The 72,089-nt window shown below is 33.0% G+C and overlaps 1 annotated feature.

Moving 5' to 3' along the window:
* Positions 46,320-47,033: an enhancer, noted in NCBI's record as "OCT4-NANOG hESC enhancer chr8:115461867-115462580 (GRCh37/hg19 assembly coordinates)". NCBI's record gives its function as "activates a minimal SCP1, AML or CMV promoter by ChIP-STARR-seq in naive H9 embryonic stem cells {active_cell/tissue: H9 hESC(naive)}" and the evidence as "EXISTENCE:reporter gene assay evidence [ECO:0000049][PMID:30033119]".

The following is a 72,089-nucleotide window of genomic DNA, read 5'->3' as shown; positions in this document are numbered from 1 at the left end:
GTCAAAAGAAAATTACATGCACTTACTGGAAAATTTTTACTTTCCAAAAACATTGAAGAAACCACCAATTCCTTAAGAGGACTAATTTGGATATCTTAGAATTTACTTTTGCTTCAAATATTAAAACCTTGCCATCCTTATATCAAAGAAGTGAGAGTGGATTTGTACCACAGGATATAGCAAGCATTCTATCCAGCCATTCTTTTCACAGCTCATCCAAACTATGTTTAATAATTAACTGTTAACTTACATCAGTATTTTTCTTCTTTCGAAAGGAAAATGAGACTCTTGTTTGTTGGTGACATACTTGTTTGTTGGTGAAATGAAAAACTCTATCTTTGTTTTTCAGTGAGTTCTCACAAGAAATCTTTTCCCCAATTACTATAATATCTATTTCATAGATGAGAAAACTGAGAAAGAAAAGTCACTTTCAGTTAATGATGTGTCACTATCTAGCATTTACTAGCTTTTATTTTTGTTTTTCCTTTCCTTTCTTGTATTTTCTTTCTTTTCCTTTCCTTTTATTTCTTCTCTTTTCCTTTCTGTAATTCAGAACTTCTGAATCAAACAGAAAATTGTTCTCTATGTACACTCATAAATTGCATATACATCAGCTTGGTGCTATGTTCTGTTCTTTTCCTCTCTATCTGGTAAAAACCTATGTATCCTCCATAATTTATCTCATATGATACTTTCTTATGAAACTTTGTTTTCATTTAACATGAAAAAATAATTGATTCTCTACTCACAAAATTATACTCTTATTTCTAATGAACACTTTAAATTTTTTAAATATAATTTTGGGTTTGCAATTAATCTGGAGAATTCAGAAGTTAAGTTTCTTGACGACAATGCCTTTGTAATATTTTTCTTTGAATTACTATAATCTGTCAACAAATACTCCAGGACTAGAGAGTCAAAATAAGGTTCTAAAATGAGGAGATCATATTTTAGCTCTTAAATGTCTTTTGATAAATTAGCGGTATTTCAGGGATTTTCAATGTGACTATACACTGAAATCATTTGGGAATTATTTTAAGAGTGGAGGTGCTTGTTGGCCTCTTCCACAGTCATCGCCATCTATTGCACTGTGATCCTGCTGTGTAGAACTACTTCAATGGGCTGCATAACATGCTGTTGGTCAGGTTAAATATGTCTGAATTGTGTCAAATGACAATTCCTGGTACAGTCTCCTGCGGTCATCATTGTTTAAAAGATCCATCTCCCTATGTGTACAAAGTACTTCATAAGGGGCTTGCCTTAGCTCAGGCTTCTAAAAGGTTGCTTAAACAACAAATGTGTATTTCTCATGGTTTTGGAGGCTTGAAAGTTCAAGATCAAGGTGCCAGTAGATCCAGTGTCTGATGAGAACACTCTTTCTACTTTCCAGACAGCTGTTTTTATATTGTATCCTCATTTGGTAGACACCAGAGAGAGGGGAAAGCACCAGTATCTCTTCTTGTAAGGGCATTAACCCCATTCATGGGGGTGCCATTCTCCTGAGTTCATTATCTTGCAAAGCCCTTGTCATTATCTCCTAATACTTTGAGGGTTAAGATTTCAACATACGAATTTTGGGGAGATGCACACATTCAATCCATACCAGGACTTTTGCACATGGAAGACCCAATAAGGTATCATGGAAGCTATGCATCTTGTAGGTACCAGACATATTTTCTTTATACAATACAATGTCATTTTCTGATTTTTGAATTATTGATAAATCTATTTCTTTGTTGTTTTAAATATTAGTGATCATTTTCTTTTAAAATATTTTCCAGTGGATTCTGAATTATCTTAACTAGTGAACAAAATTATATTTGGTGATATATTTATTATTTGTAACCTGGTTTTAAGGTAAATATAACTGATTGTATTTTTTTGTTTGTTTTTTTGTTTTTTTTCCAAAAGGCTTTCCATTCTTATTTTCAGTTCATCCTAGAAGTCTTTTTAAGCCTCAAGGGCTCAAGTGCTGACTTTACCTAATCTTTGAAACTTGTTTACTGTTGTTGATAATGGCACTAGGATTTACATTTTTTTAGACAGTAAATGGGATTTAGAAACCACCTTTAGGCTCCTTCAGTAACAGGCAAACCTCTATTGCATTTTCTCTCTTGACATCAACAGTTGGCTGATGCCAATATTCTGTTACCTTCTTTAAAATTAAACTGTATTTTGTGCTGCCACGTGGAACCACTTTAGCAAAAAAGAGAGGCTGTGTGAGATGTTGTTTGAGACTGCCATTTGATGAAAAAGTTGGAGGATGGCTTGAATATGGATGAAAAAAATTTCTTTGGTAAGATTTCTTACCAAGTAAATATGGAACAACTTAAAAACAGTGAGGGAAAATCTTGATAATACAACTTTCATTTTATTTTATTTTCCCAAGCAAAAGAAATATTGGCAACCCAAGCAATATTTTAATGTGGTTTTAAAAGCAGCATTATGATAGATTATCTCTCTAGAATTTAAGGTTTCAAAGGGCTATAGTGATTTAAAATTATAATGAGGTGTGCAGAGTCAATTTCTTCAGGATTTTAGCCCATAAAAACAAATTCATTGGAACATGCTAGAAACAAAATGTTTGGTTTTTTAAAAGAACTCTTTATACATATATATTTTTCCAAGTGGTGTTTCCATTACCACTGACACATGGAGGCAAGGTGGGGGTTGGAGCAGCATGATGGTTGATCCTTCTTAGTTAGAAAAACACGATTATCTTGAATTTTGTAGATTTCAACAATTTTATGCACAGCAGTGAAAACAGATTATTCTCATCTCACTTAATTGAGCACTGTGTTTAAAATTATCATTTTAAAGTAAATGTTTTTGTAACAGTTACGAACAGCCAGAATAAAAATCTCTATTGTACAGCAGCCATATGACAGATAATGCCTGACCCAGTGCCTTGTTGATCTAAATGATTGGTTGGGTCCAGACCCCAACTTTACCATGTATACAGGCCAGCATGAGAGAAAGCTCAATGTCAAAAGGAGGTGACAGATGAGAGTGCAAGTTTCATTTGGTACTAGGAGCTCTACACAATGAGAAGAAAGGAGACAAAATGACAGAAGAAGAAAAAAAGCCAAAGCCTCAGAAACCAGTTAGGCAGAAAGCATCAGAGATGGCCAGTGGAGAAAATAGGACCCTGACATGTAGACTCTTCATGATATCAAGGGGGTTTTGGGAAAAACTTGTTAGAGCAAGTTCAAATCCCACCCTAATAATTAACAACAGCAAAAACAAAGGTGGTGATAATAATTATGCTACTGTTAAAAAAGGATGAAGACACTTTACATGGCATTTACATTTAATCCTCCAACTATCCTTGTAAAATAGGCATGAATAACAGATAATGGAATTAAGACTCCCAGTGATTAAACATCCTGTCCAACTAAACGGAATGTAATCAGAAAAACCAGTGGTCTATTGCATTCCATTATGTCGTTGAAGAGTGAGAGACAGAAAAATACACAAAGGGTATTTATTGTTAATTGTTCTAGATTACAAGCTCCAGACTGAATCTCAGAAACTAAAGCAGGAGCTCAGTTGTACAGCAGATCTCTGGAACTTATTTACGTTGCTTAGCTGTAACTTTATACTCATTGAGCAACAAATCCTCTTATCCTCTTTTCTTCATCTCCTAATAATCATCTCCTAATTTCTTCTGGTGGAGAAAAGTTGCAGAGACTGAATGTTCCTCAATTTATAGTTCAATGGTATTCCAAATGTCCTTCTTTACATTTTGCTTTAGAATTCAAATAATAGCTAAGTATTAAGGATGTTTTATAAAATATATATAATATACAATGTGATTTAGATATATGTACATATAAAGTCTATAATGTGGTGAGAAATGCATACCAATAATTTAAATAAACCAGTGTTTTTCAAAATTATTTTTGGCAGCACAACTTATATTTTTAATTAAGAGATAACAAATAAATGTTAACTTTTCTAGTTTCAAATCTGCACATCTGTCCCTCTCCTCATAATTCAGGGGTTAAAAATGCTGAAATTGATGAAAAATATCCATAACTGCCATTTATAAGTTGATATCTAAAGGGATAATGTATTCAAATTTCACTAAAACCTATGAACAACTCTACTCTGCCTAATGAATGAATTCTCTGGCCTTCTACCATGCATTTCCTGAGTCCTGCTTTCTCTCTTAATCCAAACAGGAATTAGGGTTTCAGCCATCATTGAAGGAGACATGATTTTACTAGACATTTCTGATCATATTTCACAAAATTTCAAAGGCCTTACCAACACTATCTTTAATAAAAAATATAATCCTAATAACATACATCAATAAATTTCTTCCTCAAAATATATCATTTTTATATTCACATTTGACTTACCAAACATGAGTGCCTTTGCATCTGCATGTGGATTGGTCCCATTGGAAAAGATAGACTTCAATGGAGGAAGAATCGATTTCTGTATTTATTAACCAGGTAGAAGTATTTCATCTTACAGGCTTGTTTTCTTCCTGTATATTGAGAACACTGGTTTGCAAAGAAACATTTCAAATTATTTCAAATCTTTTTCATAGTAATAAAATTGATCTCAGCAGAGGAACTGATGATATCCAGTAAGTTGTATAAAGAATTGCTTTCTTCAGTCTGCTTTTGAGACCAAGTCCTTTCTATATGTTAGTTTCTGCCATTCTTCTTTAGAAACCTGAAACCTTCTACTTTAACTTGTTCATCTTCATTTTAACATTCCTCTTGTAATATAACTTAAAGTACTCCCACATTCTTCAAATTTTCAAATTAATAAATGTGATTTTACTGTGCCTTCTTTCTCCATGTTTACTGTTTCTTTCACTTTAAGAATTTTGTGTTTTCTTGTTTGTTCTTTTGCTACTTATCTCTCCCTAACTTTTTCTATTTTTTAATCCCCTGTAACACAAAATCATTTATTTTCCCTCAGCTTTATTGGAGTGTAATTGGTACTCAAAAAGCTGGACATAACTAATGTATACAATTTGATGAGTCTAGATATATGTATATATTCATGTTACCATGATCACATTCAACATAATAAGCATATTCATTACCTATAAGTAGTTTCTTGTGCCTTTTTATTGTCGTGTGTGTGTGTGTGTGTGTGTGTGTGTGTGTGTATGTGTGTTAAGAATAATTCATGTGGGATCTACCCTCAACACGTTTTTAAGCATATAATATCTTACTGTTAACTATAGGTAAAATGTTGTACAGCAGATCTCTGGAACTTATTTACCTTGCTTAGCTGTAACTTTATATTCATTGAGCAACAAATCCTCTTATCCTCCTTTCTTCATCTCCTAATAGCCAACATTCTATTGTCTACTTCTATGCGTTGACGATTTTAGATGATTCACATAAGAATTATAGAACATCATTTATAAGTTATTTATTTTTCTATTACACAAACTACATTGTATATTTTGCATAATTTTAATATAGTTTGTGTTTCAAAACCTCCTGCCCTCCTTTCCCCTCCTCGGTAGTCCCCATTGTCTATTGTTGCCATCTTTATGTCCGTGAGTACTCATATAATTTCCATTTAGAAAGTCGGTCGATTTTACTTGGAATATTGCTTCTTTAATTTTTTGTGGCTGATATCTAAATTAACATAATATTAAACATTAAATTATTTCTATCCACCATAATTATTCAGGAAGAAATGTATTTTTTATAACTCTTAAATAATCTTTTATCATTTTAATTTTGTACCTTTGAGGTTTCCTTGCAGCTCTAATAGTTATCTAACTTAATTTCCACATATTATCTAAATAAATTACCCGTGGACTCAAATGTGTACATATTTCAAAGGCACAAAGGAAAATACATTCCACAAGTATTTAAGAAATCAATTTCTGGGTCTATGACTTAAACAAATTTAAGAGGTGCTCTACTGGCAATATTAAAATATGTGCACAAAACATTTCTCACTATCAAAAATGTGATGCTGGAAAGTTTTAGAAAACATTCTATAAATAACTATGTTTTTAAAAATTCAGTAAAAGTATAGAAGTTTACACTGGATGGATAATTTTGACCTTAGGCAGAATGTCTTAGCTTCCCTGCTTTTCTATCCTATGTGAGAAAAATAATTGTGTATGAATCATGTTTTTTATGAACACTGAGAGGAATAATACATATACAATACCTGGCGTATAGTATTCTTTAAATATCAGAGATTATTTTTTCTTTTTGTTGTTATTGTTTACCTAAGTGTTCTAAAGTCTCTAGAAGCACATATTGGTTTCGTAAGAAGGAACAATAAAAATTTAGAAATTAGTCACAGTATAGAACTCTCAATATTCTTTTTTTGTTGTGTTCTGTAAAAATTTTATTTGTATTTATTTATTTTTAGTTTCAACTTTTATTTTTAGATTCAAGGTGCATATGTGCAGGTTTGGGTATATTGCATGATGCTAAGGTTTGGGATACAAATGATCCCATCACCCAGGTAGTGAACGTAGTATCCAATAGTTTGTTTCAAAACCTCCTCCCCTTCTTTCCCCATCCCAGTAGTCCCCATTGTCTATTGTTGCCATCTTTATGTCCATGAATACCCAATTTTTAGCCCACTTATAAGTGAGAATATGCAGTATTTGGTTTTCTGTTCCTGCATCAATTCGCTCAGGATAACATCCTCTGGTGGCATCCATGTTACTGTGAAGGACATAATTTCATTATTTTTTATGGCTGCAGCAATATTCTTTAATTCAAAATAACACTGAAAATTTTATTTTCTAATCTGCTTTAGACTACATGTTTCTGTTCCTTCTTCATGAAAAGCAGGAAATAACCAATTCTCCCTAATTATGTGGATTTATGCATGTCATTTTTTAAGAACCAAACTCAATAATGTGAAACTATAGGACTGAGAAGTATATCATCTGCATTACAACCCATTGTTAAGCCTTAAATAGAGCAAGTCCATAAACATTAGTGTACTAGTAATTACAAACCAAGATCACTCAACCATTACATGGTTAAAGCTTTCTTGAGCCAGTTTAGTGACTTGAATATATTATCAAGACTTGAGTTGGCTGTTCTTTCCTTGAACTAACTGTTTATTCCTTTTCAGAACTGATAACATCAATAATATATTTTGACCTTTGGTTTATTCAACAAATATGGGTGTATACTTTTATACCAATCATGCTCTAGGATCTGGGGATTCAATATTAAGCAGCAGCTAAATATTTCATGGAGTTTATAATATAATGTTGTTCTTTCTGTAGACTACCCATTGTTTACTAAATTGAAGTACATTTTGGGGAGAAACTCCAGTTTATCTCTAAAAGGAACTGGAGACTAGTCTAGAGCTACTACCTTTAACTTCTGTCAAACACACGGCAGAATTCATTGTAGAGCACATAATTTAGAGAATTATTAGCTACAGCTATTCAGTGTAAGTTTATGCCATCAATATTATTCAACTATTAAAACGACTAAATTAAAGTTACATCATTTGATTTGCATTGAATAAGAAGGTTTCCACATTGAGTGACAAAACAAAATGCCGAAATGTGTACTTCACCTAATTTTATTATTTTTTGGGTGAATGGGCTCAATTACAAAGGGTGTAGTTAATTAAATTCCTTAATTGATTATATATTATCATTTATACAAGTACACATTTTCCCTCCCTTCCTCCCTCCCTCCCTTTCTTCCTTCTTTCGTTCCTTCTTTCCTTCCTTCCTTCCTTTCTTCTTTCGTTCCTTAGTTGATTTCTAAATGTATTTATGTAAGCTTTTATTTATTTATTATCTTTTAACCTCATCTCTTTGGGACAGACCTTTTATGTATTTCACATGGTTTTTGTCTGTAATTTACTGACAGAACATTAATTTTTTATATATGTATTTCAATTTACGTGCACTGATTCTGTTACCTCTAGGGTATCCAATACCAGAATTCTCAAATAACTTTAATTTATTAATTACTGCATTTTTAATATTTTTAAATTGTATTCTAAAATATTTAATAGTTTGTGACTACTCTGAATAGAATATTATTTTAATGCATGTTTAGTTTTATTGTTGTAAAGAAACACTATTGATTTCTATAGTTTGATTGAAAACATCAAACTTCTTGAGCTCATTATAAAATATAGATAATAATATTTTTCAAATAATATTTTTATAATTTATATTTCAATTCTTACAGCTTTTAGAATTTTTGTTACTTTAGATACACAAATATAATAGGAAGAGTTGTCATGTTCCTAATATTAAAACTATTTTTTCTTATATTAACTGTATAATACTTGCTTTAGATTTTTATCATATAACTTTTATCAAGTTAAAAAATTGTCTTTTATTCTTGTATGGTATTCATAATTTTAAAATTTTATCCTATTTCAATAGTTTTGGAGGAAGAAGTGGTTTTTGGTTATGTGGATAAGTTCTTAAGTGGTGATTTCTGCGATTTTGGTGAACACAGCACCCAAGCAGTGTACACTGTACCCAATGTATATAGTCTTTTATCCCTCACCCTCTTTCCATCTTTTCTCCCAAATTCCCAAAGTCCATTATATCATTATCATGCCTTTGCATCCTCATAATTTAGCTCCCACTTGTAAGTGAGACTATACAATATTTGGTTTTTCATTCTTGAGTTACTTCACTTAGAATAATGGTGTCCAATTCCATCCAATTGCTGCAAATGTCATTCTTCTGTTCCTTTTTATGGCTGCGTAGTATTCCATGGGGTGTATATACTACATTTTTTTATCCACTTGTTGGTTGATGGGCATTTAGGTTGGTTTCATATTTTGGCAATTACAAATTATGCTGCTATAAACACACATGTTCAAGTGTCTTTTTCATATAATGACTGCTTTTCTTTGAGTAGATACCCAGTAGCAGGATTGCTGGATCAAATGGTAGTTCTACTTTTAGTTCTTTAAGGAATTTCCATATTCTTGTATTGTATTAATATAACTGTACATAGACATTAAACCTTAGTAAATAATATTCTACAAGGTAGAAGTATTCACGTTTTTAAATTTAATTCATATGTTCACACATTTATTAAGAGAAATAGATTAACTTGAGGTATTTTTTGCTAATATCCTACACACTATTGTCAACAAAAGACACACATCAAACAAAGGCATACATAGGTTAAAATGAATTGCATGATAAATATTTCAAGAAAATAAAATTGAAGGAAAGAACTGGCAATTGTATTAGAAAATAGCAGTTAAAGCAAATATAATTACTTACTGTATTAGTCCATTTTCACACTGCTATAAAGAAGCTTAAGACTGGATAATCGATAAAAGGAAAGAGTTTTAATTGACTCACATTTCAGCATGACTGGGGAGGCCTCAGGAAACTTACAGTCATGGCAGAAGGTGAAGGGGAAGCAAGGCACCTTCTTCACAAGGCAGCAGGAAGGAGAATGAATGCAGGAGGAACTACCAAACACTTATAAAACCATCAGATCTCATGAGAACTCACTATCATGAGAACAGCAAGGGGGGAACCGCCCCCATCATTCAATTACTTTCACATGGTCTTTTTCTTGACATTGGGGGTTATGGGTATTATAGGGATTACAATTTAAGAGGCTATTTTGGGTGGGGACACAGCCAAATCATATCAGTTACATATAATTCATTTACAGAAAGAATTAACAAAGAACATGTATCTATTGCAAGCAGCCCCTTTATGGTAAATTACATGACTGTTCAATATATATATTATCTTTTCATGTAAGATTTTAAATATCTCCCTTCATTGATTCAGTCTTAACTGGCTACTTTCTTTGCCTAAAGGAAAAAAAGCAGAAGTGATTCAAAGGTTCCTATCAGAAGCTCTAATAGCCATCATATGGTTCCATCATCTCCTGTTTCTCCTTGTTTTAAGATCAGGAATGTTTCAGATCAAAGTTTCTCCTTCATTCCAGATCTCAATATGAGGCGGATGTGGAACAAAGCTGAAGATGGTACGTAAATATCAGCTTTGATGTTGCTTTAAGCTTCAAATTTTGATGTCGTTTGTTCCTGCAGCAACCATTTAAATTAAGCTGACTAACGTAGTTATTAATGCTATAGACTAAAAAATTATCAAGTCACAACTGATAGAATTTCAAAAGAAAATTTATATTAATAAACATTGTCCTTGGGGAATTTAATTAACTCCTTTCAATGGATCTAAAGGTAGGGTGAATCCATGAGGCCTTCACTTCAAGTGCAATTCAAAGGAGTATCAAACTATTCAGGAACAAGATAAATAATACACTTATATGATATTTTAAAATTCAAAATTGATGCCAAAAGTCTATGATGAACAAAATATTAAAATTTTACATGAAGAGAATATCAGTCACAGTGCTGTGCCAAGCCACATTAAAGGCTGAAGTAAAAGGGGAAAAATCTTTATTAGGGACTTTAATTTTTTAATTACATTTAAATATTATTTACAATGACTAACGAGTTTCTCTTGATGCCCTAAATGATGTATTTGAGTAAATATTGAAGTCCTACTTTTTAGAATCTGATAAATTAAATAGTCATATGAAAGACTTAAAATATACTTCATAAGGGCCAGGCGCGGTGGCTCACGCCTGTAATCCCAGCACTTTGGGAGGCAGAGGCGGGCGGATCACAAGGTCGGGAGATCGAGACCATCCTGGTTAACACGGTGAAACCCTGTCTCTACTAAAAAACAAAAAATTAGCCGGGCATGGTGGCGGGCGCCTGTAGTCCCAGCTACTCCGGAGGCTGAGGCAGGAGAATGGCGTGAACCCGGGAGGCAGAGCTTGCAGTGAGCCAAGATAGTGCCACTGCAGTTCCGCCTGGGCGAAAGAGGGAGACTCCGTCTCAAAAGAACAACAACAACAAAAAATATATATATATACACACTTGATAAACTTGAAATATTAGATATGGAGCATGCAACAGCCAACAAAGAAAGAATACATATTTTTTTAATCAGAGAAAGTATATGTATACAATAGAAAATATAATAGATTACAAAGGAAGCCTAACAATAATGCAATACAGTTAAAAATAAATACAAAAGATTTTAAAAGTAGGTTTATAAAACAATAATATTTTTGCTCAAATGCTATTCAAAAAATTAAAATGGCATTTACTTACATTCCTTTATCCTCTTACTACCCCACTTAAAAACAAAATCAGAAATACAAGACTAAAATAGTTCTAATTCTTTTCAAAGTTAGTTTTATCAAACTTCCAAAGATAATTATTCAGATCCATGCTATATCAAGAATTAGGAAAACAGTATAAAATATGCCCGGTAACTTTTATGATAATTGTGCATTATTGATCCAATACTAGATAATGAAATGAATAAATAAATAATAGATCCATAGATTAATATGTAAGCAGTAAATAAAATTATACATATATTTTTACTAACAAATACAGATGCAAAACCTTTAACAAACTGAAGCACATGATGTTTTGTAAATATAAAATGTCAGCCATCAAGCAATGGATGACTATGTCTCTGTGATGAGCACTCTTAATGAGAAAAAGAAACTAGATAATCTAGGAAAATTACACAACATTTATTTGAGCTATCAGGGCTGTGAGGATTTGAAGAGCCAAAAGAGGAAAGAAGGAAGACAAGAGAAGTGAAGTAGACATTTGAGACAAATTTTTGTAAGAGATAATTACTGACTCCAAACATAAAAGGAACAGCTGAAAGACTGAGAAGCTAGGGAGAGCTTCTGGGATCTCACAGGGCTGAATGGATATACATCAGGGTCTACAGGGCAATAGAAATGATCAAAGCCAAAAATGAATAGCATCATATTATTAAAAAAGAAAATACTTGTTACTCTCAATTACTATGTCAACAGAATAAACATTAATAAACAGAGTTTTGCTTCCAGATCCAATATCACTTACCACACCATCCAGCAGCAGCTAGTGTAATAGGGTTGGGATTGCCTGCTGGAGGCACAGTTAAAGTCCTAGCATACAGGCACTATTCTTCAAGGATGAGGGCTGTCCTCCAGGAAGCCAGATATAATAGAATCAAATGAATTTGTATTATGCTCTGTCCAAGGTATGAATAAAGCCTACATGCTAAGGGATGGAAGTAGGAGTAGCACCATTTCCTGTCATGCTTAATGCCTCATCAGGGAGCAATTTGCTTTCCGTCTTGCAACCCTGGACTGAGCAGAATTAGGGCTTCCGGCCCCAAAATTGACTTTGCCAGGGTGCATTGCAAGAATTCCATTCACTTGTAGTTGTGGCTGCTGTTTGGGAACTTCGGGATCCTTAAATCTAAGGACCAGGAGTCAAGGAGAGGAGTCATCACGTTGGCAGAGGAAACTGATTCTGATCACTAGGATGCTACTGTTGCACAATGGAAACACAAAGGATTATGTGTGAATCCCAGGGATTTCACTTGAATTTTTCTGGGACTCCCTTGTCTAACTGTGAATTTAAATGAACAGATTAAGCCAACATAGCCATAGATGTACATGGTAACTTAATGCTCAGCTCCTCAGGTATGAGGGTGACGACTAGGCCACCAGATGAGCCACAATAGCCAGTGGAGGCCACAGATAAGTAGAATAAATAATTAGGAGAGTTTAATGATAAATATTTACTAAGAGCATTAAACAAACTACAGGAGGTGAAGATCACAGTTTTCCTTCTCAATGTCCCTCTTCCTGTCTTTGACAGGATGAAAGGGGCACCAGAATCTTGGAGGAACTTTTCTTCCGATATGGAGAGGTAGCTATGACAAGCACAAAAAGCAGACTCGGTAGCCACAGAAGTGCTCCACTCAATTCCCAGTTCAAAAAAGTACTTGGTCCCCAGCTGTAGGACATGAGTTCTTAATAGCAGAGGACCTCCTGCAGGGCTGCCTCAACTCCTAAGAACTGCCTCATCCACAGCCGGGCTTGGGTAGCTTGCATCCTATGAGCAAGGAAGCACAAATGTGTGTCATTTTAGACTGAAATGGAGCATTGTGGAGAGATTTTGTTATTATGTTTTTAACCCATAGTTCACACTAGATTGAGTGAGGCTTTGGTGGACCTGCACTACCTTTACACTTCTGTCCAATCCTGCTCCCCTTTCCATTTACACGTGTTGATCCCTAATACATTTCTTTTTGCAGGTGTTGATCCCTAATACATTTCTGACACCAGAACCTCCGTTACATAAGTTGGGAGATGCCAACTTCTACCTATCTATCTGAAAATTCAAATTCAGAATTGTAATGTTTGTCACAGGGATCAACATTAACAAGTTTATTTGAATTAAAAAAATAAAGCCAGGCATTTTATAAAAGAAAGTAAGTCTGCTTTTGGTGATTGATTTGATGATGAAAAAAAAAAAAAACTTTCCCCACAAATTGAAAGCATTGATTACATAACAAAATTCCATCTATTTCTATTTATTATTTACTTGAACATATTTTTTCAAAAATTATGTTGATAAGAAAGTTAGATTATATAAATTGATGATAAAATCTATGCACTTCCACCAATAAATTATATTCATCAATAGATCTTTAAATTATTTTTAAATCACCATCCATCTCCATAAGAGTTGTGGTTCTAATAAAATTTTATATTTTGTGTGGTAAATATTTGTAAACATTTATAATACATTTATGTGCTGTCCCGATAAAGTGTATACTACTATTGCTATTTTATTTATTTATTTTTTTTTTGGAGATGGAGTCTGGCTCTGTCGCCCAGGCTGGAGTGCAGCGGTGTGATTTTGGCTCACTGTAACCTTAGCCTTCCGGGTTCAAGTGATCATCCTGCCTCAGCCTCTCAAGTAGGTGTGACTACAGGTGTGCACCACAACACCAGGCTAATTTTTGTATTTTTAGTAGAGACGGTATTTCACCAATTTGGCCAGGCTGGTCTCGAACTCCTGACCTCAAGTGATCTACCCGTCTTGACCTCCCAAAGTGCTAGAATTAGAGGTGTGAGCTGCTGTGCCTGGCTACTACTATTACATTTAATCACAAATTTTAACCAAGTAACACTTAACCTAACATTTAAAAAAAATAAATTTTGACCCACATCAATACATTACAAGACATATTAGAGATGCATTTTTTTCTCTCATTCTGGTCACTATTTCAGAGGAAAAAGAAAAATTAACTTCATTCCAAGTAATAAATATGAATTTAATTTAGAGTTTTTATAATACTATACACTCAATAAAATAGGAAAAGAAACAAAAAGAGTTTATTAGGTGTCTACAGTAATCATACAAGTGTGGAAGGGGAAGGAAAACAAAATGAAAATGTAGAACAAACAGATGTAAATGTTCTATAAAATTCTAAATATCAGAAATAGTACTAATTTTATGTTACTTTTCTTTTAAAACTATGCTTTATTTTTACTAACAAAAAGTACCTACTATATTTGGAAACTGTAATTATTTAAAATATTTTTCTTATTTTAAAAAAAGTTGAAAGAAAAGAAAAATAAACCTAATTTCTATTCCAGAAAGTAGGAATTATCCATCCTATTTTGCAGGAAAAAGAACAGTTTTAATGGAATAATTCTCATGATGTGCTCCCTTTGTGTGTTGTAACTAAAATTTTAGACACAGTTTGTTTTGAAAACTGTGGGCATAAATGGGATGTCTCAGTGTGAAGGGATAAAACATGGATAAATCTGTCATTTGTGTGCAAATTCTCTATTCTTTCACTGAGGGGAGCTAAACATATGCAAAATTACAACAGAAATATAATAAAAACAATGTAAATAGTTGCTGAAGGGAAACTGAATAAGAGGATAATGAGAGACTACCGGGAACAATAGAATTGAATTAAATTATGCAGTGGTGCCAAAGCTGCCCTTTGTGTCACAGTGTTCACATAAATTACTTGAGCAGAGCTAAATGGGAACAAAATGATGCAGTATGAAGTGCATTAGTAAAAGCTAAGGGGAAACTTAATAAGGAAAAATACGATTTGTAATTGGGTTAATTAGGTGAAAATTCCAAGAATAGATTGGATTTTGGAACAGTTTTATACCATTACAAAGTTTTTTTTTTTTTTTAAAGCAGACATTTAAAGAATAAAGTAAGTTGTTTTTGTTAGTCCCTTAAGGTAAAGGCAAAGAAGCTGAGGATCCTTAGTACTGAAACTATTAATAACAGCAATCTTAAGCAATACTGAGACCAAACATTTTCTTTTCACTATGTTAAACGATACTGGATACAGGCGTAATTTCCTTACCCTGTGCTAACAGTACTGGGAATAGGCAAATATGGCTTAATTTCTTGCATTAGGAAATATTTGTCCATTGTTCCTTGTCTAATCAGTTGTGTTCAGGACATTTAAAAAACAGGCGTGAGCTTAAGGATCAGAATACGAAAGGTTAAAGTAAATCAGTTGTGTTCAGGACATTTAAAAAACAGGCGTGAGCTTAAGGATCAGAATATGAAAAGTTAAAGTAAATAATCACTTAGGGGCTTCTTTTAGTAGACTCATAAGCATGAAAAGCATTAATGAAGCTTTGATGAGCTAATCACTGCACAGAAGTAAAGTTTGTTTTTCCTTTGAGGAATTCTTCTAAATGCTTAGTGTCAACCATTGTGACTCTTTGCCTTTTTTGGTGAAACTTTGGTCTCATTTACTTATTTTCATATCCTAAATATTCTTAGCCCCAATGTGTGACAAACACATATTAGACAGATAAAATAAAATAAAAGTATGAAATATCAAGGTCCTGGATTTATGTTTCTGACTGCATGAAAGACTAGATCCCTAGAGAATGCAGGAAAGGGAAGGTAGGTGGTAGAGACACTTTAAAAATGTATCTCTAAGCTAGCTAGAAACAAGAAATCTCAGAGACACACACACACAAAAGAAAGAAAGAAAGAAAAAGAGAGAAAGGAAAGAAAGAAAGAGAAAGAAGGAAAGAAAGAAAGAAAAAGACAGTATCCTGAATGCAGAGAGAAAATCAAACTTTAAAGTAAGCTTTTCCTTGGGGATGTTTACTTAAAGGTAGTGACTTCAAATTTCTGTTATGTATAGCCACACAGTTTGGAGGTGACACGAGACAAAACCTAGGCCAATTCAAGTGATAGGGTCTTGTAGGAAATACATAACGATAGTACCACAAAAGGGCTACAACTTCATTGTAAAATCAACTGGTAAAAAGCCCCGCAAAGGGCTACAACTTCACTGTAAAGTAGGCTAGAAAAAAACTCCATCTATAAAAGGGACAATAAGACAACTCACATATCTTGGCCTCGAAGCTGAAGAGAGATTAAAAAAATATATCTCCCCTGAGAATTCACTGTAAAATTCTGCTCCATTGTAAACTAACCATTTTGGAATTCCACTCTGCTTTGAAAAACCTTCTTGAACAACTCTAGGTTGTTATTTCCCACAGCAAACATGTAAAAAAATTAATATAAATTTCTTTTTGACAAAACATCCTATATCCGGTGTTCAGAAAGTTTCCACAGATAACGTCCCAATGAATTTAAATAAAAAGACACAAAGTAAGAACTAGGAAGAACAACATACAATCTTGTGAGATTCATAAATATAATAATAGGGCATAGGGCACACAAAGGAGGGCAGAACTGTGAAGAAATACATTCTAAGAATAACAGTAAATCTTAAATAGAGCAGTCTACTCAGAGACTTGACACTATTGAAGGTGGGAATTCATTGATACTGCAGGCTCTTGATGAATTAGATCTTAAAGAGTGACTAGTATTTGCTGTATATAAAGGCGAAAGGTGACTTTTAGTTAGTGGATATATATTAGTAATTTATATCTATTTATAAATTATACTAGATAAATATTTGAATATTAATCAGATATATATACACACGTAAAAGATAAGTATACATAAATTCTTATACTGATCACATTATTTCCAAAATCCAAAGAAAACATATTTATAATTAATAAAGTTCAAGTCTACTTGCATAGCTTGGCAAAATTACCATGTTCCTAATACCTTATATTTTAAAAATCTATCATGTATAATTTTGTATTAGTTATAATTTAAATGCATCTCCTCCCAATATTCTTGCTTTAGTACTTTAGAACATAATTACCCAAGAGCTACTAATCAAGTCTGTATTAAGACACAAAAGGAAGCTACTTAGAATTTCCACTTCACATGAGGACTCATTAAGTATTTTCACAACAAGCTATCTAATTAACATCCTCTAAATATTATTTGAAAGGTAAAAGCATGTTTATCAGCCTGATCATCAATACTGTATTTATTTTTAACTATGCCAAGTGCTCTAGGCATTAAATAAATGTAACGAAAGTTAGAATTACTTTCTGTAACATAAAAGCTAAATTAATTAATTTTAGACATTAATATAATCAAAGACTTGTTAACCCATGTAATTTTTTATCTCCTCAGTGATGAACTTCAGTGTTACATATATTCTGGCAACTTTTACTTAGTGACAGCCATTGTACATAGTAAAGAAGAACTGAGCAGCAGAAGGCAATTATGTATACCTACATTCTTAATAACAAAAATATATTTTCTTTCACAAATTCAAATTATGCCCATGAGGTGATTGAATTAACTGCAGAGTAGAGATTTGTTAATTAATTAGATTTTGGGCACAGTTAAGCAGATTTCCAATCTGTTGGCATGATAATCTCTCTAATAATAGATATTTGCTTTATCACTATTTGGAAATTGTTGGGGTTTTTTGCATATGTGTCTATGCTACTAAAATATAAAGCCCTGGGCTGATTCATTTACAGCTTGTCCCTAGCACTGGAATATCATTCTTCACATGGTATCAGACAAAGGTGTCAGGAAATAAAACTCCTATAATTCATCAATTTTGCAATAATATGGCCAGGTGGTGATTGATTTGGAGAAATCAAACATTTTAGAGGAAGAGGATAAATTTTAAGCCAAAATTTAGTCAACCACATAATTCATTCATCTCCTAATAAGACAGTCCTTCTGGCAGGTATTTTCGGGAGACACTGGGAGTGTTCTCAATTATGTTGCCTGAGCTGTTACTGTTTATAAACAGTGGATTCACAATCTGTATCCTTGCTCCAAAAATCTCACCTTTGTGGCATTGCCTGTTTCTTGAATCAGCTTCACTGTCCTCTTGCTCTTTAAAGTTGAAGGTAGGAATAAATTCATTCAAACTACTATTACCTGAGAGCACATTTAAAGAGAGAATAGCTTTATAAAATTACAAAAATGCATCAAATAGACATTTATGCTTCTTTGAGATAAAGTGGTAGAGATATTCTATATGCTTTCCTTGACAAGCAGGCTACTCAGAAACTTACATTTAAATATGATTTGGATTATTTATTTGAAATCTGACACTTGACCTGCTATGCTAAATCTATACCACATACTTACTGTTATTTCAATGCAGTATGCAGTTTACTAAATAAAAAATTTAAAAACCATACCTTGTTCAGATTCCCTAATGAATGTGAGTTCAAACAGTAACAAACCAAAGCTGGTAATTTTTAAGAATTAATCTGATTATTTGACAGTATTTTAATTTTATAAATTTCTTATAAGTCAAGGGAAAATTTCTCTTTTTATTCATCTTGATATAAATCGGTGGGGTTCTATACATTGTTATAATTTTAAAAAAGAATAATTTCACTACTCCCTTCAATAGAATATTGGCCCATGCAAATTATCAAATTGGCCATTTTATACAGATAAACTAAACATTTTACTGTTATTAAAAAACATTTTTATTGATACACAATAGTGAATATTTTGGGGATAAATGTGATTTTTGAAAGTGTTTTTCACATTACTGTGGATACGTAGTGTGTATATTTATGGGGTACATGAGATATTTTGATACAGTCATACAATATATAATAATCACATCGGAGTATTGGGGTATCCATCACCTCAAGCATTAGATATACAACAAGTTCCTGCTGACTGTAGTCACCCTATTGTGCTGTCAATTACTGGATCTTACTCATTGTATCTAACTATATTTTGATACCCATTAATCCTCCCCAATTTTCCCCTCCACTGCCATCCCCAGACTCTGGTAACCATGATTTTACTCTCTATCTCCATGAGTTCAGTTGTTTTAATTTTTAACACCCTGCATGAATGAGAACATAAAGCTGTCTTTCTGTGCCTGGCTTATTTTACTTAACATAATGATCTCCAGTTCCATCCATGTTTTTGCAAACGACTGGATCTGGTTCTCTTTTATGGTTGGGTATTACTCCATAGTGTATATGTACCACGTTTTTCCCCTTCATCTGTTGATGGACACTTAGGTTGCTTTCAAATATCAGCTAATATAAACAATGCTACAACAAACATAAGAGTACAGATACCTCTTTGATATACTGGTTTCCTTTCTTTTGGGTATATACCTAGCAGAGGGATTGCTGGATCATCTATTGCTACCTACCATTGATTGCTGGTAGGTCTATTTTTAGATTTTTGAGGACCCGCCAAACTGTTCTTCATAGTGGCTGTGCCAATTTGCATTTCCACCAATAGTGTATGAGGGTCACCCTTTCTTCACATCCTCACTAGTATTTGTTATTGCCTGTATTTTAGATAAGAGCTATTTTAACTGGGGTGAGATGATATCACATTGCAGCTGTGACTTGCATTTCTCTGATGATTAATGATGTTGAGCACTTTTTCATAGACCTATTTGTCATTTGTATATCTCCATTTGAGAAATACCTATTCAAATATTTTGCACTAGAACTTGCCCAAGAATTTCAGTCCTTGTTGCCGAAACTGTCTTTCAAGTTTATTTAGGACTCTGGTGCATTTTAACCCATGGTAGTAGGTCTTGCTGGATCTCAGGTTCCAACCAAGAGGATGGACAGTTCCCCTCTTGCTAGGGCTTATGTAAATGTAATTAGTTAATTAATTAATATGTTTTAAAATATCTAAAAACCAGTCATTTGCCTTTACAAAGCATAGAAATTTTCCAGATAATATTGACCATCTTATTCCATTATAGTTCTTTAAATGTTTTCTAAATCCCAACACAGAAGATCCAGTGTGACTTTCTAAGTGTGCTGAGGAAACATTATGGTCCTATTTATTTCAGTGTTGACACAGACCAAATCGGAATTCAATTAGTAATTGTAAATCTATTATTCACCGGAGCAGCTCACAAATACCATGACAAATTATTTAATGATTTGTAAATGTATATGGAGACTGCTAAACCTAAGAATGATTCAATGTATGGATAGCAGCTGTGAAATCTCTACAGCTAACTTAATGAAAGCAGCCATTCTGTCAACATTGCTATACAAATTGTGCCATTAAAGCTGGTGAGAATGATTTAAGAGATTTGGTTGTTTCATTCATTTAACAATTATTTACTTAAGTTTACTGTATGCCAAGAATTCTGCTAGGTGTCAGGAATTTAGGGTTGAATAAGAAATAGGCACTACTTTAATGAGATCATTATTTAATGGGAGAGACAAATGCAAACAAATAATTACAGCACAATGAGATAACTGCTAAAATGAAGGATTGCATAAGGTGCGTTGAAAGCACAGAGGAGGGACACCCACAATGTGCCTGCTTTTTGAGGGGAGGAAAATTACAAATTTAGCTTAATAGTGTTCAGAAGGTCTTTTTACTACTTAGGGAGGAATTAATCAATGAAGACAGAAGTATGACTCATGCTTTAAGATAATTATAGCCCAGGAACTTCAACAAATGTTATGAGACTTAAGTGAAGTTATATGTATGTGAAACAAAAATTATTGTCTACAGGTCTGTAGGTGCAGATATAATTTATGTACATGTGACATTGTTTTCTTCAATGCAGAAAAATGATTCAAAGACAAAGATAGAAGTAAAATGATATAAACAATGATCTATTTGATTGATAGAATGACTGTAGTATCTGTATATTTCAGGCATTTTTATCATAAAAGTAAATTGAATTGTTTTCTATATTATTTTAATCTCAACACAATTAAACACAATTAAACCTATATAAATCTTCAGAAGAAACTTATTTTCTTCTTTGCACATGCATTTTTTATAATCAATAAGCGGCTATCTAAGTATTTGTTGCTTGTGTGCACATACCTGCATACTAATACACACACTCACACAAACACACACATGGAAACAAAAGACTGATACACACCAAAATATTACTAGAAATTATATTTGATTTGGGTTAAACATGACTTTTTAATCTTTGGGCTTTTTATTGTTACATATTTTCATAATTAATATAGTTTACTTTTATAATCAGAGAAAAATAAAAAATTTAGTCAGTAAAAAAAAAAATGTGGTAATCATGAAACCTAAACTGGGATTCTGGGATGACAAAGATGTCATGCTTTTCTGTATTGAGTGATAAATGCATATGACCAATAATGCAAATCGATGTAAATGATTAGACCGTGATTGTATTTGTATGTATTCTGCCATCCTCACTTTTTAGAAGTTTTGGCTTATTAGTCTGAGGAAATTTCTTTCCTTCCCACCCCCTCCCACCTCAAAAGTGAGGTAATAAAAGAGTCAATTGCTCTAAAAGGCTCCGAAGAGCCTTTTATTGGCAGCATAAACCCTTCCTAGCACAACAGTGAGATTATGTACCCAGTGGAGCTTCTCACAGCAGAGATGAATTTTTATAAATAGATTTTAAGAATTATAAAATGATATAACATTTTCTTTGGTATCCCTGATAGGATTTCCCTCTCATTTTGTCACTCCACGTTACAAAATTATACAAAGCATGCTTTTCAACTTATGTTTTCGAGATTCTGAAATGTATTGTTCCATCAAGAAATTAGACACTGTGATGTGAAGAAGAGCATTGCCATCATCAAATGCTAGTGCTAATCAGTGGATGGCAGTTTCAGAGTACCTAGTTGAGAATCCTGGAAGAAATAAAGAGAGGCCACTGAAAATTCTGCTCCTTAAGACCCATTTCTCTACAGGAATGTTTGTAATGAATGGTGCATAGTTGCACATTCAAAATTTTTGTGATGAGTACTTATTTTTGCTATCATGCACCTATGTTATAATTAACAATAAAGAATTTCTTAAGTAAATAATTTTTTCTTTGGTGCTTTCCATTCTTTTTGTTATTTTTAACCATTAAATAATTTTAAGTGTATCTTTTTCTATTTTATAATAGATCTTAGTTTTACAATGATTAATCCAAAAACAGTTTGGTATTTTTTCTTTTGCAAACCAACTAATATTTTACCTTGTCGATTCTGTTATTCTCTATTTTCTATTCCATTGATATGTATTCTTATGCTTGATACTTTTTAAAAGGTACTCCTTTTCTAAATTTATAGTTATTCTTGGAGTCACTCCTAAATTGGGTGTTTAGCTCATTATTTTTCAGCCATTCTTCTTCTCTAATATTGTGTATGGGTCAATACATTTGCGTCCAAGCATTGTTTTACTCTTTATCACCAGTGTTGATTTTTGCTGTTTTTGCCATGATATATTTCTAAGTATTTTTAATTTCTATGATGATTTCTTCTTTGCCCCAGGTGTGGGGCATAGGGCAGGAGGGAGGGGTGAGGATTAAAATCTGTTAGCACTCAACAACTACAAAGTCAGGCTCTTTTTGCAGAATCAATATGGCAAATTACACAATTAAAGTATAAAATAATATCAAAATATGTAAATTTATGAAATGATATAAAGCTCAGCTGTGATGTGAACATCAGTCACAAATAATTTTGGAGTAAACAGAGTTCAAGTCTTCCAAGGTCCATGTAAACACTCTGAAAAGAATTTGTTAAATATATACAAAAGTTGTATAGTATAACTTTTCTATAAATGAAAAAGATTCAAAATAAAATAGGAAAAGGGAATAATTATTATTCTTCCTTTTATTCTTCTCTAATATTGTGCATAGGGCAGTACGTATCCCTACAAGCATCATTTTACTCTCTTTTACCAGTATTGAGTTGGGGTGAACAACAACTATATAGTATATAAGATTTTTAATTTCAGGAGTTTATAATGTTTAACTCTAATTATTTATTTCTTAATTTAACTATGATAGAAAATATGCTCCTTGATAAAGATGACTTAAAATTTGTTGGTTTTCTAGCTTAATATTAAGACCATGTCTTAATACATGGTCGATTTTGTAAACATTTAATGGATGCTAGAAATCGATATGAATTATCCAAATTTTGGCAGAAGTGTTACACAGCAATTAAATCATATTTGTTAATTGACTGTCTAAATGTTTCTATTTGCTTTCTGAATATTCGTCAGCTCGAGCTACAATGCTCAAAAAAGAAACAAATCTTTTTCAGCTTGAGCTACAAAAATTTCTGATAGTAAAGGGTTTTTCAAAACCCCCATTGTTAACTCTTTTTTTTTTTTTTTTTTTTTTTGTGAGATAGACTCTCACTCTGTTGCCCAGGCTGGAGTGCAGTGGTGCAACCTCTGCTTACTGCAGCCTCCGCTCCCCAGGCTCAAGAAATTCTCCTGCCTCAGCCTCCTCCTGAGTAGCTGGGACTACAGACACATGCCACCACATCCAGCAAATTTTTGTATTTTTAGTAGAGGTGGGATTTCACCATGTTGCCCAGGCTAGTCTCCAACCTCAGGTGAACCACCCACCTCAGCCTCCCAAAGTGCTGGAATTACAGCTGTGAGCCACCACGCCTGGCCAACTCTTTTCTTGCAATGACATCAATATTTGTTTTGTGTATTTTGAGGCTATGTTTTAATTACATGTAATTATTTAATTATTATTATTTTCTAGTCAATTGAAACTTCTCTTATTATGTAATTATCTTTGTTCTCTTGAATCAAGTATTTTTAGGTTTAGATCTATACGTTTATGGTTCTTCTATTGGCCATTATATTTTTTAATCAAAGTTTTTTCATGTTTCTTATTTGTTCATTCATATGAGTATTTATTTATTCATATTCATTCAACTATTCATTTGTTTGTCTCTTGTAAACATCATAGATTCATTTCTTATTAACTAGTTAAATACCTTTTCTGTGTGTTTTAGTGTATTTAGATTTATTGATTTTTATATATTAATACTTATGACACACAAATCAGTTTGTACCTTTTATTTTCATGGCATATTTTTAATCCATTAATGTATTATTTGTACTATTTTGATTGATAAACCTTTGGATGCTTACTTCTTTCTTCTCTTTTTCCTACTTTACTTTGAAGTAACACATTCTATTTCATTTCTAGAAAAGCTACAATAGACAGCTTTCTACATATTTAACAAAGACTTTTCAAATAGTATTTACATGGACCTTGGAAGGCTTTATCACATTGACTGGGCTCCAAAATTATTTGTGACTGATGTTCGTATCTGAGATTTGTATTATTTCATAAATTATATATTTTGATATCATTTTATGATTTAATTGTGTAATTTGACATATTGATTCTGCAATAAGAGTCTGACTTTGTAGTTTGATGTCTGAGTTCTAACAGGTTTTAATCCTCACTCCTTCCTCCTGCCCTATGCCACATACCAGGGGAAAAATGAAAAGAATTCTCAGGTGTTCCTTCCGTTGGCACTGAGCAAGAGATTGAAACCTACAAGCCCCCACCTGTACACAGAAACTATCACCATCACCCTTCATCCTAAACATAATAAAAATTCCAAGTCAATTTTTAGTCCTTTCTTTCTTAAGAAACTTTTGGACCATCATGCGAAGCCTGTTCTGAACTTTTGCATACCCTCAAGAGGTGGTGAGATTGTGTTTGTGAGCATGTGTGTGTGTGTGTGTGTGATCATCAGTCTTGACATCTAAAGCAAATTTTGGGTGGTTGTTCATCCTACTTCTGTAGGGGGTTACAGCAATCTATTAACCCGTTACCTTTGTTCCCTATTTTTCTTGCTTTTCAGATTTCCCTTCAAGGACTTTTTCCAACATATTTTGGGACGGGGTTTTAATTTTTATTTTCTTGAAGATTAACAATATTGAACATCATTTTATATGATTATAGGTCATTTTTTTAAAATGTCTGTTCAGTATTTTTGCCCATTTTTATTAGACTTTGGATTTTTTTAATCTTCCTTTCCAGCTTTATTGAGATATAAATGAAAAACAAAAATATATAAATTTAAGGCATAAATGTGATGTTTTGATATACATATACATTTTGAAATGACTTCCACAATCAAGATAATTAACATAGCCATCACCTCACCCTCATATCCATCATATTACCCTAGTTACTTAAAAAATATTTTTAAATAAAATTTTTACACAATAAAGATTATAAATTTGGACAAAGTCTAATTTATTTATTTTTATTTGCTTTTCTAGTAAGTAATCTTTAAAAGAAGACTATACTAAGGTTACAAAAAGTTTCTTCTGTGTTTTCAGTGTATGTTTAGGAAATTATTTCGTTTAATTTTTATAAGGCATAAGGTAACTATGTCTACTTCTCCTTGCCCTTCGCACACAGTTATCCAGTTATTTCATACCCATTTGTGACAAATATTTTCTTTTTCTCCTTTAATTGCCTTGACATTTTTGCAAGAAACTTTTATAGGTCCACTTCTAGGTAACCTACTGTATTCTATTAATCCATTATTCTACCCTTCTACCATATCACAGTAGGTTGATTATTGTAACTTTTAATTAAGACATTAAAGCAAGTAGTAAATTCTCCAATGTTATTATTCTTGTTTTACTATTTCTGTTCTAGGTCCTGTGAATGTCAGTGTAAATTTTAAAATCAATTTGACAATGGAGAATATAAGACTAAAGGAATAGTAACAATGTATAGCGCCGTACTTGAGTTGTTAAAGGCCATTTCAATGGATATGGAGTATCATTCTAAAGCCACTACAAATTTATACTAAAATTGAACAAATATATAAAAGGATGGCAGATGGTAGGAGACAGATTTCTCTCTGTTGGAGTAGGAGGTTACAAATAAGGAAAAAGGGAGGTTAGAATAAATCACATCATACTGGATTGGGGTGGGAGAAATTGGTATAAATGTATGTTCACATATATATAACTTACATATGTACATTTATTTGTATAATAATAAATATGTATAATTATAGATGGGTGTACATACCCATAATAATATACACACATATATTTTCTAGCTCTGTCTGCTTAGAGAGCCTTATAAACAATGACAATCCAGTAATAATAAGCGCATGCAGCACACTCAGAACTTATACCTCTGTTTTCAATGTTATTCTACATAGGCGGACCAGAACTCCTTGAAGAAATGACTAATCCTTGAGCTTAGGTAAGAAATACACGAGATGACCCTGGAGCATTATGTATGAATATAAATAAAATCAAAATTATGTGGATAATTCAAGGTGATGCAAGAACCAATTGAAAACAATTTCAATGACTATAGATGAAGTAATTGGAGCAACAAGATAACTCAATTAACATTGGATTATAATCCAAGTATGAAATAAATATTCATGAGTTCATAATTATATAAACAATTGAATGAAAAAAATAAATGTGAGAGAATAAACAAATCTTAGTGCACAGATTTCCAAATAACTTGTAGATACTCAATTCTGAAGGATGTGGAGTAAATACCACCCCCTAACTATTACTGTACACAGTGACTTCCTTCCAAATACGTGGGAAAACAAGTCACTTTATAGCATGAATGCCTGACAGTACTTCAGACAGCTGATCGAGTTTAGCATTATCAGTGATACATCATGTTACCATGTACTCTTGATATGATGAGGGCAAATGACACTTTACCTGTATGATCTTTCTCTCGAAAGACCACAACTGCAGTCTAAACATCAGCAGAACTTAAATCAAATAGCATTCTGCAGAAGATGTGACGAGTAATCCTCAGATTAAGGCCACTGGAAACAAGAAAAGCCTGAGAGAAACTCACATAGTCTAGATAATCCTGATAGAAAAATAATTAAATGAAATGTGGTATCCTAGATAAAATTCTAGAACAGACATTAGAGCAAACTAGGGATATATAAATAAATTCTAGATTTTAATTAATATTATCATTGTTGGTCCATTAGTGGTGACAAATGTGCCATGCTAATGTAGGTGTTAACAATAGGGACACTGGTTAATGAACATATGCAAACTTTCTGTACTATTCTTGCAGCTTTTCTGTACATCTAAACCCATGATAGAATTTTAAAGTTTAGTAAAAATAAAAGCCAAATAATAATTTAAAATAAAACTTGGCCAGGCGCGGTGGCTCACACCTGTAATCCCAGCACTTTGGGAAGCCGAGGCGGGTGGATCGCCTGAGGTCAGGAGTTTGAGACCAGCCTGGGCAACATGGTGAAACCCCATCTCTACTAAAACTACAAAAAATTAGCCGGGCATGGTAGTACGCACCTGTAGTCCCAGCTAATCAGGAGGCTGAGGCAGGAGAATCACTTGAACCTGGGAGGTGGAGTTTGCAGTGAGCCAAGATTGGGCCAGTGCACTCCAGCCTGGGTGACAAGAGCAAGACTCTGTCTCAATAAATAAATAAATAAATAAATAAATAAATAAATAAATAAATAAAATAAAACTCTGCACACTTACAAAATGATCTTGGAGAAGAGTCAGCTTGACTTTGGATTTTCATTGCTATGACTCTGTAATTCAATTTGGAAAGGATTGTTATCTTCACAATATTAAATCTGCCAATAATGGTGTATCTATTTATTTAGATCTTTTAAAAATTTTGTCAGCAATATTTTATAATTTTCACTTCAAGTAGAGATGTTCCACATCTTTTATAAAATGTGTTTCTGGGCTACCATTTTTGTTTGTTTTTTAGGTGCTATTCTCAATAAATTTTTTAAATTTTACATCTTTTAGTAAAATAAAAATACAATTGATTTCTATATATTAACTTTTTCTGGACTGTGTTAAATTCACTTATTAGTTCTATTAGACATTTCTTTCAGATTTTGTTCTATGTAAGCAATATGCATATAGAGATAATTTTATTTCTTTCATATGTTTATGACTTTCATTTGTTTTTCTAGCCTTTTTGCACTGGATGGTCTCTCCAGTACGAGGCTTTAGTAGAATTGATAAGAGTGATCATACTTGTCATATTCCTGATCTGAGAGATCATACTTGTCATATTCCTGATCTGAGAGAAATATAATTCGATCTTTTTCTATTGAGTCATGTTAATTGTAGGATAGTTTACTTGCCATTGAAATGTTTGAGACTGTATCCTACTTCTTACATATTGTCATATATATTTTATAATTATATATTTATAATTTGTTAATATCATCAACGGGTTTTTGTGTCTATGTTTATGCAGGACGTTGTATATATTTTTCTCATTATAGCTGTTATATATCCACTTTAGTTACATGGACTTTTTAAATAATTTGTTCTCCCTTTATTTTCTGAAACATTTCCTCCTAACAGCGCTCCATTGTTTTTACATTTTTTTTTCCCATTTGCTTGCTTTTGTTTGACTAGATTTTATTTTTCTTTTTAATCTTGGGTTCCTCATATTTTGTATCCAAAAGCAGCATAAAGTATCTTAATGGTATCTTCCAAGAGATAGGAGGTTCTAGTAAGAGATCTACCAAGGGAAAGTTCTTCCCTGTCAATTTTTAATTCACCCATAGCTTTTTTCTAGTAGAAGCGCCATGTCTCTGCAGCTTATCCTGAAGTAAAAGTTCTATCCAACCTCATTCTCTTTTTTTCTCTTTTACATTTGTATTTTATCCTCTTTCTTCACTGAGTTTAATTTGATTTCTTCAGAACGACGCTAGAGTTCATAAGGCATCTCTCATGTGATATATATGCTAATATTTAATTCATCTAATACATTTTTATTTTCAATTAGTATGCTTTTCATTGTTTTGCTGTATACCAGACTGTGGCCTGTTCTCATAGCAGACACCATAAAACATGTTTCTCTTATCATCCAATATTTTTTTTAAAGCATTGACACTACCTCCAAAATTTGTTTCCTCTTGTTCATCATATAATTCCCTAAAATTACTCTTTTTAAGAATTTGTCCAGAGTTTGTAGTTATCACCTGCGAGAGGGCTAATTTGTTAGGAGTTATTCAGCCATAACAAAAGCAGGACTATATTTATTAGAACTACCTCAGAAACTGTTAATATTTCATCTAATGAAATGTATTTCTAGGACTAGATATCTTAGAGTGATCTTGAAAAGTCAAGTTGTTCTCTACTCAACATAGACTGATTTTCATAGGAATCTCATTACTGAGCACATTACCTGTATCATTTTAGATCTCAAGGACCCCATTAGCAGAATTAGTTGATAATCTAGAGTTATCTCAAGGTAGTCCAAAGAGTCTATGAATGTCATCACTCTCTGAGATACATTTTGGCTAAATTTCCACATAAGTAAAAAGCCGTAAGTGAATGTCATTCAGAATAAGGAATTATCTATCTATCAAACTATCTGTCTGTCTGTCTGTCTATCTATCTATCTGTCTATCTGGTTATATAATGAAAATAAATATGAATAGAGAAAGCCCGCCTATGCATGTAAAATTTTGTTAAGAATAACATCAATTTACAAGAATGACTTTATGAACAATTTCAGTATATGGAGATACAGATTTCCAGAAACTAACTTTATTTTAATCTTTAACTTTAAGGAAAGTACTTCTATATCTAAAATAAAAAAAAAAATCCTTCTGATTATATTACAACCATTTTTAATGAATCAAGAATTTAACCTATGAAAGAACTGAGAAATTTTAATTGATATTTCAATGATATAGAAATTTTAATTTAAATATAACAAAAAAATATGAGAATTATAATGACTTATGAATTGCTTAATAAAGAAATAGTTTCTACTAAAAGGCAGCAAAAAATATAATATCCTGATTTTGGTTTTAATTATCTGGGAAGAAAGGAAGTAAGTTGATCATATCTTCATCATATAATTTTTGAAAAAAAATCACAGTTTCTTTTTGCCATCACAGTGGCATTTTGAGTTAACATATTATTTGTATAATAATTTTATATTTTATATATTTTCATGCTTTTATGTTTTACATACAAAAATAAATTTCAATGGTTATTTTAACATCCAAACACATAAATAAAAATAATATTTTACTATTTTTTACACTTGAATATATGTTAGCATTGTTCTATATAATAAATATGTTCATATCTAAACATATTTAAATAAAAAAATTATGCTATGTCAATGGAAAATATTTATAATATGAAGATTATTCTTATTACATTTATGAAAGCTATTTATATCACAGGCAGGCAGGCAGCTGATGAATTCTAGTATTTCCTTCATCATTCTAATAAAACAAAGTATGAGTCTTGTAAAATGTCCACAGTACAGAGGAGTCATCTTTAAAAACTTTTCAAGTTACACAAGCAAATTTACTCTTACATAACACTTATGTGGTTTTTTTTTTAGAATTTAAAATTAATTTAAGACAAATTTATATAATAGTATCTTCAGTGAATGACTTGAAGATTTTTTAAAAATAATAACCCATTAAACTTCATAACAGCCCAATGAGTTAAGTATTTCTCCTACCTAAATTTTGGAGATCAGAAATTCGGGGATCAGAGAAGTTAAGTAATTGCCCTGTATCTCATAGCTAGTATATACGACAATAAAATTAAACAAGATTTAAGCTCAAATGATCTGTCTCTGGAATTACTCCTAACCACAGTGCCACATGGCAAACTGTTATTGTCTCTTGACAATCACGATTATCGGTATATGGAAATGTTCTTATACTCATTTGCACTACCTACTCTCTTTTCTTATTCCTTTCAAATGCACTTGAGAAAGCTATTTTAAATATTGACAAACTATGTTACTGAATGAATGAAAATGTTACCATGGTTTCCTAACAAGGACAAAAATAAATCTATATTCCTTCCTTTGCATGGCAAAATTCACACCCAGTGATAAAGCTGAATTCCTTAAAATGGTCTGCAGAACCCAGCATCATCTGGCTCTCAATAAATAATTTTGAATGAATAAGTGAATGAATGGTTGAATGGATAGACTATTCTACTTGTTTAAATTTTAAATATTATGTCTAAATAAATTTCATTCTGACACTTGAGCTTATAATTGAGTGAAGTTCACACTCAGCATCAGGAAAAGTACAGCCTGACATTTTCTGCTAAAAAAATCAATTAAAACAATTTAGAAAGATGTTTTATGTAACTGTAAAGTGTTTCATTAGATTTTTTGGATCTTCTTACAAAAATGCAACATTTTCCAGTATGTTTTGCTGTTTCTTGCTTCATTTGCCTCCATTCTCCCTTCCCTCTAATTCTCATTGATAGCCCATGAAATTCTAGGGTCACAAACTTAATTCCCAATGTTGGAGTGGAACATGTAACCTGCTATTTACAGAAATAATATGGTGTACTTTTAGTTAATTGTTCCATATTCTTTTCTTAAGTAATTTTGATTTTCTATTACTAATATTTCTAAATCTCTAAGACACGTTCTACTCTTCTGGTTTCTCGTGTATGTATTGTTCCATCTTCCTTTCAAGTCCATAGACCTCCATATTTATGTCTGACCCACTTTCTCTCCTTGATTTGATGATCTTGCTGTTCATCGATTCAGCTATTACTTTCTCTAGGTTCTTGATTTTGTCTCCTGTTGCTTCTCTACAGATCATTGTTCTTAGATGCTGCCATGATGAAAATTAATCTGAAAAACTCAGGAAGCCATTGTGATCGAGGATTTGTAGCTACTCTCCGACACCATGAGTAGTGGTGTCAGAGAGAGAGTGTCTCATGACACGCTTTCAGCAGCAATCTATAGTAGCAAAATGATTGCCCTTTTTCCAGACTTCTATGCATGCAAAGCAAGTTACCAAACAATGGTATTTCTGCTTATGTTCATGAAGGAGAACCAAATACCTTACCTGAGGAAACAGAAGAAACACTGAAACATACCCTCCCAACAATGTGGCAATATGTCCCAAAATTACAAAGCTGTATCCACACATAGTTCTCTGTGTGCGTGTGTATGCGTGTATGTGTGTGTGTGTGTGTGTGTGTGTGTGAGAGAGAGAGAGAGAGAGAGAGTGAAGTATTGTGTTTATCTCCAGAAATGGATACCCAGGCAATTTTACTTTTTTCATGAATACTTTTCTGTGCTACTTGAATTGTTTACTACGAACATATTGCATACCACACAATTGAAATCACTTAAATTTTAGACAAGAAGACTAGTATTTTATTTTAAAGTACACCTGTGGAACACTTTCGTAAGATTTTTGTTGTAAGTCTTGGGGTCGTAATGAAACAGAACAACTGTAACATTACAATCTTTCCGACCTTTGTAAAAATTAAGCTTTTCCAATAATTTTCCTAAAATTAATTTAATGACATCTCATTATACTATAGCAGAGTACCACTGTTTATACTACAACAAAAGTAGAATGTTCTTTTTGAAATTTCTTTTCTCACAGACAAGAAGTATTTGCTAATTTGTAAAGACAAACCAACAAATTCTCCAGGCAATGAATTTTTACTATATCATGCAAAAACAAATTCAACTTTTGAACAAAGGAAGACTGGGAACAAATTAATAGAAAAAAAATTTTGACAAATAAATAATAGTTAACCTAGAAGAATTTCACCACTTCCTTAGGTGCAAGGTATTGAGGATTAGAGGTATCAAATGTGAATTCTGAGTGAAATGGAGAGAATAGTACTAATAACATAAATTGGAAAAGAAAAGTTTCTTGGAAAAACCAAACTATAGTACAATATGGTGTTAAAATTATCTCTCTTTTATTATATATTATATAATAAATATATAATTCAATATTCTAATATAGAGTATGTAATACTAAAAATTGAGTTCACACATGAAGGATTTATATTTTTGTTTTGTTTTGCTACTTTGATTAAAAAAAGTATTATGTTGCTAGAAGTAGCAATGTATTAATGAGCTTGAGGCAGTTTGTACGTGTATGTTTATGTAGTCAACATAGTAACATTCATCTTGCGGACTGTACCATCCTTAATGAATCAAAGGGAATTGGCTGAAGAGTGCAGAATGCCTGGCGCGGTGCCTCACGCCTGTATTCCCACCACTTTGGGAGGCCAAGGCACACAGATCATTTGAGGTCAGGAGTTCGAGACTAGCTTGGCCAACATGGTGAAACCCTGTGTGTACTAAAAATACAAAAATCAGCCAGGCATGGTGGCTTGTGCCTCTCGTCCCAGCTACTAGGGAGGCTGAGGCATGAGAATTGCTTGAACCTGGGAGGTGGAGGTTGCAGTGAGCTGAGATGGTGCCACTGCACTCCAGCCTCCTGAGCAACAGACTGAGACTCTGCCTAAAAAAAAAAAAAAAAAAAAAAAAGGGGGCAGCGTATAGGGCATTGAAAGGAACAGAATCAGATTAGAGAGTTAAAGTATCCTAGGTCTCTGATATTTTCTGTTGACAAGTGTAAAATTGCCAATTAATATTTGTATTTGCTAAAATAAGGTTAAAAATTTTAATTTCTAGAAAATTACTAAACACAAGAAAAACAGGAAATTTCAAAATAATTATTCAAAATATTCAAGAAATGAGAAAGCATGTATAAAAATCAGGTGGCACAAATTTAAAGCACTTAATAAGTTAAAGACTAGAGTAAGTATAAATGCATGAAATACTCTAGTTACAATCAAATTGCTAAATAAATAATACTCAAGTGTAGACTGTGCATAATCAATACAAAAGATGTGGCATGCAAAAAAATTAAGATAAAAATAATTGAAATTAATTATCCAAAAGAAGGTTAATATATCTATATTATGATACTATATAAGACATACCAAGGAAATTTAATCACTAGAGATTAAGAAGATTATTTATATTGTTGAAAGATTTACTCCATCCATTCTAAAATTTCTGCATTTAATAGCTTGTTTCCAAGTATATAAAGCAAACAACAATAAAGCAAAAGTTAATTAAAAAGAAGAAAAGAAAAAATTACTATATAAGGTGATTTAAACACTCCTATTAGAGGTACACAGAATTTGCAGAAATGTCAGTAAAAATATAAATGAGCTTGCAATGTTACTAATAAAATTTACCTTTTAATATACACAGAGCTTTTACCATGAATATGCAATAAACACTTTTCAAGCACATAAAACACAAAACTCAGCGTAAACTACATCAAAATATAGAGATAAAAATCGAAAGATTGTAATCAACCAAAATATATTCTTTGATCGCAAGCAGCTGGCAAATTCTAGTGTTTCCTTTATTATTCTAATAAAACAAAGTATGACTCTTGTAAAATGTCCAAAATGTAGAGGAGTCATCTTCAAAAATTTTTCAAGCTACCCAAGGAAATTTACTCTTATGTAATACTTACATATTATTTTTCTTAGAATTTAAAATTAATTTAAGACACATATAATACTTGGTATCTTCAGTGAATGATTTTAAGATATTTTTAAAATAATAACCCATTTAAACTTCATAACAGCCCAATGAGTTAAGTATTTCTCCTACCTAAATTTTGGAGATCAGAAATTCGGGGATCAGAGAAGTTAAGTAATTGCCCTGTATCTCATAGCTAGTAGGTGGGACAATAAAATTAAACCTAAGATTTAAACTCAAATGATCTGTCTCTAAAATTAATTCCTAACCACAATGCGACACTGCAAATAGTTTTTGTCTTTTGACAATCATGATTATCAATGTATGGAAATGTTTTTCTGCTCATTTGCACTACCTACCTTGTGAACTTATACTGAATGTAACACAAAGATAACTAGAAATGTACATAAGATTGAGTTTTAATATGTATGTTTATGCACAGCCTATGGTATAATAACTCCACATAATACCAATAAAAGTATAGTTTTATTTTAATAATCAGAAACAATTGCTAAAGAAAATGTGGCACATATACACCATGGAATACTATGCGGCCATATAAAAGGATGAGTTAATGTCCTTCACAGCGACATGGATGAAGCTGGAAACCATCATTCTCAGAAAACTAACACAGGAACAGAAAACCAAACATCACATGTTCTCACTCATAAGTGGGAGTCGAACAATGAGAACACATGGACACTGGTAGGGGAACATCACACACCTGGGCCTGTCAGGGGGTGGGGGACTAGGGGAGGGATAGAATTAGTAGAAATACCTAATGTAGATGACGGGTTGATAGGTGCAGCAAACCACCATGGCCCATGTATACCTATGTAACACACCACCATGTTCTGCACATGTATCCCAGAACTTAAATATTTAAAAAAAAAGAAAGAAAGAAAGAAAGAAAGAAAGAAAGAAAGAAAGAAAGAAAGAAAGAAAGAAAGAAACTGTAGAATTCTAAAACTGGAAAAAAAAGTGCTTACTAAAACTAGGATAGAGACAGTGGTACTTAAGAGAGTAGCCTTAAATATATATGATAAAAGGAAAATGGCTGAAAATTATGGGTTAATTATTCATATAAAAATAAAAAAACATAAATTTCCAGTTTAGATGTGAACAACTGAAAGAGATCTTCATCATACACTCGCTCTAAAATCCAAAAGAGGTCAGATAGTCAACAAAGCCATAACACATCAGAGAACAGAGACACCAAGAAAAGTTGCTGAAATAAACTCCTGGAAGATCTTGGTTTAGCAATTCTGAAACTACTTGACATACTAGATTTCTTTGTATTGGGGGATTGAACAAATAAGTAAATTAATGGTAGATAATGAGTGAAGCTTCTCACAGCGTAAGAAGCAAGCAAAGGAAAAAGCCAGAATGAACCCTGTGGTGTTAGTCACAAATATCAGCATAAACTCTTATTTACTTTACCATATATACACTGAGATTGATAAATATTGATAGTCATAGATATTATATATGATTAATCATTTTATATCTGATTTATTTGGCTATATGTATTATTCTTTATATGACTGTAAGTAAATACACATGAGTTGGCATACGTACATATATTTCCTTGCTCTTTCTACTGAGGATACCTGTCAGCAGTGACACAGCAATAGCTATTAGCACAACCCAGATATTGGTTCCTAAATACCATTCTTATAGAAAAATAATACAGAGATCCTTGGAAAAACAGCTTATTTTAGGTCTAGGGCAGGGAAAATAAAATATGAAACTAGAGCATTTTGTAATGGCAAAAAGAAAAAGAATACTAAATATCAGATATTCTCACTTATAAATGGAAGTTATAAGTTAACCAGTGGGTACACATGGACCTAAAAAAGGAAATAAAAGACACTCATAACTCCAAAAATGGGAAGGAAGAGATGGGGGTGAGGGTTGAGCGATTATCTGTTGGATACAATGTTCAATATTTGGGTGACAGTAACATGAGAAGCCTAATTCCACCACTATGCAGTATTCCTGTGTAACAAACACATCTACCCCACGAATACAAAATTTTTTTAAAAAAGGAAAAGAAAAAGGGGAAGACATAGAAAAAGTTGAACCAAATAAAGCACAAAATTAATGGTAGAAAGAAAAATAAATCAATTAAAGCATGTAAAAAATATATTAATAACGTAAGCACATCAAAAGAACAGAGGAGACGAACTGAAAAAGCTTCCAAACTGGAAAAATTTGAGATAAAATTAATAATAATAGTAATTAATGATAACCCAGAAAATAAAATAGATATTGATGAGTATATAGTATATAAATAAATGATTGAATAAATAAATAAGTTAGGGAAAATTTAAAAAATTATAGTAGAATTTCAATAACATATTTATACATAGATATACGTTCAGATACTCCATTCTCCAGTAGATATAACTTAATTTCCTTCTCTTTGAGTGTGAGCTGGACTTAATGATTGTTTACAAGAAATACAGTACAAAGGAAAAAAAAAATACTAACCACAGTGAAATAACCCAGAAAACGCCACCTAAACCAGTGATCAAGGTTAACATTCTTAGTGATGCCTTTTTTTAGACGGAGTCTAGCTCTGTTGCCCAGGCTGGAGTGCAGTGACGCGATCTCGGCTCACTGCAAGCTCCGCCTCCCGGGTTCACGCCATTCTCCTACCTCAGCCTCCGGAGTAGCTGGGACTACAGGCGCCCACCACCACGCCTGGCTAATTTTTTTGTATTTTTAGTAGAGACGGGGTTTCACCGTGTTAGCCAGTATGGTCTCGATCTCCTGACCTCGTGATCCACCCGCCTCGGCCTCCCAAAGTGCTGGGATTACAGGCGTGAGCCACCACGCCCGGCCTAGTGATGCCATTTTTACAATGTGAATCTTCTAATATAATGCAATCGGAAGGGCAGCTCACCCTTGGATATTCTTCAAAGAAATCCTTACACTCTCAGTGAAAAAATACCAGACAATCCCAAGTTGAGGGCCATTCTACAACCAATTTGAACAGTATTCATAAAATTATGAAGAACAAGAAAAATGTGGAAAAACTAAAAGTGTCGCAGACTGGCAGAGACTAAGGAGCCATGACAACTAAATGCAATGTCGTGTCTTGAAATGGATCTTAGACAAGTATGGTTCTTAAAAACAACTATAGTTTTTTTTTTGTAGATTAACATCAAGCTGTTTTTTACTAAAATTAAAGTTTTCTTTTTCATTATTCAAAAACAAGGAATAGAGTAGGAAAAACTCTACACACACACACTCATATATATACCTTATGGTATATACACACAAATACACATGTACACATATATGTTCATAAATATGAAATAATGTTTAAAGCATAAAAGTATGCTCTAATTCAATCAATAAAATCAAATAATCCAGTAGAAGAATGAGCAAAAATCTCAATAAAGTTACTTCATCAAAGAAAGTAGCCAAATGGAAATGTTGCTCAATTACTTAATATTACTTAATTAACAAAAGGATACACATTCAAACTGCACACTAATTTGAATGGCTCTAAATACACATGATATTTTTACTGGCCAGCATGTTAATTAATTAGAAGTTACATACACTACATAATCGGATAAAACTATTTTGGAAAATTATTTGATAGTTACTACTACTGGTGTGTACATACATGTGTTACGGTCTAGCATTTCTATTTATAAATACATACCCAATAGAAATATGTTGATAAATTCACCAAAAGATGTGTACAGTAATGTCCATAGAAGCTCTGTTATCAATAGTCAGAACACAAAAACAATTTAAATATCAACTAAGAGAACGTGATAAAAATATTTGATATATGTTTACAATGAATTATTACAGCACAATTAAAATAAACTATTGCTACACACTGTGACATTGATGTACATCACCATAATAGTGTACTAAATAAGCTGGACAAAAAGAGTCTGTACTGAATGATTAATTTACATACAGTGATTAAAAATACAAATCTAATCCATGAGATTGAAATGCAGGTAAATAATTGCCCTTCAGGCAGTGACTGGAATGGGGCTCAGGGGAAAGGAGAGGAGCTCCTGTGTGGAACATAATATTGTATTGCATAAGTTATTAATATATAAGTATGTTCATTTTATAAAAATTAATTTTACAGTAGACTTATGATTTCTGAATTTTATAAATATATACTATACCACAATAGAACGTTAGTAACAAAATAAATTATTAATGTAAGACCATCATTGGTCAATTTCCTTAGTTCATAAATAGTTATTTTAAGAGAGTAGGAAATAACACAAAACAAGTGTTATTTTAAAAATAGAAGCATGAGAAGATGAATCTAAAATGAATTCTATATATTAATTTTCTTCTAAGTACTTAGTTTATACAAGGGATCTCAAGGCCATGATATTATAAAGTGACAACAGAGCCAGCAATATATTTGGAAATAAACATATTGTAAAAAAACATTTAAAGAGACAAGAATTAATGATATCAGAATTAAAATGAGTTTAGAAAAATATGCTTATCCGTATACTTTAATTTTTCAATATATTCTTCAAATCCTCTTTAAGGACATTTATTCTGGTAATCTAGAGTAAGAAAGTAAGGAAAACAGAATAACACTATGCATTTTATATTGATTTTGTAATTCATATGTCACACTATTATATTATTTGAATAAGAGATTTAAAATATCTCAATTCTAAGATGGTGTATACATTTTAGTCTTCTTTAAATAGAGAGCCTTCCTATGACCTGTTTTTATTTCCTGGTTGCTAAAATAAGGTAACTTTATTGAGTTAAATATATCTAAATTATCAACTAACATACAGATTCTAAGACATCAACAACCTTGAACTTCTTGCAACTGGAACTGGCAACTGGCTGGGTTTTTTTTTTTTTTAAGACACTTTGATAACATTAAATATTTCTATTTTAGTATTTCCAAAACAGTTGAATTGCATGAACTTAGTGCCTGCATATTGGAAGATTTAGTTACCATAGTGAACAAAAACATGTGCTCTAGCAAATCTTATTTTATAATAAGAGCATTTTCTCTCTTATGCTCTTTATAATATGCTCATGTAGTAACATGAATAAGAGTGAAAAATAATAATGTGTTGACAGTTCAGATTAGCTCCTTAAACTTGCATCTGAGTTTTCTTTAAGATCTTGGTTTTCAATAGATGTCTGGAAAGTATGGTAACAAATGAGCAATAACCATATCTGTCACAGGTATTTTGCCAAATAAAATAAAGCATAATTTTTATTATGCCAGACAATTTCAATTTATTTAAACAGAGGGAAAAAAAATGAATTTGAGTAAAAGTAGACGGGTTTTGAGTGGGTATGCTAAAACATGCTGTTCACATTCAAGTTTTCTTTGCATGATATAGATTTCCTAAAATAACACACTCGTTTTGTCATTCATTGATCAAATAATGATGGTGCTTCTACTATGTGCAATGCCTTATTATGGAAGGTCATACAAATGAACAAGACAAAGGTCCTTGCCCTCATGAAGTCTACATTCCATTGAAGAAAGTTGTGCAAACAGTGAAACATAGTTAACAAGAGACTTCTATATTATGTGGGAAATGGTAAGTGACGTGGAAAAATTATATAGTAATTAATAGCAAAGCAAGAAAAGTAAATGTGTTGATTGGCTGAGTATGCGTAGCTGCATGGCAACACTTTGTGGGGGCAGAAAATTATTCAGGGCATGTTAAAAGCCTTGAAACAGAAACCAGTACATGGTGCTTTTTGTTGTTTCTCACAACTAGGATATAAGGATCCAGGAACTCAGGGTTGGAAATAGAAGTAGAGTGTGTGGGAGGAAATGAAAGGAGATGAGAGTGGCTGGAGTTTTGCTCAAGGTGAAGAGTGTAAGAAAACATGGGTGGAGGCTGAATTATGCTGACAATTGCAGGGTTTAGGTTTTATTCTACGTGAAATAAGAAGCCTTGAAATGACTTTGATTAGGTAAGTGAAATAATAGAATATTAAGAAGCTTTTAAAATTTTTATTATTATTATTTTTTTAGCGCTCTGGCAGCATTAGGCTAGGCTGGAACAAGTGAACGGGCTGGGGGTTTTGCAGCAGGTATGGAGATTGACGTCACTTTCTGGGTAATGCTGTTGGATGGGGAGTTGGAGAAAAGAATGGAGACAGAATTACTGATTGGTTATATGTTTGGGATAAGGGGGAAAGGAAGTGGAGATAAAGTATGGGTCGAACATTTCTAGTTTGAAGAGTAGCTTAGATAAATATGATAATTATTGCGATAAGACAGAATGTGAGGTACTAGGTATGGAGAAAGATGTTTTGACTTGGTGAGAAAATCCGAGATAAATATTTAGGATATATTTAGTTTCAGATAAATTTGAGACTTGGAAGAGGAGATGTCAATTACTTAGATAGGGATCTCATAGAAAATTTCTTAGCTAGAGATACAAATGTGACTGTAAACTGGATACATGTATTTTTACTTTTTTAAACATTTCTTAGCTAGAGATACAAATGTGACTGTAAACTGGATACATGTATTTTTACAAATATGACTGTAAACTGGATAAATATATTTTTTACACTTGGATAAATGTATTTTTTAATACATGGATATTACTTTTTTTTAATATCGAGGAATAAACAGAGAGCCAAAAATTGTGGCTGAAAAGTTCTTTATCCTGAATTCAAATAGAGTATGTGAGCCTATAAAATAAATTAAAAAGCATCCAGAGAGATGAAGATGAAGAGAAAGGTGAAAAGGGGGAAGAAAGAGGAGGAAGAAAAAATAAAGACTTAAAAAAAAAAGTAATGAGAGACAAAATAACATTTTTTTAAAGGAGGGAGTGGTCTATTAGATGTAAGTCTTTTGAGGATTTGAGTAAAAGTCAGTGGGGATCTACATACCCCATTCTTGTTCCGTGGTACCTGACACAGGTCATTGGTAACCTTAACAAAAGCATTTTCAGTAGGATGGTTTGAAGCCAGAATCCAGAACAAGGTGGACTGAGGTATGAATGAAAAAGGAAGAAGTAACATTAACCTCTTTAGACATTTTAAAAATAAATTTGGATATATATAGCACAGAAATGTGACAATAGAAGAAAATATGGGGCAAAGAAATGATACCATTTGTATTCTGGCTGAAATTTGTTGCCACCTGGGAAATTTTATTTGCAGTAAGTTTAATAGGTAGAGAAGAATGTATAAGGCTTAAATCTAAGGGCTGTGGAGTCAGACAGCTGGGCCAGATCCCATATATTTCACTTGATACCAAATATTTTGCTTGATGCCTGTTTGATCTTGAGCAAAGACACTTAACCACTCTAACCCTTAGTCTCTATCTATAATGTGTCCGTAGTATCTACCTCACAGTTTCTTGTGAGAATTAAATGAAAGAATGTACATGAAACATTCAATGGAGTCCCTAACATGTGGTAAATGGTCAATTAAGTTTGATTCTTTTATTCTTTTTTAGTCTGATTATCATTATTTCTTCCTAGTTAAACATGGTAACTACCTTTGGTCAAACTGACAGAACCAAGGATAAATGTGGAGCCTGTCTATGGTGATACTCACTTTTATTATGTTTTCAGAGAATATAAAATTATTTGCTGTGGCCTTAGTTTGCTTAGAGAATATTTCAACATTCCTACTCCTCAAATGCAGGATTTGGGAAAATTATTTTCAACAAAGGGATGGGTCAATCTTGAACTGAGGATGAGGTAATTCTACAGATTACCACTAGAGGACAGAAGAGGGTCATTTAGGAACAATTTGTTCTGGCTGCTAGGACAAGTTTCTCTACTATGGGAAACTCAGAAACCAGATGTTTCAATTAAACTCATTATTTTTAATTTAAATAATGGAGCAGAAGTCTTTCCGAGAGTCAAAGTTTGTTTTTGCATTTCAAAGGTAGTAAGGGGACAATTTTCATTTTATCATCCTGTCCTTGTACTTCTCTTATAGCTCTCTATTCTGCATTACGTTATTTTTATTTGTTTACATGCTTGTCATCAACCACTATTATATGTAAGTTTTTGAAGCCTTGGATTGAGTCTCACTTGAGCAGTTCTTTCTCTTAGTAGACTCTCTAGGGACTAGATTTCAACAGTGATTATCATAAAAGTAGAGAGAGACAACTGTAAGATAGTTTCAGGTTAATGTTTAGGGAATCCAGCATACAGGTAAAGGATACACACATTCCTCCATACATTTGATATGGACATGTGTGTAGAAAGCCAAGGTCAATGTTAGAAAAGTCAGTTAGTGTGCACTTAAAGCGTATTCTCCTGATGAAGGATCGGTGTAAAAAAAACAGAATTTATTCATTGTATAATGCACGTCCATGTCATGTGCTAACATGCATTTTTTCATTGAATACTCTCAATAATTCTGTCAGATAGAGATTCCTGTCTTTATTTTACAAATGCAGAAACCAAGACACAGAGAAGTTTAGCAACTCATGTCAAAGAACTAGTATATAGAAAAGTCACACCAGACAAGATGGGCAAACGGCAATTTATTCTGATAGAAATGCCAGCAACAGGGGAGAGAGCACAGACAAAGCCTGGAAACTCACCTTCATGGAACAAAGAGTGGGAAGAATTTTAAGAGCTAGGGTGGGTGATTCCTAGGTCATCTGAGTTTCTTAATTGGCCTTACCCAAAGGAAAGCTAAACTTTCTCTTCTTACCTTCATGGCCAGAGGTGGTTTTACAACTTGGAGCAAGGAGCCCACTGAAGTTAGTCCCCTGATCACCCACAGAGACTAGGAGCTGGGTGCACTGTCTTCCTTAATCTTTACCTTTCAAAGAGAGAGTCCCCAGGGCATCGAAAAAGAATGTCCTGGATTATAAAACTTGTAAGAGGCTTTTTAAAAATTTACATCTCAAAGGACAGAGAAATAATTTACAATGGCAAGTTTTCTAAAGTAAATGCTCTAAGAAAAGGAAAGTCAGGGACTTGGAGTCAGGAAGAAGCCTGTCCAAAGTTAAGACAAGCTGAGGTGAACATTCAGGTCAACTTGGTCAGAGTGAGGTTTAAAGTCTGGTCATTATGACACAAAATATCATGCTATTTTTACTGAAAGAATTGGACAGCACAATCTAACATAACCAATTTCATGGATATTGCTGGGCAGTAATATATATTTATTGAATAAGTGTTCTGTTCATAAAGAACAGAAACCCCCTGAATTTTATCACCCAGAGTTAGATCCAGATATAGAAATTTAAATTCAACCATACATACATACTACAATTCATATAGCTACTCCTATATGAACAAACACAATGTCTTTAGATACATCATGATCAATTACAGCAAGAGTACTTGAAGAATACCACCCAACATCACACCTTCCATATTTTGCTCAGAGTCACATTCTCTCCTTATTGAATTTCCTGAGTTAAAGAAGAGTGGATGGGGCTTCATGCCACATGCCCTTAGCTCTTGAATTCTCCCTTGCAAATAATGGCCTCAGAGACGTCTCAAGACTTTTCCAAATTTATTTACATATTTTTTCACTCATTAACTTGGAGAGGGAATAAAAACACAGTCCCACATTTTTAGGGCAGTAGACTGAATTCATATAGGTTGATATATCCAGTACCTCAAATACCTAGTTTAAAGAAGACCAGTGATTACACCTTCAGATAACAAGATAGTGAATTTTCTTCAGTGTGTATAGCAATGAGATAGTAAAAGAATGTTACCTAGAGAGGATGTGGGCTAGAGAGAGAAATGCAAACAAATCATAGCCTATGGAAACTTTTCATAAACACTAAGTGAAGATCTGGAGCAGCATGGGCAAGGCATTTGGCATCCCACTTTCTTACATTGTTTGTTCTCCACACTTTCTGGGTGATAGTCAAAAACATCAATTAATATTGCAGCATATATAATAAAAAATAAAGGCAGAAAACAAAAACTAAGAAAACAAACATAATAACAGCAATCATCAAAAGTTTCCTTCCAACCCATACCAACTCCAGCCATTGCCTGTTCTCTGTGATGTGACAGTATATGAATCATGAAATTAAGAAAATAACTTGTCAGTTTTTTTCTAAACTAGACAACATAAGCCTTCATTTTTATAACATAGTTGACCAATCAAATAATTATTAAATTGCCAGTATGGTAAAAGAGCGAAGAATAAAAATAAAAATTTGAAATTACGGAATAAATTCACAAAAAAGTACAGATTGATTATCAAAAATCCAAATTCTTAAACCTTGGTGTTAATCATAAAGCTGTACATTAAAACAGATTTAATCAAACAAATGCCTAAAAATGTGTAATTGGAACACACTATGTAATTCCTTTGCGTATGGTCTGTAGCTGACTTCATACTACAAGAGCAGAGTAGTAGTTGCAAAGGAGATTGTATGTTCCGCACTGCCTAAAACTTTTACAATATGGACCTTCATTGAAAGAGTTTGCCAACCCCTGCCATAGTGCAACAATTCATGTACTTGTGGCATTTAGTGTTTCTATAAGCTAGAGATGATGTCATAAGCTGTGTCACTGCATATTTCCTTTATCTTTCCCTTTAATGTGTTTGTACAGTAGCTAAATATTTTCATCAAACAAGAAATAGTCTGAATTGCAGTGAATAAAGCAGGAAAAAAATACTAATAATTTTGAAAACATCACCTCAAAACATTTGCACATAATTTTACATACCATAGTTCACTCTTCGTGAAATAAGCCCTGATATCCAGCATACTTAAGCACTAAGATACTCATTTCATCATTTATTTATAAGATAAAAATTTAGAAACAGCTTCAATATCTGACAATGCAGAAAATCTTCAAAATACTCTAAATTACTTTTACAGAGTAGTTAATTCTATGCTTATATAAAGGTTATGGCAATAGAAAAAATTATATTAAATTATACCTAAGCCCATCAATCATGCACAGGATGACATCTGACCAGAAGTAACTCTTACTAGTTTACCAGAGGCCGTCTACAGAATGGCCTGCTTGTGACCCTGTTTCTAGGAGAGACTTTTCCATGCCTCATAGCACAGATGTCTGGGTTTTCTATTATGTTTTAATTAAATTATTAGTGTGGATTGAAAGCTGTAGTTTGATGAAAATTTTAGATTTGGCTGGAAGCAATCGTATAGTTTACTATCAAACATAAAGTGCTTGTCAGAATGTTTATTTTGTTAGACAGTTAAGCACTCTTTTACAAATTATTTTCATTAATACATAATAGCATTTATTTATGGGATATATGTGATATTTTGGCACAAACATACAATGTGTCATGATCGTGTCATGATCAAGTCATCATATTTAGAATATCCATCACCTCAAGTAGTTATCATTTCTTGGTGTAAATAAACACTAAAATATGTACAGCCTACATAAACATCAAGTTCTTCATGTTTTTATCTATTATTCTTGCAAATAACCTGCAAATAACCTGTACTAATAGTCTATTTTCATTTTTGTTCTGTTATATGTTCTCCTGGAAAAATGTATGCACACTCTAAGCTTCTCTAAATTACCTTTTCTTGACACAGTAATTTATCAAAACTAATTTTGATAAGACTAGTAAAGCTAATATGGTAATCTCCCTTTATAAGTATTTTTATTTCCACAGTTTCAGTTATCCTCAATCAACCAGGGTCTGAAAATATTAAATGGAAATTCCCAGAAATATGTAATTCATAGGTTTTAAATTGCACACTGTTCTGAGTAGCACAATGAAACTGCATACCCATCCTTATCTGTCCTGCCTGGGACATAACTCATCCCTTTGTCCGGGGTATCCAGACTGCATACTCTATTTGTCATTGACATCATCTGCTCCTGGCATCCAATCATCAACATTATGGCTTGCTGTTCCAGGATTACCCAAAGCAGATGATTCCTCCTTCTTATGTATTTTCTGTAGTATGTCACAATGCCTGTGTCGTTCACCTTACCTCATCTCATCATGTTGACATTTTATCAATTTGTATCATCACAAGAATGGTGAATACAGTACAATAAGATATTTTGAGAGAGACCATACTCACATAACATTTATAAATTAAATCAATAATAAAATAACATTTATTATTGGCATGTAATACAGGTAAAAACCTGGCATATATAAGATTTGGTACCAACTTCATTTTCAAGCATCTACTGAGGGTCTTGGAAGGTATGTTCTCCAGTTAAAGAGGGTACTACTGTGCTACTGAGTGGCTAAATTTTCTCATCACCCATCCCATTAGTATGTTTCCAATTCTTTTTCAAGCCTTAAGGGGGGAGAGACTTTTTTCCCAAGCCTTAAGGGGGAAGTAGGAATTGTGGGCACCTGATACCCCTGCATATTATGTGTTTCTATCACTGAATGCTCAACCTATCTCTAATCTGTCTGAGATACAATCAGGCATGATTACCGAACAATGGAAACTCATTAAGTGTTCTTAGTCTCTAGGCAACCACAGCTGTCAATCAGTGGAGCTTGAAAAGAACCTTTTCAAATATTCTTAAAAAAAAAAAAAAAAAAAAAAAAAAAGAATACCTTCTTGAATATCTTCACTTTTCTCCAAGACCATTATTTTTAAGGCACTTTTTAGCCCAGAACTAGATTGTTGTTACTGTTGTCTAACTAATTTTTTTAAAGTCAACTTTTCTTTCAGATTCAAGGGGTACATGTGCAGGATTGTTACATGGGTATAATGCATGATGCTTAGGTTTGGGATACAAATGATCTTGTCATCCAGATAGTGAGCATAGCACTCAACAGTAAGTTTTTTAACGCTTGCCCTCCTCTCTCCCTCTTCTCTTTATTAGTCCCCAGGTCTATTGTTGCCATCTTGCGTCACATATTCTTGCCTTCTCTCTTCTGAAAAATTAAATACCTTAGGGTTACTATGAAAATTCTCTATATATTTATGTCTATATTAGCCCTTATTTATATGCTGTACTTTTTGTTATCTGTCTTTATTACCAAATACAATCTTGGTTCTATAAAGCCATGAACATTTTAATTTTATCCCAAAATGACAAAAATATCTGAAAGGTAAGTACTCAATAAATAATTCTATCATGGGACAAATATGAGTCGAAAGGATGGATAATAGGATGAAGTGTAAACTCTTTTTATGCTTTCTAATAATCTGTCTCATGCTAGGGAACAAATCTCCACGAGCATGTCATATTGCTGTATAGATTTGCTGAGCAAAGGGCACTGACCACTTTTTAAAGGAAATTAGCATAATAAACATTCTTGGACACAAGAAATAGTGTCTCCCTTCTAGTTTGTGGGTAGGCTTATTTTCTGAACAGTATCATAATGAAAGTATTTTCCCGTCTCCAAAGTCATTTCAGGATAATAAATTTACCCTCCTCTTCTCAAAGAGGATTGAAGACTAAAGATAAATTCCCATTTTTTCCCCCTAGAAGGAAGAATGGACCAGACACCAGAAGCCCTTATGTGACATCAGAACCAGATCCTAATTTCAGATTTCCTCTTCTATAATACTTACCACTGCATGTATGGGTAACATTTAACACTTTTTATAACATTGCAAGAGGATCACGGATTGGGGATCTAGGACTGATTATATTCTGACTGCCACTTCTGCCATAAGTAATACAGTGTTTGTGTTTCTAGTCTTATGTCTTTGCAAGTACAGCAAAGGCTCAGACCTTCACAGTTCCTAACTCAACAGACACAATCTACCATGTTAATATAATCTGCAACCCTCATTCTTAATTATTTAGGCATTGTACGCACTGTTCATGTAAAGCATTTCCCTGAATACTGGCACAGATTTTTTAAAATAGACTTTTTAATTTTGAAATAATTGTATATACATGTACAGAATAAAAAACACAAGGAGATTCTATGTTCATCTTGCTCAATTTCCCAAATGATATCTTGTAAAACTATGGTATACAATATCACTACCAATATATTCCATTGATAGAATCCACTAATATTACTCAGATATATTTGATTGTACCTGTATTTATTCATGTGTGTCTGTGTGATTTTAGTTCTATATGATTTATCACATGTGTAGGCTTATATAAATTACAGGGGTCAAAGTACACAATAGTTCCATTGCTACAAGGATCCCTTCCACAGCTCTTTCATAATCACAACCAATTACACCACAGATAATAATCCATTCTCAATTTCTATAATTTTGTCATGTCAAGAATATTATATTAAGGAAACAATACAGTTAATAATTTTGGGGACTGGCTTGTTTACACTCTGCATAATTCCCTGAAGGTTCATCCAAATTGTAGCATGTGTTCAGTTGTTTATTCTCTTTTATTGCTGAGTAGTATTCTAGGATATGGGTATAATACAGTTTGTTTAACCATATATCCATGTAACCATGTATATATCCAAATGCCCAAGAATAACATTTGTGTTGTTTCCAGTTTGGACCTATTATGACAAAGATGTTACAAACATTTATGTACACACAGATTTTATTGTAAACATAATTTTCAATTGTCCTGGGACAAATGTACATGAATGCAACTACTAGGTCTTATTAATTGCATGATTTTTTTAATTATTAAGAAATTATCAAATTGCTTTACAGAGTGACAGTACCATTTTATATACCCATTAACAATATATGACTAATCCCATTTGCACAAATTCTTATAAGCATTTGGTGGTGCTTTTATATTAGCCATTGTGATAGATGTATTGTGATATCTCATTGTAGTTTTAATTTTCAGTTACCTAATGGATAAAGATATTATATTTATATGTGCTGCTTTGCCATCTTTATATTCTTATTTGTGAAATATCTGTTTATGTCTTTTGCCCATTTTATAGTTGGAGTGTTTGTTTTTTGCTGTCTACTTTTCAGAGTTTCTTTGTGTATTTCTGATACTCACAATTTTATATGTGCTTTGCCAATTGATATAATTATGTGATTTTTCTCTTTTGGTCTATTGACATGATGGATTACATTATTTGATTTTCAAATGCTGAACCAACCCTACTACCTGGAAAAATCTTGCTTGGTCAATAAATTACTGAATCAATTTGTCAATATTTTGTTGAGAATGCTCACATGTATAATTATGAGAAATACAGGCCTGTATTTTATTTTTTGTATGGGTTTTGTTTGTCTATTTTTGGCATAGGAATAATATGAGTCCCATAAAATAAGTTGGGGGATATGCCTTCCTCTTCTATTTTCTGTTACAGATTGTATAATATTGGTATTAGTTCTTCCTTAAATGTTTGATGAAATTCTCCAGTGCAGCAGCTTAGGCATGACCAGGAACTTAATTATAAATTTAATTCTTTCTATGGTTATAGAAGTATTCAAATTGCCTATCTCAATTAGGTTTGGTTAGTTTGTGTTTTTTGAAAGAATTGTTCCATATTTTCTAAGTTTTTGAATGGATGAGCATAAAGTAATTTACAGTATTCTTATTCTTTAAATGAATAAAGTATATATAACAATATTTTTGTTTATACTTGATATTAGTAATTTGTCTTTTTTGCAATTTTAACTTTTAGTTTAGATACAAGAGGTATACGTGCAGGTTTGTTACATGGGTATATTGTATCCAAGTAGTGAGAATACATGTGAGCATTCTCAACAAAATATTGACAAATTGATTCAGTAATTTATTGACCAAGCAAGATTTTTCCAGGTAGTAGGGTTAGTTCAACATTTGAAAATCAAATAGTGAAACCCATCAAGTAGGTTTTCAAACCATGGCTGTCTTGGTTTCTTCTTCCTTTAGTAGCCTGCAGTATCCATTTTTCACATGTTTATATCCATCTGTGGTCAATGTTTAGCTCCCACTTATAAGGGAGAACACGTGGTATTTGGCTCTCTGTTCCTGCATTAATTCACTTAGGATTATGGCCTTCATACTGCAATCTAAAGGCATAATAACTAACAATCCATGTTGCAGCAAAGGACATGATTTCATTCTTTTGTCATGGCTGCATAGTATCCCATGATGTATATTTACATTTTCTTTATGCAGTTGGCCACTGATGGACAACTAAGTTGATTCCACATCTTTGCTATTGTGAATAGCACAGTGATGAACATACAAAAGCATATATCCTTTTGGTATAATCTATTTTCCTTTTGATATGCACCACATAATGGCATTGATGTGTCAAATTGAATTCTGTTTTAAGTTCTTTGGGAAATCTCCAAACTGCTTTCCATAGTGAGTGAATGAATTTATGTGCCACCAACAGTGTATAAGCCTTCCTTTTTTCTCTACCACCAACAGTGTATAAGCCTTCCTTTTTTCTCTACCACCTTGTGAGCATCAGTTATCTTTTTGACTTTTAATAATAGCCATTCTGGCTAATGTGACATGGTATCTCATTGTAGTTTTGATTTGCATTTCTCTGACGAGAAGTAATGATGAAAACAAACAAATGTATTTGTTGACTGCTTGTATGTCTTCCTTTGAGAAGTGTCTGTTCATGTCACTTGCCCATTTTTAATGGGATTATTTGCTTTTTGCTAATTGATTTAAGTTCCTTATGGATTCTGTGTATTAGACCTTTGCTGGATGCATAGTGTGTGAATATTTTCTCCCATTCTGTAGATTGTCTGTTTACTCTGTTGATAGTTTCTTTTGCTCTGCAGAAGCTATTAAGTTGAATTAGGTTTCACTTGTCAATTTTTGTTTTTGTTGCAATTGATTTTGGTGACATAGTTAAAAATTCTTTACCAAGACCAATGTTGAGATGGGTATTTCCTAGGTTTTCTTCTAGGATTTTTTATAGTTTGAGATATTATATTTAAATATTAATGCATCTTGAGTTAATTTTTGCATGTGGTGTAAAGAAAGAGTCCAGTTTCAATATCCTGTGTATGGCTAGCCAGTTATCCCAGCACCATTTATTGAATAGGGAGTCTTTTCCCCATTTATTGTTTTTGTCAGCCTTGTCAAAAATCAAAGATCAGATGTTTGTTGGTGTGTGGCTTTATTTCCAAGTTTTATATTCTGTTGTCTTGGTCTGTGTGTTTGTTTTTGTACCAGATGCATGATGTTTGGTTTCTGTAGCCGTACAGTACAGTTTCAAGTTGGGTAGTGTGATGCCTCTGGCTTTGTTCTTTTTGCTTAGGATTGTTTTGACTATTCAGGCATTTTTTGATTCCATGTGAATTTTAGAATAGTTTTTCTTAATTCTGTGAAGAATGTCATTGGAAGTTTGATAGGACTAGTGTTTTGGCCAGTAGGGCCTTTTCACAATATTGATTCTTACAATCCATGAGCATGAGATTTTTTTTTTTTCATTTCATTTCTTTGTGTCATGTCTCATCTTCTTCAGCAGTGTTTTTAGTTCTTCTTGTAGAGATATTTTACCTCCTTAGTTAGCTGTATTCCTAAGTACTTATTCTTCTTTTTGGCTATTGTAAATAGGATGGTGTTCTTGATTTGACTCTCACACTGGACATTATTGGTATATAGAAATGCTAGTAATTTCTGTACATTGATTTTGTATCCTTAAACATCCCTGAAGTTTTTCACCAGTTCTAAGGGCCTTTTGCTGGATTCTTTAGAGTTTTCTAGGTATAGAATTATATCACTAGTGAAGAGAGACAGTTTGAGTTATTTTCTTATTAGGGTGCCTTTGATTCTTTCTCTCCTCTGATTGCTCTGGTTAGAACCAGTACTATGTTAAATAGGAACAGTGAGAGTAGGCACTCTTGTCTTGTTGCAGTTCTCAAAAAGGTTCCAGTTTTTGACCATTCAATATGATGTTGACTGTGGGTTTGTTATAGATAGCTCTTATTATTTTAAGGTATGTTCGTTTAGTGCCTAGCTTCTTGATAGTTTTTATCATAAAAAGATGTTAGATTTTATCAAAAGCTTTTTCTGCATCTGCTGACATCATCATATGGTTTTTGTTTTTAATTCTGTTTAGTGAATCACATTTATTGATTTCTGTATATTAAACCAACCTTGCATCCCAGGAATAAAGCCTATTTGGGAATTAACTTTCTGATGTGCTGCTGCTTTTGGTTTGCTAGAATTTTGTTGAGGATTTTTGTGTCTGTGTTTATCAGGGATATTGTCTTGAAGGTTTCTTTCTTTGTCATGTCTCTGCTAGATTTTTTATTAGGCTAGTGCTGGCTTCATGAAATGAGTTAGATAGGAGCACCACCTCCTTGAATTTTGGGAATAGTTTCAGTAGGATTTGTACCAGTTCTTTTTATGTCTGATTGGATTTATCTATGAGTCCCTCTAGCCCAGGCTTTTTTGGTTGGTAGGATTTTATTATTATTATTATTAATATTATTATTATTATTATTAATTACTGATTCAATTTCAGAGCCCCATATTGGTCTATTCAAAGTTTCTATCTCTTCATGATTCAATTGTGGAAGATTGTATATTTCTAGTAATTCCTTTTTTTTTTTTGGAATTTCTGATTTGTGCGCATAGAGTTACTTATAGTATTCTCTGAGAAGCTTTTGTATTTCTGTGGTATTAGTTGTAATGCTGTCTTGGTCATTTCTGATGTATTTATTTGTATCTTCTCATTTTTTTCTTTGTTAATCTAGCTAGCACTCTATCAATCTTGTTTTAGTTTTTGTTTTGAAAAACCTATCCTTTGTTTCATTGATACTTTGTATGGATTTTGGCATCCAATTTTATCAAGTTATCTAATTATGAGTATTTTTTTTATTCTATTAGCTTCTTGGTAGGTTTTTTTTCTTGTTTCTTTAGTTGCAACATCAGATTATTAAGAAATTGAGATGTTTCTAACTTTTTGGTGAAGACATTTAGGGCAATAAATTTTCTTTTTAACATTCTTTAGCTGTATCCCAGATATTTTGGTAAATTGTATCCTACTTTCATTAGCTTCAAATTTTTAAAAAAATTCCTGGCTTTATTTTAATGTTCACCCAGGAGTTCTTCAGGAGCAAGTTGCTTAATTTCCATGTATTTGTTTAGTTTTGAGAGATCTTCTTGATTTTTATTTCTACTTTTATTGTACTGTGGTTCAAGAGTATGCTTAGAATAATTTTATTTTAAAAAATTATTGAAACTTGCTTTATGATGGAGCATGTGGTCGATCTTAGGATATGTTCCATGTGCAGATTAGAAGATTGTATATTCTGTGGTTGTTGCCTGTAGTGTTTTATAGGTGTCTATGAGGCACAGTTGATTAAGAGAACAGTTTAGGTCCAGAGATTCTTTGTTAGCTTTCTGTCTTGAAGATCTAATGCTGTCAGTGGGGTGTTGAAGTCTCTCACTATTACTGTGTGGTTGCCTAAGTCTCTTTATAGACCAAGAACTTGTTTTATAAAGCTGATTGCTCCAATGGTAGGTGCATATATACTTAAGACACTTAAGTCTTCTTCTTGTATTGTATGCTTTAACATTATACAATGCTCTTCATTGTCCTTCTTTATTTTTATTAGTTTAAAATCTGTTTTATGTAATATGAGAATAGCAACTCCTACTTTTTTTTCTTTCCATTTGCTTGGTAGATCTTTCTTTAACCCTTTACTTTGAGCCTGTGGGTGTTGTTAGAAGTGAGCTGGGTCTGCTGAGGAAAACAGATGGTTGGGTCTTGTTTTTTCTTTTTCTTTTTTTCTTTTCAGGTTGTCACTCTGTCTTTTAAGTGGGACAATTAGTCCATTTCCATTCAAGGTTAGTATTGTTATGTGTGATTTTTATCCTGTCATTTTGCCGTTAGCTGGTTATTATATAGACTTGACTGTGTGATTGCTTTATAGTGTCTGTGTGCTATGTGCTTAAGTGTGTTTTTGTGGTAGCAGATGTTGTTCTTTTGATTTCATGTTCAGCCCTCCCTTAAGGACCTCTTTAAGACTTTTCTGTTTGAAATGAATTCCCTTGGCATTAGCTTGTCTTAAAAAAATTTTTACTACTTTACTTATGAAGCTTAGATTGTCAGGATATGAAATTCTTGGTTGGAATTTCTCTTCTTTAAGGATACTGAAAATAGGCCCCCAATCTCTTCTGGCTTGTAATGTTTTTTGCTGAGAAGTGTGCTGCTAGCCTAATGTGTTCACTGTCTATGTGACTTGACCTTTCTCTCTAGCTGCCTTTAAAATTTTTTCTTTTGCATTGACCTTGGTGAATCTGATGAACACGTGCCTTGGGCGTGGTTGTCTTGTATACTATTTAGCCAGGGTTCTCTGTATTTCTTGGATTTTCTAGTCAACCTCTCTAGCAAGATTAGGGAAATTTTTATGGACTGTATCTCCAAATATATTTTCCAAATTACTTATTCTCCTCTCTCAGGAATGCCAATCATTCATATATTTAATCTCTTTATATAATCTCATTTTTTTGGTAGTTTTGTTCATTTTTTTAAAATTCTTTTTTCTTTATTTTTGTCTGTCCGAGTTGATTTAAAGATCCACTCTTTGAGCTCTGAGAATGTTTTCCTCAGCTTGGTCTATTCTGCTGTTAATACTTTGACTGTATTATAAAATTCTTATAATGACTTTTTAAGTTCTAGAAATTTAGTTTGGTTCTTTCTTGAAATACGTCATCTTTCAGCTCTTGGATTGTTTTACTGTATTCCTGGATTCCTTGGGTTGAGTTTCAGCTTTCTTCTGAATCTTGATCTGCTTCCTTGCCATTCGAATTCTGAATTCTGTGTCTATTATTTCAGTCATTTCAGACTGGTTAAGAACTATTGCTTGGGACTTGTTTGGAGGTAAGGAGACACTCTGGCTTTTTGAATTGCCAGAGTTCTTGCATTGATTCTTATCTGGGAGGGTTGATGTTCCTTTTACTGTTGTGTAAGGTGAATACAGTCAGTTGGCTTCATTTCTGGGCTCTTTCAGAGGCTCTAAGACATTTACATGTGAGTGAATTATTGTGCTTTGTTTCACAGATGTATATATTATCAAAATAATTTTGGTGTTATGATTTGGGCTGTGATCCAGCAGATGATGCTTAAGATTGATGGCCTGTAGCTAGGCTAATACCCAGCTACAGGGCTCTTTTGTACTTCCTCAAATTCACAAGCATGCTCTGCTGTAGGGGGTGGAGAGAGATGATCCTATCACCAGGTTCATTTTGGACCTTGGGGGAGCCTCCTCTGATTGCTGGCGCTGTACCCGTGCTTCTTTTGTTAGGTGTTCTGGGTGATGGGGCTTCCTGGAGCAGAGGCATAGCAGTGAGATATGCCACACCCTTTCTGAACTGACTCTGAGGAGGGAGGCATGCCCTGCTCTCGCTCCAGCCCAGGAACCTGCACATCTCACCCCTCTCAGTGCTCTGAAGGTGGGGACTCCTCCCATGCTTGAGTGCCTGCTATAGATCTTGGTTGTACTCTGAAGTTGTGTGCCCTAGCCCTAAAGGCACTTGAACTTCCAGCAGCTCAAGGTTGTACTGGGGGATCTGATGTGCCCCCGTGTCACCAGTAAAGTACTCAGGTGGAGCAACACACTGAGGCTAGGTTGTGGAGGCAGGCTGTGCAACTGCTCCTGTGGGGCAGCTAAGCATGGGCCCCGGGAGGGGCTGGTGGGCAGAAGGGTTTGCAGAAGAAGTGCAACCCAGTCCTGTGGTGAAACGGGCCCCACTCTCTCCCGTCTCACAGGTCAGCTGTGGCTAGCACCTCCTAGAGGTATATGGGGACCCCTGGAGGATGGACATCTATGGCTGCTCTCTGCTTCATCTACCCAGGGCACAAAAATCTCCCAGGCTCCACGACAAGTGAAGGGCTGTGTCTGCTCCCTGAGATGACCCTCTCAGCTCACAAATCCATGAGGAACATGGGTTCCTCTGTAACTAGGATCCCGGAGGTCCATGGTGAGAATGAGCTATCCCTCACTCACCCCTTTCCCAGGAGCTTCTCTGCTGGGGACCTAGCCCTAAAGTTCATGTACCCCCTGGAGGATTTCCAGCTTCCTCCTTCTTCAGTCTTCAGCTTTAGCATTGCCTCTCCATCCATTCTCAGTGTTTTCTCTCTGAAAGTCTGATTAAAATATGGTGGTTTACTCAATAATTTGGTCTTTCTTGGTGGGAGCAGCACCCCCCGGCGTGTCTAGTCCACCATCTTGTCTCTATGGAAGCAAAGCAAAATAAATTCCGTTCCCTATGAACAAGCACTATTTCCCATGGCACCACAGGAGTACATGTGGGGGTGGGAGAGGCTCTAGGAAGCAACAATGAACACACCTAATTTGTCTCTCCTTCTCCTTCTCTTTCTTCTTCTTCTTTTTTTGCTGGCCTTTCACTAATTTTAAAATATATATATATATATATATATATATATATATATATATATATATAGCTTTGTATTAGTCCGTTTTCACACTGCTGATAAAGACATACCTGAGACTGTGAAGAAAAAGAGGTTTAATTGAACTTACACTTCCACATGGCTGGGGAAGTCTCGGGATCATGACAGGAGGCAAAAGTCACTTCTTACATGTCCATGGTAAGAGAAAAATGGTGAAGATGCAAAAGCAGAAACCCCTGATAAACTCATTAGATCTCATGAGACTTACTATCATGAGAATGGCACAGGAAAGACTGGCCTCCATGATTCAGTTACCACCCCATGGGTCCCTCCCACATCATGTGGGAATTCTGGGGGATAAAATTCAAGTTGAGATTTGGGTGGGGACGTGGGCAAACCATATCAGGCTTAAATTTGCCATTTTAATTTTTCTTTTTTTTTTTGCTTTTCTTTCTTTTGTTTGTATCATGACTTTCTATATTTGTAATTTTATTAATTTATGCTGTCTACATTATTCCTTTCCTTTACCTTGCTTCAGGTTTATTTTGCTTTCTTTCTTCTGGTTCATGAGGTAGAAAATAAACCCATTGATTTGATACTTTTGCTCTTTTCTAGTGTAAGCATTTAGTGTTAGAAAATTTTCTCTGAGCATTGTGTTAGCTATATCACACATATTTTATATGACATATTTTATTTGATTCAGTAATATGTGCATTAAAAATCTTTATTTATGATTATCCTGTTACTCTTATATTGTTTTGAAAGTATATGGTTTAATTTCTAAGATCTTGAATGTTTTCCTGTTGTTGTTCTGCTATTTACCTCTAGTTTGACTTCATTATGGTCAGAGAGCCTACTCAGTAATATTCAGAAACACCACCATGGGGAGTCCCTAGGACTTTCTTTTTTAGCTGTCATAAATCTGGACTGGGTACTAGAAAGATCTGAAGTTAGAAGCACCAGCATGAATAGACAAAAAGAAAAACAAAAAATGAAAACAAGAAAAGCTCACTCTATCTGTCCAGAGGACTGGAATAAAGGAAGCCCAGGAGAAAGTTAGTGGGAAGACCAATGCCGAGTGGCTGCAGTGGGCCTCATCTGCCTGCAGCAATGGCAGAAGCAAAGTTTTAGGGACCAAATCCACATCTAGCTTCAACAGCAGACCTGAGCTGCCTATAGCAGAGGCTACAGAAGATACCAGGCAGACCAACTCACTTCATGCTTCACATGCACTGCAACAATTGTCTTATTTGCTTATAGCAGTGTCCATAGTGAAAAACGCCCGCTGTAAGCATCAGACTCCTTCACACTTCTAGCACCAGAAGGATCAGTGTCTTACAGGTCTTCATACAGTAGCAGAATGTGACTCAGATCCTGTCTGCTAGTCCTCCAGACAACAGCAAAGAGCCACACAGACTAAGTAGTTCCTGAACCTCCATCAAGCAGCAGAAGATCATTCAGGGCATGTGTCTCCTCGCCGCTGCCCAAGGGCAGACAGCAAACCAGGCCTGGTGTCTCTTAACCCTCGACTTAGTGTGAAGCAGGCTGGATTCTTTAGAACCCTCCACTCAGTGTCAGAAAACCACTTGGGACCCTGTAACCCTTGAACCTTCACCCTGGAGTAGAAGGCAACTCAAGTAAGTGCTTTCCTCCCCTAGGGACAAGAGGGATAGAGTGGATAGCCTAGTGACACCAAGTGGTGATAAAAGAGACCAGTGAAAACATTCTCCATTACACATGTCTAGCATTCCCTATCCCTCATCTAAAAACCCTCAGAGGCCCAAGGAAATGTCTTCTGCCCCCATGGCGGGGCAGTAGCATAAATACAATAGGAGCTCCAGTGGAAGCATAAGAACAAAGCCCCACAACAGTCCCCAGTGTGTGATGTTCCCCTTCCTGTGTCCATGTGTTCTCATTGTGGGGTGGGGGGAGGGGGGAGCGATAGCATTAGGAGATATACCTAATGCTAAATGACGAGTTAATGGGTGCAGCACACCAACATGGCACATGTATACATATGTAACAAACCTGCACGTTGTGCACATGTACCCTAAAACTTAAAGTATAATAATAATAAAATTAAAAAAAAAAGAAAAAAGCCTAGAGCAGCATTACAAGGGATAAGAAAACTAAATTGTCTTTGTAACAATAGCTCACAGACTAGGTCAGAACATACATACATGCTAGAGGGGCCAAATGATAAAAAAGAAAATTTAAATAAGATTGCCTACTAATGAGATATCTAAATTATTGGTAACACAACCAAAAATTATTCATCATATGAAGAACAAGGAGAAATACAATAGGAATGAGAAAAGACAATTAACTAAAGTTATTACTAACATGAATCAGATGTCGGAACTCTCTGACAAAGATTTTCTATCAAACACTGTAAAGGTGCTTGAAAAAGTAATTATATATTTCCTTGGAAAATTTTAGGAAAGAAATAAAAGTTATTAAAGCAACAACCATATGGAAATCATATCACTGAAAAAAAATTAATAATAAAAATGAAAAACTCACTGAGCCTATTAGTAGACTAGAGATGACAGAAGATAGATTTAGTGTGCTTGAGATGAATAGAATATTTCTAATCTGAAAAACAGAAAGTAAACTGGAAAAAAAAGAACAAAATTTTAGGGAGCTGTGACAAAATAACAGTTCCAATGTTTGTATTATCAGAGACCCAAAAGGGTAGGTGAAAGAATGTGAGGTTGAAAAATACTCAAAGAAATAATGGTTGACTACTTACCAAATTTGGCAAAAGGCTTATAAGTCTATCAATTTAAGAGGCTGAGTGAATGATAAATAGGAGGTATCCAAAGAAAGCTTTACCAAGAAACACAATAAATAAACTTTAGAAAAAAATACAGGCCAGGCACAGTGGCTCAAGCCTGTAATCCCAGCACTTTGGGAGGCCGAGGTGGGTAGATCATTTGAGGTGAGGAGTTCAAAACCAGCCTGGCCAACGTGGTGAAACCCCATCTCTACTAAAAATACAAACATTAACCAGGTGTGGTGGTGCGCACCTGTAGTCCCAGCTACTCAGGAGGCTGAGGAAGGAGAATCTCTTGAACCCAGGAGGTGGAGGTCTCAGTGAGCCAAGATCACACCACTGCATTCCAGCCTGGGCAACAGAGCAAGACTCTGCCTCAAAAAATAAAAATAAAATAAAAATACAAAGAAAAAAACTTGAAATCAAGTAGAAGAAAAAAATGTATTACTAAAGGGAAACACCAATTCAAGTGACAGTGCATTTCTCATCTAAAATCGCTGAGGCCAGAGGAAGTAGCATAACATTTATAAAAAGAATTTAGTAAAAATAATTATTAAAAGAGAGTCTTGATCCAGTGAAAATATCTTTCAGAAAAGAAGGGGAAATAAAGATAAGTATCTTAATATTCCTTTGCCTCTGAGACACCACGTCTGGTTTGCTGTCTGTCCTTGGGTAGAAGCTAGGAGACACATGCCCTGAATGATATTCTGCTGCTTGATGGAGGTTCAGCAACTATGTCTGTGTAGCTCTTTGCTGTTGTCTGGAGGATTAGGAGACAGGATCTAAGTCACATTCTGCTACTGTATGAAGAGCTATAAGACACTGATCCTTCTGGTGCTAGAAATGTGAAGGAGTCTGATGCTGACAGCAGGTGTTTTTCACTGTGGCCACTGCTATAAGCAAATAGGACAATTGTGGCAGTGTATGTGAAGCATGAAGTGGGTTGGTCTGCCTGGTATCTGCTGTAGCCTCTGCTATAGGCAGCTCCGGTCTGCTGTTGAAGCTAGATGTGGATTTGGTCCCTAAAACTTTGCTTCTGCCATTGCTGCAGGCAAATGAGGCCCGATGCAGTCACTGGGCATTGGTTTTCCCATTAAGTCCTTCTTGGGCTTCCTTTTCTAAAGTCTTCTAAACAGATATAGTGAGCTTTTCTTGCTTTCATTTTTTTTTCTCCTTGTCTATGCATGTAGGGGCTTCTAACTGCAGATCTCTCTAATACCCAGTCCAGATTATATGACAGATAAAACCCTAGGAACTCCTCATAATATTGTTCTTGAAGTCCTGAGGTTTATAACCATCCCACACCTTCTTCTTTCCATATTTCAGAGTCCTTTCATGATTGTATGTTGAATTGTTTCCAGTACAGTTGGTTGTATTTAGAGCAGAGCAGCAGGGAAATGTGTTTCTGCTGTGTTATCCCCACTGGGAAACTACACCTGACCATATTTTCTATGCTGTATCTTCAATTTTCTCAATTTCCTTAACACATAAAAACTTTTAATATGCAGTTAAAAATTCAAATTTCTACACAAGCTACTTTTCTAATTGTCATATTTCTTCCCTTACTTATTAACTTTCCAAAATTTTATGCTGTCAAATGTCAACTTTCCAGAGGAACATCAGAAGAATGTATTAATCAAGCAAAGCTAAGTGTTAGACTTATTGTAGTAAAAGGAAACACTATCTTTACAGGGTGTTAGTAGTGTCTGTAAAAGGATTAAAAACAATCCCCAATTTCCCTTGCCTTAATCTTTACCTCCTTGTAATTTTTTTATTCTTCTCTTTTTTTCTCTTCATTTTTTCTGTTATCTATGCTTCTTCTGAACTTTTAAAAATTATAAAGTTTGCAAAAATAGTTATCAAAATAATTGTTCTGAGAGTTTCCTGAATGGGATTGCACCAACAATCCTTACTAATAGGCATGAAAACCCAAAACAATTTTCAACTTTTATAACCATAGGTTTTGTAGCAGTAGAGTATAAGGAAAAGTGCTTTTCAGCTAAAACATAAAGACACATGCTTCTCTTTTCTAACTATGTAAATCCACAGTACTGCTTTGACTCAGGGGTTATTTGTATTTGGCCTTCAGCTGCTTCCTGATGCACATCAGCTGAATAAAGTCTTTAACTTTTGAATCACGGAAACTATTTTTTTCACTCCTGTCATATGTCAAGGTAAAAGAATAAAGCAAGGATGTTTACAGGATTTTGTCTTCAGCTGTGTTGTTTTTGATCTGTGTCTTGCAAAGTGGGGAACAGGTTGGGTATGGACCAATTTTATGACAATCACTTTGTACTGGTTGGCATAGCTAGTAGAAGATCTTGAGATGAGTCCTGAACCGTTCAACATGGTGTGTAATCTTCTCTTCCAGGGGCAAGCATTTGCTGGTGCAAACAGCTAAATTGTTATTTTATTTTTAAATGTTTCATCCTTGTATTGTTCAATAAAGATTCAGAAGAGTATACTTTGTCACATATTGTTTAATGTAATAATAGGTGTGGATCTAATATTATTTAATATAAGCCCTTGGAAAAAAATGTAAGTTTTGGCTTTATATCCATGTACTTATTGTAACACTGAAGTTCATTTATTATAATTATTTATAATTGTAATTATCATAATTACTATAATTACTACCTGACTAGGGCCAAAGCAACTGCCACACAGGACTTGCATTGCTTTCAAAGGAAGATTTCTCCTTAGTTTATACAGGTTCTCATGAAGAATTATCCTCAGAAGACTGCTAATCCATTGGCCAATGTTTTAGACACCTATGTCTCTAGAGGCTTGTGCAAGACAAAAACTGTTACCATATGATGCACGATATAACTAAGTTATAAATATTCTCTGTCTTGGATGGTAGATTTTCATTTTGTTTTGTTTTACTTTTCTGCTATATCTTACACAAATCAGTTATAAGTTTAGAGTCTTATGGGTTTCTTTGATTCCTTTGGGTTTTCAGTTTGTCTAAGCTGAGAAGCTAACAGTTTAACCTAATTCTTAAATTGGTCCCAGTCTCCTGGCCTGTCTACTTGACAGGAAAATTCAGTTCAAGCAAGTAAAAATACATTTAGCTTTTAATGTCTTAAAAACATTTGTATACGTATGGGAAAATTCAGCTATCCATGAAAAACACATGGAACCCAGCATCTTCAGCTGGGTCTTCCTCGATGTTCAAACACATTTTGTTTTAAGGGCTTAATTACCTAGGTAAAAATGACAGGATAACAATTATGCTAAGCATATAGAAATTAGAACTAAAATATTATATACCCTGAATATGACAAGTTTGCTTTAGCTACAAATAAAGGCACTTGTATATATTATTTGATGCATGATAGTATTAAAAATACTGAGGAAAGAGAAGACTGCTGATATAGCATTTTTGAGAATGAAAACTCTTAACTGGATTTCACACTATAAAAGCTGAAAATGTTTCAAAATTATATGAGATCATTTGCTACAGAGCTGTTAGAATACAGAATATTAACCATTTAGATCGTCTTGTCTTTAGTGTATTTTACCACTTATCTTAAAAGCAAATTTCTGCTGTTTGTTAAAAAAAGTCATTCCTTTGATATTCTGTTTTGAAAAGACTTATGGTTATAGAATAGAATATAAAATAACTCTTTAGCTCACGATTAAACTTACAGGAAAGATTGTTTCACATGGTTTTGAAAAAAATGCATTTATTAAAAATGTTCTTGATATACTATGAGAAATTTCATAAAATATGAATTTACAACAATGAAAATTGTAGATAATTTTAGTAAATTCACTTATATGCATTTTTATGTACTTATATACATTTATCCATGTATGTAAAGACACACACATATATACACACACTCTACAGCTATGGACACATATCTATTAGGTTGACAACCCAATTGTTCAAGGAAAGTTTTGATTTTTTAATGAATATCCAGATTGTAGGTAATACATACAATTGTCCATTTGTTAATTACACTGTATATTACTATTTAGATTATATTATTTATATTTTGACATTTAAATTAGTGTTATTATTAAGACTCGAATTACGAGTTTTCTTTCATTCTTATTGAGAATCCACGATGTCTTTTTTTGTAGATCCTTGTGCTAAGTCAGGGTTCTTCAGAGAAACACTACTAATGTATAGATACATAGATAAACAAGAGGACTTATTATGGGAATTGGTGCATGTGATTACAGAGTTGAGAAGTCCCATGACATACCCTCCACAATCTGGAGAAATGGAAAAGCTGGGGTGGTAATTTAGTCTAAACTATAAAGCCTGAGGACCAGGGGAGCCATGGTGTGTAACCAAAGGTCTGAGAACAAGAGGAGACGCTGGTATATGTTGCTGAGTGTGAAAACATTAGAACCTAAACTTCTGATGTCCAAAGGAAGGGGAAGATCAGTGTCCCAGCTCCAGAACAAAGAGAGAAACCAGCTTCCCTCTGCCTTTTGTTTTATCCAGGTCCTCAAGGAATTAGATGCAGCATCTAATTCCTAGTGTTCTAGGTCGTTGACTGGTGGAAACTATTTGCAGAGCCTTTTCCAGAGATGGGAGGAGTTCAGACAATGAATTGTTTCTCAGGGTTCAGTGTCTTCTGACCTAAAATGATGAATATTCCCTCAATATGGTTTATTTATGAGATTTGAAATTAAACTATGCAAAACATTTGTGCACTCTCAAGATGCTATATAATTCTGAGCTACTATTAATAGTCATAAAAATATACATAAAAGTATTCAAAATAATAAAAACTAATTTTCTTTGGAATGTGAAATTTCTATTTTTGCTAATTCACTTATCAATACAGTGTCAGCTGTTTTCTTAAATATATTTAATTTTAAAATATGAAAAAATAAATGTGAAAGCAGAAACCTTAAACAGCTTTATATTTATTTATTATTTACTGGATAAAGTCAAAACTTCTGAAAAGTAATGAGTATTAAGTGTCTGGCCAAAAGTCAAAAGAGATTTTACTCTCCTCACTGAGCCCCACGTAAATAATTGATCATATTTTTAATGTCATAGGTGAAAGATTCAGAAGTCTGACCCAGACTTTCTTTAAAAGTTTTCCAACAAAGCTCAAACAGTTCTCCTACCCCAATGAAACTAAATCAGCCTCACATACTAGCTCGTTTGGTTTCTTGACTTTCTTTTGATGAAGATACCTTTCATTCATAGAGTTAATTTAAAAAAAGTTTGCCTTAAATGTTCTCTGGAGATATAATCTGGCCACCATTTTCTTAGAGAAAAAGTGACTTTTCTTTTTTTCCCTCTTTTAAACTCAAAATGATTGTCACTGTGGATCTCAAATCATATTTCATTTTTCATTTGGATTGAAATGTGAGCATCCTTTATTTCCTAAGTGAAATACTACTAAGTGGCAAGCATGAGAACTTTCTAGTAGTATAAAGATATACAAAGTTTTTGAATAATATATTATATATTCATTTCATCATCTAATTTGCCAGAAGAGATATAAATTATCTCAGGTGGAAAATAATTTGCCTCATGTTGTCTTGTTATTTAAATGACGGTTTTAATCCATTTTTTCCCTTCCAAATTAAGGATAAACATCATTTAGAAATGGCCAATAATTTCAGACTGCTCAGGCAGGGATATTCAAGAGTCCTTTGAAGCAAATGCCTGGTATGTGCTAGAAATTGCATATTGTGTGCATAGACTAACATGCCATTATATTCCTTGACTTAAAGATCTCTCCCAGTTGAAATATCATGGGTGTTTACACCAAGTCTGTCAGCATAACCTAAGCAAAATCCCCTGGAATCACTTCACGTCTTTGTAGACTGTCTTTGGAAATGAGAAGTCTTTTGTATTATAAATGTGAGTTAATTTTTCATGTCATTAAATTTTTTATCCCTATGCTAAAATAGTAAGAAGGAAATCCCTTAGGCAAGATATCCAAGTAACATAAATTAAAAGAAAATTAAAGCAAAATGGACTTAAAACTTAAGAGTAGATGGAGACAATATTGGCAATTTTGAAGGAAATATAAGGATGATAAAATATAGTAGACATATATTTTAAGAGCTGGGATTCAATATCAAAGCTGCCAAAAGACAAAACCTGTAAGTTTTTTGTCCCTTTGTCTATGTTTCTTTTCCCAAATCTTAAGAACCTAGATGGATCAATCAATTCTGAAGTCCCAGAACTATTATATTATACTTTTCATATTGCATATTGCATTTTATCTTATATTCTAGCCATTTGCATCCTTGTATGGTCTCCTAGTGTACTACAAAAGACTTGAAGATCAGGCAATGATTTTCATTGTTCTTGTGTTGTCATTTGGTTTCATTTGTTCAATGCTTTCATGCCTTTAGCACATAACTCAGTTACATCACATATACTGGGTTCTAAATAAATATTTGTTGAATTAATTCTTAGTAGATTATCTGGCCTTTGTCATTAATCCAAACCCTGCACATTGCTATATGTGCTATGTCTCAACCATATTATAGTTAATTGAGAACTAGTCTTCTATTGATTATCCCTTAAAGATACTAACATTTCTTAATATTTTATAAAAATTCTCCAGCATAGTTGGCATTTATTCATGGAAAATTTATATTTAGTATTGTTTTACAAAAGGGAATCCAAGGCATTTATTAGGACATTGTCACTTGTCAATGTAATCAGATTTGAAGTCATGTTAAGAATGGCAGAGGTAAAGTTAGTTGTAAATTCAAGATTTTTTTTAAAAAATTGCATTGTTTAAAGAACATACTAATTTAATTACTGAATTTTTATTTTTGAAATAATATTTCATTAAATCACAGATCAACTAATAACATTAAATTAAAATTTAAAACATCTGATTTCAATAAATGTATGCTTTCATTACTAAATAATAAGTAACTACTCGATCAGAGGTTTTTTTCCTCAAAATTTTATTTAGGCAAGACAAGTTTGCATCTAGGGTGTATAAAAGTAAATATTCATATGCTCTGAGATAAAAAAAGAACTGCTCAGTAAACTGAAATAATATAATATGCTCATGAACAAACTTGAAAACAATTTATCAAATAATTATTCTTTACAGTTTGAATGTTTTATATGTTTATGTTGAATTTATTTCATTTCATGGTCTAATGAGAAAACCTTTTTATTTCTTGCTTTCATCTGCCGATTTCAATCTCAATAAGATTTCTATTTAAAAATACTATGAATTGATAAACACTCTCATTTCATATCATGCTGAACCGATGGAGTCATCAAAATGAATGCCTTTTTTCTCATAATAACACTCACAAAGCAAATGTCCATAGGCATCTTGAACATGCAGTTTTACATTTTTGCTGAATTGTTTTAACTTTTTACTAAATAATACATACTTCAAATAAAAAGATAATTTTTCTCCTGGTCTCACTACACTTTTGTCCTTCCTTACTGGCCTCACCCATTAGAGGATAAAATGGAAATGTTTGAAGCGATGTCAAATATTCAAAAGGGTTTTTGTGGCATAAAAAATATCTCCTGATTAAAATGAAATAAGTTACATTTTTATTAAAGCGTTTTCTTTGACATAAGATATGTCTCATCTTTTTGACATAATTTCTACTCAAAATTTCTATTCACTTCTAACATGATGTTTTTACAATCTTCACTTTCCATGGTTGTGATATATGTGGATTTCAGTTACCATAATTTAGTAATTGACACCAGGCATTCAATAAGTGATTCAAATTTCACTATTTATCTTACTACTAACTTTCCTCTTTTTCTTAGTTTGCTAACATTTACCATCATCATTATTATTGGATATTGAGTTCTTGAAAATATATTTTCAATGCCTTTGGGAAGAAGATAGATTTTTCCTCTTCCTTTGTCTGTTAAAGATGTCAATTTCATTTATTTATGTTTAAATATTAAACCAGGTTTGTTTTCTTAGAATAAAGTTGATTATATGATGATGTAGTTTACCTGTTTATACATCTTTACATTTGGCTCATTAATATTTTAAGCTTTCATTTATTTTCAGAAAGACTATTAGGTTTTAATATACCTTTCTTATAATATCCTTGATTTTGCTATAAAAGATATGCTGCTTTCATAACGAGTAGGACTTGCTTCTTTTCCCTTTTTTGGAATAATGTATGATAATTTACATTATTCTAGGGACTTTAAAATTTTTATCTGAATATAATTTTCTTCAAATATTTATTAGTATATTCATTATTATATTTAAAAATGTATCCATGATCCATGTGATGACACTAGTTTTATTCCTAGTACTATTACTGTGTGCTATTTCTACCTTGAAAATCTCAATTTTTCTAGCATTTCATTAGGTTTTCCAAAGTACTAGTTTTTAATTTTGTAGCTCTATAGTATTTTAAGTTTCTAATTCATTAATCTCTTTTTGTCTTTTCATTTTCTATCACTTGGATAGGATTAATTTGTGGAAATTTTCTCTTTTTGAAGTGAACTTTTAAATAATTAATTTTACCCTTTCTTTTTCTAGTAGATTCATTTAAGATTTAAAAGTCTATTAAGTATGGCTTTAGCAGGATCCCAGAATTTTTAATATGTCATACTTTCAGTATTAACTTCAAACTGTTTCCTAACTTCAATTGATTTGTTATTTGACCCACTAGTAATTTTACAATGCATTGCTTAAGTTATTAAGATCTCAGCATTTCCTAATATTTAATTATTATTTTTATTCATTACTGTCTTAATTCCACTGAAATAGAGAATATGACCTGAATAACTTACTAATTCTTGAAAACTTTCGAGGCTTTATATTATAGCCCAAAATATGAATAATTTTGGTAAACATGCGACTTCAAAATATGTATTTTTATATTTTTAGGTGAAGTGAATAGATATGTGTGGGTTTTATATGTGTATACAAAAAAGGATATAGTTAAGTTGTTAATAATTTTAGTTAAATATTCTATAAAATTATTCATACTTTCTCTGCCTATTTTATCTGGTATTCACAGAGGTATTATGAAAATCTCCTGCTATGATTTGGAGTTTATCTGTTTTAATTCTGTCAATTTTTATGTTATATTTTGAAGCTGTGTTATTAAATGCAAACAAATTAAGTATTGTTTTATTACCTAAGTGGAAAAACATTATAAGCATTTTGTAATGTTTCTCTTTATTATAATGTTCCTTCATTTGTTACCTTTGTCTGATATTTATAAAACTAGACCAGTTTCTTTTTTATTGATATTTATATGATATGCTTTTTTCATTCTTTTATTTACAGTCTATCATAGCCTGCATAATTGTGTGTCTACTGTATCCTGTAATGCATTTTTAAAATTTTAATTTGTGAATATTTAATAATTCCCAGGAATATTTAGTCTATTTATATTTAATGTTAATCCTGACATATTTTGGATTCTATCCATCATTTTACTATTGATTTTCATATTATATATTCTGTGTATGTTATTTTTCTCTCTCTCTCCTTGGCTTTACTTTAAAATATCAAATAATTTGGTTAATCTACTTGCCTTTGCTATGTGTTTATTGTATTTACCATTTTTTTAAATTTCTGTATTAAGAAAGATAGGGAAAATGTCACAGACCAAAGAACACTAAAGGGACATAAAAAACAGAATGGGCTGTATTATCTTGCATATAATCATGGAACAGAAAACAGGTTTATTGAAAAAAACTGGGGAAAATTAGATAAAGTCCAAAGTATATTTAATGCTAAAACAACAAATGGATTTTTTAGTTTTGAGAAAGGTACTGCAGTAATATAACATGATAATACTAAGGGATACTGAAACTCAGTAGTAATGTATGGAAATGTTCTCTATGATCTGCAGAAATCTATAAATCAAAAATATTCCAATATAAAATGTGTATTTAAAAAATTTAAGTTAGTAATCTAGCCATGACCCAGAAACAGCTAAGATTATAAAGCACCTTAATTTCATTATCTCCTCCCTTTTTTGATATTTTAATAATTTATTTCTCATAATTCTTCAAGCTTCATTCTTACATAATAAGTAAATAAAAAGGTATGAATCTGAATGATATTACTGAAGATTGTTCTCAGAATTCAAGACTAAGAAATTATTACTTTACTCTGGAAGATGTTTCAATTTATTTTATTTGACAATGGGAGTTTTATAATTTTTTTGTTTATTTGGGAAGTGTGTTTTATTACAATGCCTTTTCATAGCATAGTTTTATAATGTTCAAAATGCTCACATCTCCCATAGAAAACATCTCATTTTTTTTTTTTTGTCAGCAAGGCACATGCAGTAGTAAACCAAGTTAGTAATCACAGTTGCTGTTGGTTTGGACTATTTTCAAAATCTATCATTCATTCTACAGAGACGTTGAATGGATAATTTGGGTACTACAAAATAGCACACTGCCTCCTCACAGAAAATTCAGATTCCTGAGAATCAGTAGCTGTCACCGTTGCACAACTGATGTCACTTCTGATTCTTTGAACTTTCTTCTTTTGTGTGTGTGTATGTGTGTGTGTGTGTATATATATATATATACACACACATTATTTTTTAAAAGCAACTGATTTGTTTTCATTTACTAAACATAAATTACATTCAAATTCTACCTGTAACAAGATTATGTTATGCTTCCCCTTGCATTGTTGGTATTCAGAGATTCAAAAGCATTTCAGTAAACATGTACAGGAATCCTCCTGGAGTATCCTCATTGAAACTTTATTGTATTTATTGTGTGTGAATTTACCAGTTCAGCTTCTAAGAAGGCAATTCTACTTTCCTTATTTTCAAGTTTCTTTTGCCAGCAATTAGAAGTCTGGAAACATTAAAAGAAGCTCAATTTGAGAATAAGCATTCAATTCCAGTCTGTAGGGAAGAAATTTCTCAATATGATGCAGAATTCAACAAAAGCATTGACAAGTGCTTAACTAAAGCATAACAGAGAAATGGAAACTTAAGATCATGGGAAGTGTTGCTATTTGTGAGCTGACATTTTAGTAATAAAAAAGTGATGAATTTTGTTTCCAGATAAAGTAACCACATTGTCAGGACAGTAAGAAGTACAGAATTATAGATGTGTGTGTGTTTTATTTTGAAACTTTAAAAATACTAAAATAAGAAAGAATTTTGTTAAAATATTTGAAATATTTGGTGATTTTCAGCAATTTTGCAAACGAATTAGCTCTCCCTCTCCGTATATATATATTCATACACACACACACATATATATGCACATGTATATGATCACATGTATACCCATACACAGGCTCACACACATGTAATTTCCAAATGGGTATATTTACATACTTATATATAAACAATATTTGATAATGTTTAAAAATATATTGTATATTTCAAAATATTCACACACATGAGTGTGTGCATTATATATTCATGTGCGCACACACACGCATATATATATGTGTGCATGCGTGTGTGTGTGCCAGTAATGACTGGGCAATTTTATATAACCGTGTCATTTGTCAGACAGCTTAACATTTATCATAAAATTGTATCAAGGTCCTCTCTCATGTTAGCTGCTATGCAATGAATGGAAATACAAAGATGAATAAAAAATGTTATGTTTGTGTCCTTATGAAGCATGCATTGTAGAGCTTGATGAATTAACTATCAGAGGTAATAATACCAATAATAAGGCCAAGGAAAGGTCATCAATTTACATAAATTAAAAAATGGCTAAGTAAATTTGCACAAAGTGGCTGATTTAAACACCCGTATGTGATTTAAATATGTGAAGAATATGATGTTTTAAATGCCTGGACTTCCACAGGAGAATATGTGCCTGCAAATAATACCACCAGTTCATGGCTGAAAGTTTCTTAACATTAAACAATTCTGTATTATAAAATAAATATTATTGCTTACATAAAATTTTCCTTTAAATGACTTTGCCAAAGAACTAAGTGATCTTGTATAACTTTGCATTACTTCCTGTGCCTCAGAGACAATGGAAACCTGAGAGAGCAGATGGTGTAAACATATCAGATGTTAACCAGGCATATCCTTGTGTCACCTGGACTGTCTCCCCTCCCCCACAGCACAGTGCTCACTGGTGTCAGGTCTTGCTGTCACACATCTCTCCTTTGAATGTTTCCTCCTCTTCTTATAGTAATTGTATATTTGTAAAACACTTTTTTGATTTGAAGTTTATTTCAGCAAATAATAATTCAGCAATTTTCAAAAAAAGTGAGAGTTTGGTGCAAATAGTATAGTATTAGCAAGTCCAAATACATATTTTTGTGTGTTTATGTGTCTGTGTAAAATCCCCAAGAATTAAAAGCAGATGTTGTTTAGAAAATAGATATAACCATATGTGACATTTTAATACAATCATAAAAAAGTCCAGAACTATTTAAATTTACTCATTTTAATAGGCTTGTGCATATCTACAAGTATTTGTCAAGTAATAAAGAACACCGTAGTGATTGTGAAAAATAAATTTAAAACAATATTATACACAATCTTCAAAGCAAACAGCTAGCTACAAAATCTAGAAAGAAAAGAGAGAACTACCTCTTTTCATTCCAAAAGAATGAAGTAGAAAATTACCATCTTTGTTTTGGGAAAAACAAGCCAGTGTCTTTATGAAGATAATAGAAATAAATACTAATAATTGAGTATTAGCTTTAGCTTATCATTGACATGATCCATTAGGTCAAAATAGCCATAAGACTCTTGCCAATGATTATTTAATTAATTCCGTCAAAGAAGATTCATTGAGTGCACATTTAGTTCCAGATACTAAAGTAGACAATAAGAACAAATTAATGAAATACTAAAAATAATAAAAAGCATAATTAAGAAACAAATTGAATAATTATAATTCTCATATGTAGTTGAAAGTGGAAGTAA

The sequence above is a fragment of the Homo sapiens genome, chromosome 8 (assembly GCF_000001405.40).
Source record: "Homo sapiens chromosome 8, GRCh38.p14 Primary Assembly".
Taxonomy (NCBI): domain Eukaryota; kingdom Metazoa; phylum Chordata; class Mammalia; order Primates; family Hominidae; genus Homo; species Homo sapiens.
Note: the sequence above shows the minus strand (reverse complement) of the source record. Positions and strands in the feature narration are given on the sequence as shown.